General features: G+C 50.3%; 3 protein-coding genes and 1 pseudogene across 9 annotated transcripts; 1 reads left to right on the plus strand and 3 right to left on the minus strand.

Moving 5' to 3' along the window:
* Positions 1 to 8,832: 8,832 nt before the first annotated feature.
* On the minus strand, positions 8,833 to 10,041 carry FOXL1 (forkhead box L1). The gene has a single exon (XM_010355595.2). The coding sequence runs from the start codon at positions 9,931 to 9,933 to the stop codon at positions 8,896 to 8,898; it is 1,038 nt and encodes a 345-aa protein (XP_010353897.2). The 5' UTR covers positions 9,934 to 10,041; the 3' UTR covers positions 8,833 to 8,895.
* A 59-nt stretch (positions 10,042 to 10,100) lies between these two features.
* Positions 10,101 to 21,746, minus strand: FOXC2 (forkhead box C2). The gene is made up of 3 exons (XM_010355596.2): positions 19,560 to 21,746; positions 10,395 to 10,490; positions 10,101 to 10,149 (listed from the first exon to the last, which is right to left on the minus strand). The coding sequence occupies exon 1, from the start codon at positions 21,243 to 21,245 to the stop codon at positions 19,740 to 19,742; it is 1,506 nt and encodes a 501-aa protein (XP_010353898.1). The 5' UTR covers positions 21,246 to 21,746; the 3' UTR covers positions 10,101 to 10,149; positions 10,395 to 10,490; positions 19,560 to 19,739.
* Positions 21,747 to 33,061: 11,315 nt separating this feature from the next.
* MTHFSD (methenyltetrahydrofolate synthetase domain containing) lies at positions 33,062 to 58,898 on the plus strand. 7 transcript variants are annotated; one of them, XM_010355598.2, is made up of 8 exons: positions 33,062 to 33,141; positions 35,088 to 35,194; positions 36,393 to 36,506; positions 40,338 to 40,451; positions 42,286 to 42,376; positions 46,686 to 46,798; positions 47,077 to 47,202; positions 56,612 to 58,898. In XM_010355598.2, the coding sequence occupies exons 1-8, from the start codon at positions 33,102 to 33,104 to the stop codon at positions 57,080 to 57,082; spliced, it is 1,176 nt and encodes a 391-aa protein (XP_010353900.2). In that variant the 5' UTR covers positions 33,062 to 33,101; the 3' UTR covers positions 57,083 to 58,898. The 7 variants fall into 7 exon arrangements, with proteins under 7 accessions (XP_010353900.2, XP_010353899.2, XP_030781096.1 ...); XM_010355597.2 differs by lacking the exon at positions 36,393 to 36,506 and adding an exon at positions 36,539 to 36,652; XM_010355599.2 differs by having other exon boundaries at positions 33,082 to 33,141; positions 35,091 to 35,194.
* A 2,188-nt stretch (positions 58,899 to 61,086) lies between these two features.
* LOC104656010 lies at positions 61,087 to 61,933 on the minus strand (annotated as a pseudogene).
* Between the last annotated feature and the right edge of the window lie 7,704 nt (positions 61,934 to 69,637).

Genomic DNA, 69,637 nt, shown 5'->3' on the forward strand with positions numbered 1-69,637 from the left:
CCTGGCAGGGCTTAGAGAGAGAAGCCAGCGTGGTTCCCCCATGAGAATGATGGAGAGGACAGCAAAGTCACTGACTGGACTTGCCAACCAGGGGTCACTTGGCAGAAGTCTTTGTTCCCAATCCCTGGTGCCAGATGCCACAGCAGGAGGTCAGAATGAACCAGAGGGCTGGGAGTGCTGGACTCTCAATTTCAGGACTAATTCTGAAACTGACTAGCCATGTGCCTTAAGAAAAACCACCTAACCCTCTCTGAGTGTCCCTGTATTAGAGTGTGTGTAAGTGGAGAAAATGGTAATGCCTACCTCACATGAAGGTGGTTAAAATAGAATGAGAAAGTGGATATGAAAATTCTCGTACAAAATAAGTTTCTTTCACCTCTCCGTACATTTCTTCACACCTTCCTGTGAATCTTCAATTATATCAAAATTAAAATTTTTAATAAATAAATAATTTTCACTCACCTCTTTCCATTACCAAGCTGTCAGCAATTAAAGTAAAAGAAGTGTGACTTGCAGAGTTCTCTGTCCCCAGTGCACTGCACAGGCAATGTTGAGATGCAACTTAGTGACAGTAATGATGACAACGGTGGCAAGGCTGGTGATGATGATGATGATAGTGGTGGTGGTGATGATGATAGTGATGGTAATGATAGTGGTGAGGGTGATGATAATGGTGGTGATGATGATGATGGTGGTGATGGTGATGACGGTGGTGAGGGTGATGATAATGGTGATGGTGATGGTGATGATGGTGGTGAGGGTGATGATGGTGATGGTGATGATGATGATCATGATGGTGATGATTATGATGATGGTGGTGGTGATGGTGATGGTGGTGAGAGTGATGATGGTGATGATGATGGTGGTGGTGATGATGATAATGATGTTAATAGTGATGGTGGTGATGGTGATGGTGATGATGGTGGTGGTGTGGTAATGATAATGATGTTAATAGTGATGATGATGATGATGATGAAGATGATGATGGTGATAATGATGATGGTGGTGAGGGTTATGATGATGATGGTGGTGGTAATGATGATGTTAATACTGATGATGGTGATGATGATGGTGATGGTGATGATGGTGATAGTGATGGTGATGGTGGTGGTGGTGGTAATGATAATGGTGGTGATAATGATGCTGATGATGGTGAGGGTGATGATGGTGGTGGTGGTGATGATGGTGATGGTGGTAGTGATGATAATGGTGATGGTGGTGATAATGGTGATGATGGTGATGATGATAATGGTGGTGGTGGTGATAGTGATGATGATGATGGTGGTGGTGGTGGTAATGATGATGATGGTGATAATTGTGGTGGTGGTGGTGGTAATTGTGGTAGCATTCATGAAATAAAAACAACTTAGAGAATGATGATATACCAAAAGAAATACCAAAATACACTGGAAATGCCAAGTGTACACTCTTGGAGGTAGGATTATTACAAGTAATTGTGCTGCTACAGGTTTGTTCCCTTTTTACCACTTTTCTGAATATTATGCATTTCCTGTAGGAACACATATAACTTCTACAGTGGTATTTTACTGAAAGACAAATCTACACAGAATAAAGGGAAAGGGTAGTTGAGGTCATAGAGAGATGGTGAGAGTCTACTCCGAACAAACAAAACTTGTATATAAATATGCATAGATGAAAAGAAAGAAATGATAGCTAATGCTGAGTACGTCTTCTCTCTACCCCTACAAATGCACCCAGTGGCATCTATACCTCACTGCAGGGGCTGTCAGCTCTGGTTGCAGAATCAATAGAATTGCCTGAGGAATTTATAAAAATACACCTGTCTGGTTTCACCAGAGACCAAGTGAATCATGGTCTGAGGTCAGGACACAGGTGCTGTGCAAATCCAAAACTCCCAGGTCATTCTTGGTGCAGAGCAGGTGGGAACCACAGCCTCATGGGTTTCTTCTCATCACATTCAGATGCTTCAGTGAACACCTCCCAGAATGGCTGGGTCAGAAATGCGACACATTGGAGATACATTTGTTTCTCTTCCTTATGCCACTGAGTGGCCCTTATGGAGACAGGGGCTGCCCTCCCCCGAGAGTGTCTCCCTGCACGTCCATCCTTGTCCCACAGCTTCAGTCAATGCAGAATATCCAGTATACTCAGGGTTCCAAAAAGAGCTCTGGGCAGTGCCATTGATGAATTATTCATCATTTCCCCACCAGTCATGCTCTCAAGATGGAGGCTGCAGGACCGACTCAAAGTCCAAAAATGTGGGAAAGTTTATTTATTTCTCCAAAACATTCCTGATTTGTAATGTGCTTTCTAAAAATGTTCTAGCAGACCAAGCCCTGCTATATTTAGCTACAGCATTGAAAAGAAATACTCTTTACACTTTATAAGGCGGGCTATGAAATGCGTGAGTTTAGGGAAAACTGTTCCTCCAGGCTAGGCCCTTTCTCCCCAGGAGAGGGGTGGAGCCTCTGTTTTGGCTTATAGGAATGGTCTCCGTGCTGGGGGGGCAGAAATAAAGACTTGTATTCATTCCCAAGGCCCTTGAGTTCACAGTGGCTAGACAGTCAGCCCTGGGAAGTCTCCTCTAGGCTCCTTGTACCGCCCGGGCAAAGCAAAGAAGCACCAAAGGAATGTTGCCCTCCTCCAGTCTGTGAAAATCATCTCTCCTATGGTTTGCCTAAGATTCCCTGCTGTGTGTAGCAGCTTATTTTGCTTTTGGTTTCGTGTTCAAACGGTTGGATCATCTCAAGAGAGGAAACATGGCAACAAAAAGATGAAATGGATCCCAGCCTGCCCGGGCAGGAGGACTGGAGAAATCAGTCCCAGGAGCCTTCTGTTCTCGACAGAATTCTCTAACATGAGCAGTGCTGCTGGTTCGTGATTTTGTTGCTGAACAGAGAAGTCACAAATGGAGACTAGAGGTTACATCTGTATACAGCCATAAGACCTAGCATGTTTTGAGTGTTTTCTGTATGCTGGATATTTTATAGACATCTACTAATTTAACTCTGATGAGGTCCTATGGAGGAGAAGAGATTATTCTTCCTATTTTACAGATGAGAACCAGGGCAGGCTGTTGTCATGAACGTATAACCATCATTTAATTTATGCCCCATGACAGCTCTATGAAGCAGTTACTAATGTTATTTGTACCCATGCCAGGAGTTAAGGGACAAAAGAGTTAGGTCACTGTGCCAATGTCAATAGCAAGTGAAAGCTCAGCTGCTTTTTTAGCCTCTATCTGATGGGCTCCGAGACCACACTCTTCTCCAGGTTAAGAAACCCTCTTCCGGGGCCACCCCACCCCGACTAGATCAATTACTGAGGTGTAAGGCATCAGTAAGATGCAATTACAGCGATTGTTCCCATTGCTGGGTGTGTAGGGGCAGACCTGGAAGAGGTGGATAGGAGATGGTGACCAAATACCTGGGAGAAATGAGAAGCCAAGAGCTCTGGGTGGCATGAGGTTCATAATACTTTCTGCTGCACATTGCAAAGGCATGAGCTGTTCCTTAAAGTTCATGCTGTTGAAGTTCACATGACCTCAGGAACTCCAGGGTGTTGTTCCTCACCCTTCCAAGTGGGCTTAACACAGACACTGCCCTGGGGTGGAGACCTTTTTTTCATCCCAACTTCTTCTGGATTGGGCTTGAGGATGCCCTCGCCCACAAGTGGTCCACACATTCTAGAAGGGCAGGACAGCATCAGTCACACAACCCAGTGAAGGCTAGATGCCGTGGCTCATGCCTGTAATCCCAGTGCTTCGGGAGGCTGAGGTGGGAGAGTCATTTGAGGTCAAGAGTTTGAGACCAGCCTGGGCAACATGCCAGACCCCTCTCTGCAAACACAAAAATTGTAAAATAAGCTAAGTGTAAGATTGTGCACGTATAGTCCCAGCAACTCAGGAGGCTGAGGCAGGAGGCCAAGGCAGGAGGCTGAGGCAGGAGGCTGAGGCAGGAGGCTGAGGCAGGAGGCCAAGGCAGGAGGCTGACTTGAGCCCAGGAGTTTGAGGCTAGTGAGCTATCATTACACCACAGCACTGTAATCCAGCCTGGGCAACAGAGTGCGACTCAGCCTTAAAAACAAAAAACAAAAAACACAAAACACTACTACCATGCACAATCACAGGCAGTCCAGCACCTTCTCAGGCTCCAAGACATCCAGGCAGAGATGCATGGCCAGGGCAGGCCTTCTCTGGAGCTCAGTTCAGGCCGAGGCCCTGCCCACCTAAGAGGGACCCAGATTAGTATCTACAGCCTGCTTCTCTTGGAAGCTTGCCAGATGGGAGATTCCAATCTTCTGGAACTCCACATGCAGCCATAGGCATTGACTGGGACATCCCAACCTTGGCTCTTGTACATCAAGGTGTGGTGAGGGCAGTGGCAACTTCCTGATCCCAGCAGAAGAACCCCCAGTGTGCTGGTCACAGTCAGCCTGCCCAACCCTTCCCGGGTTCACTCTCAGCCCTTCTTCACCTCCTCTTCAGGTTGATCCCTGTGGACAGCATTACCTGGGCTCCATAGTAGGTTGGGCTTCTGACAGGTTTCAGCCCATCAGAGGCATCGGATGAGGCTGGAAGGAGGAAGAGGAGAAGTGGGGTATTTCCCTTCCCTCCTGTCTGCTCCAGCACTGTGGCTCCTTTCCACTCCAGCTCTGAAGGTGGTACCTGCTGCAGGCTGAGGGGGGCAGAGGCAGGATGGAGCCATTCTCACCCTTGCTAATCACTGATGGTTTCCTTTACCCAGCCCACTCCTCCATAAATAGTCCTTCCACCCCGATCCTTTCCATGGAGCCCTCTAAGTGGGTTTCTATTTCCTGCCAGGACCCTCATTCTTGTACCTAATGGAAAAAACAGGTTGGGACCAAATCTATGTCTCATTGCCTCCCTCCACCCCCACTGCTAGTGTAAAGACACCTGAGTTGACTGTGTCCCCCTAGATTTCATTTGCACCCCATGGTGGAGAGCCTGAGCTTGACTCTACATCTGGCCTATAAGCCACACATTTGATTTACCCAGTGCAATTGGCATTTGGATGCCATCTGAAGGGACAGAACTTTCCCCACCCTAGTTCAGCCCAAGCCCCACCACTGCCCGCTCCAGTGATCAGGCCCCACTCCAGGTCACTGTAAACACCTGTGGCCCCTGCCTGAGCCATGGAGAACTCAGCACTGGGGCCTCTGGATAAGGACCAGCAGAGGAGAGAGCTTGCCATGTGGCTATTCAGGCATATTTTTAAAACTGCTTTAAATGTGAGTCAAAAGAATCTTACTTTTCCACAAACTCACGCTCTTTATTTTTAATGGACAAACTTTGCTTTTATCATTTATATTTTTCATTCTATGAAACAATCTTTATTTCATGGAAGCAAAACTCCAGCCACCAAGAAGCCAGGAAGGGCACAAAATCATGACTCTCCCCCGATTTTCTCACTCCGGGTGCAGCTGGTTACTGGAAATGTCACCCACTTTTGCGATGTTAACATTAACCTGCCAGTGTCTGGGCAGGCTGGCTCTGGCTTTCAGCTATAACAACAATTATATGTGGCTAATTCTTTAACACACACATGGGTATACACTCACCACTTTGAGTGAAATGGTGAAGACCACCATTCAAACGGGCACAATTAAATCTGAAAATGGCTCAGCAGGTCCTGTTCAGGTTCTCAAAACTCTTATGGTTCATTGGAAGCCCAGGAGGCCATTCGCTTCTAGAAGAGCCAGTAACTAGATGAGGCCAGGCAGAGCAAGAGTCCTTTGTAAAGTTCTCTGTCATTGTGAACGGAGGGAAAAGTTCTCAAAGCGGGTGTCTTCTACGGCATTTGAATACAATCTGTTAGTTTCACTATAATAACACAGAACAATAAAGTTATCCCTGGTTCACACTACATAGAGAAACAAAACTATTAAAGCTATATAGAAATTATATCTACTTTTCAAAACTATATAGAAAAACAAAATCTTTCAAATAGTATCAATACTTGGATTAAAGTGAAAGGTCTCAGTACTTGATCTGAGTCTCAGGTATATTCAAAAAAGATAAATTTATGAGCATTCATGTACACAGAACAAATACACACACACACACCCCTACACATTCATGTGTGTATATATATGTATATACACCTATATAAACATATACATATGTATATACAGTTTTCATACATGTGCCTGCCATATCCTCATTACGATCAGTGCACTCATATGTGTGGGTATGTGTTTGTGTGTGTGTGTGTGTGTGTGTGTGTGTAATCAGGGCTTGAACCAAAAATCATTTACAGAAGACAGATCTGTTCCCTTTGTTTAGTTGAGAGCAGAGAGGTATTCCTTCAGATGGCATAAGAGTACAATGATAAGCTTGCTTCTGGCTCACCCTAATTATACCTGGGATTTTGTTTTAATTACGAGCAGAAACTATTGACCTTATTGAGCCATAATTTTGAGCCAACGATTAAATCTGGATAAATAGAACAGTTATTCGGATTGGTAAGACCCAAAGTTCCTCTTTTTGGTTCGGGAGGAAGGAATACACATGAAATTGTATAGATTACATAAAAATGACCTCACTATCCGTTTGTCTTAGCTTTTCTAAACCAGATGAAAGTGGGGATTAAATAGAATTTATCTTTATGCATGTATAAACACACAAAGTGGATACATTTGCATTTTTTCTGTGTCATAAAAGTAACGTTTGTACAATACTTTTTGGAATGGTAACTTTAAAATATGATTCTTTTAAAATTGCAGTATCAAATTATTTGCTTCTTCAAAACATAGCCATCACAAATTAACAAAACCTCCCAAGACAGCATATCAAACACAAAAAAGAAAAAGGAAAGATTAAAAACTGATTCAATATGGCGGAATTAACTCATCGTGCTTTCTGATATGAAGGCAACTTCCGGGGCCCAGCATCCTCTTCACTCCTTCCCCTCTGTCTGTGTGTTTACCCCTCCGAAGCCAGAGCCTCCTGAGATGCTAACACGACTCCCAGATATAATCCCAGTCTCCTCTTTCTTATTACACTGTTTGTTTATTTCCCTCCAGTAATCCACTGAACCAGTCACTGAGAGGTTAATGAAAAAACAACTTTATTCACAGAGGCTGAGAGTTTGGGATAACAAAATATCCAGTGACAGCCCTTCCACCACATTTTCAGTTAAACACAGTGAGCCTGGATCTCAGCAATGGTTCCTCCTGGAAGTTCTTCCAGTCAAGGCTGGGCTGCAGTTTCCCAGAGTCTTCCCACTGGCCTGGGTGGAAACCAGTCATGGAAGCCTGGTTCAGCATGGACATGAGAATGAATTTTCCAAAAGTCATCCTCTATGCCTATGAATTATCCAATCAGTCTGTCGGCCTGAAATGTCCTTTCCAACACATTAACCAGCAGGCCCTCTGGATTCAAAGTTTGTCATCATTTTTAGAGAAGTCCGGGAAACTATTTTAAAAGCTATCTTAAAGACCTCCCTCCCAATCTATTTCCAAGAATGCATGACTACTTGTGTCTTTATCACATGACATAAAATAAAAGTGACTTAGAGGTTCAGAAAATTGCATTTCACGACCTCGAAGACAATCCAGCTAGCGATGGCATAGAGGTTGGGTGCATTTCCCCGAAGTTCCAAGCCTAACTTGGTTGTGAACATCTCAATATTCTTAATTAGATTTTTGTTGCAGACCTCTGCTCCCCTCCCCAGACTGTCAGTCACCTCTTTAAGCTGCTGGGGGTGCGGGGCCAGGAGTGTCCTGCCATCAAGCCTCAGGTCCTCTGGGACCTGGAGAGGCCCCTTCCAGCTGATACCAGCACATCCCCTTATTCTTCCCCCGCGTTCATCCCTCTCTCTCTGCATCTGCTTTTGCTTGTTTCACCCAACTTTTTAAATTAAACATAGTCCTTCATTATCTGTTTCTGAAAAATATAGCGACCACCAAGCCTGGATCTTGAAAAAACGTGGAAATCAAAACTCTGACATTGTCTGGGGCATATCCCCTCCCCCTCACACCCTTCCTCATGGTATGCCTTGAAATATTTTGATCCCTTAAAAACAAAAGCAAAAGGATAGGCCGTCTGCTGTTGTGGGTTACATAGCTGCATGTGTATTGGCTAATGAGATATCATAATGCAAGAAGATGTTATATAGAGTGCACTTTCTTAATAAAAGTTGTTAATACAGGCGTTTTCAAAGGTCAATGCTTAGAGTCAAGTATTTATGCAAATAATAAAACATGTTCCTTTTACTACCCAGAAAGAAATTAAGAGAAAACTTCTCTGTTTAAAATAAAAGTGTTACTGCTCTGGGTGGTTTATCAGCTTCTGTACCTGAACATTGGTCATAAATCCTAATCAGGCCCTACATCTTCCAGAAAACCTGAAAACCCGGGGTCACCCCCGGCACCTCCACAACTTCAAGTCAGGAACAAACCCAGCTGTGACCACCCCACATCCAGATGGGCTCATAACCAAGGCCTGACCCACACAGCAACAGCGAAGCAGGCGACGGTCCTATGGGGGTCCCTGGTCGAAAGGACCACACTGCACCTGTAAGGCCTGTCTTGGGTAGTCTGCGGGCCCTCGCATGCCCGGGACGCGCAGGACCTGCGGTGGGCGGCTGAAGACCACTCCATTAGACAGGCCAAAAGTCAAGGAATCTCCCGCGGTAGAGGTCCCCGCGGGTGCCCATGACCCCGCGGGGATCTTTTAAGTCTCTGTAGCTGCGCCCAGTTGCTGGGGAAAGTCTGCTGCGGAGAAGGCAGGCGAGCGTGCCCACCTGCGCGCAACGGTTGGTGACACTTCCCTGAACCCACAGGCCGTCCCGGGCAAAGATCATTTTAAAATCCTCCGCAGGTGGGAGCTGTGGTCTTTCGCTCAGCGGAGGCGCAGGCTGGGCCGGGAGAAGAACCGCGCCATCGTTTGCTTTACTGGAAGTGGAGCACGGTGTCGGGAAGCTGCAGGGGGAAATAGGAGAGGAAGGGGATCCCGAGCTGGTAAAAACCGCCCTGGACGTGCGGGTCGAGCATCAGGGAAGCGTTGAAAGGCGGACGGAGGCTGGAGGAGGCGGCCAGGAGCGAGGCACTCAGACGGCCGCCGGGCCCGGGCTTGGCGCCCCCCAGGAGCTCGTCCCCTGCAGGCGGCTTCTGGCCCTGCCTTCCCGCCAGGATGCTGTCTATGCTGAAGCTCTTGGACTTGTCGGAGCTCTTCGGAGAGCTGCGGGAGGCGGGGCGCAGAGGGGACCCCGGGCCGTCCCCCGTGCGCGCTGGCTGGCCGACCGCCACTGCCGCTGCGCCTTGGACAGCGTCACCGGCGTCCTCGTCTGGGGACGCGATCCCCGGCCAGTGGAGGGGCGCCGGCGGAGAGGGGCGGTCCAGGAGGGGCGAGGGGCCCGCAGGCGCTCCCTCCAGGCGTGGGATTGCAGGGCCCGAGCCCCCTGCCCCGCTCCCCGCCTCCGGCTGCGCCTCCGCGCTGCGCTCATGCGTCTCGGCGCGGGGCCTCTTGGCCTCCGGGGCCCCGGGGTCCGGCTTGGGCTTCCTCTTCCGGCGCCGGTAGTTGCCGTTCTCAAACATGTCCAGGCAGCGGGGGTCCAACGTCCAGTAGCTGCCCTTGCCTGGCCGCCCTTTCTCGCGGGGCACCTTGACGAAGCAGTCGTTGAGTGAGAGGTTGTGGCGGATGCTGTTTTGCCAGCCCTGCCGGTTGTCGTGGTAGAAGGGGAAGCGGTCCATGATAAACTGGTAGATGCCGTTGAGCGTGACCCTCTGCTCGGGCGCGTCCTGGATCGCCATGGCGATGAGCGCGATGTAGCTGTAGGGAGGCTTCTGGGGGGTCTCGGCCCGGCCCGAGGCAGCCAGAGCAGCCGCGGGGGCGAAGGCCAGAGGCAGCCCGGGTCTCTCGGGACCGTACAGATAGAGCATGGGCGAGGCTGCCAGGGCAGACAGCCGGGGATCGAAGAGGTGGCTCATGGCAAGCGAGAGCCTGTGCTGCGCTCCCCGCAACGCAGGCGACCCGGGGGACCTAGGCACTGCGCCCCGCGCCGCAAGGGCCCTCCCGGGGAGCCAGCCGTGCCTCTGCCTCTGGCTCTGCCGCTCTCCCCGGCCGCTCCGTGCTCTGTCCCTTCTTCATGGCTTTAAAAATGTTAAATAATTGTTGTAAGTTTGCTGTTATATGTTGACTTAGCCCTGGAAAATAAATTGTCTATGATAAACAGTCCTTGTGTTCTCAGCCCACCCACATTAATTAAAATTTCATTGCTGAAAAACTCCAAGCTTTTCCCTCCACGTGTCTTTTTGATACCAGCCAATCGGTTTGGGGGCTATTCCTTCATTTGTTTATAGAATTAGTCTGTTGATAAGTCCGCCCACCCAAGTTGAATCAAGCTGTGTTTATTTGGAAAAATTTCCGGGCACCCAATATATAAACGCACCGATCTGATGTTTGAAATATCGCGTCCACCCCTTGGCGCTGTGAGCACACACAGTCAGTGAGGCAGGATGTAGACCGCGGCGGCTCTGAGCAGGGTCTGCTGAGCCAGGAAAGAGAGGTGGAGATGGGGGTGGGTGTGCAGGGCTGAGTTTTACGCTGGCCTGGGGGAGCCCCACAACCCCAGGGCCTCCCACAAAAGGACTTTTCTTCTCCCAGGCTTAACCGGACATGTCGAGATGTAAAAGGTCGAGTCTAGCAAAACACTTTCTGAGGTCCTAGGAACCTTTTAGATCTGGGCAGGGAGGGTGTCTAAGAAGCCTGAGTGTCTGCTGAGAAGGGGATTCGGCCCTCTCTGAAAAAACAGGTGGCAGACCCAATAGGAGGTGGCACTCTCTAGGGACCTGCTCTCCCACACCCTCCCTTCCAGGGCTCTCTGGAAATCGGAGGGAAATTGGACTCTGGGAGCCCAGCCTCTCTGGAAGGGAAGGCCTAGGGCACTGGAGGCCTGGGGAAGAGCACCTGGTCCACAGCTCCATCGAGGAAGGTTTCAAAATAAACCCTTTTAGAGAACTGGGGGCAAAAGTAAGGTCCTCCTGATGGGGCCAAGGTTGCAAGGGAGGAGCACCATAAAAGGAGGCTGTGGCAGCTGGCGCGGGAGGCCTGGTATTTGTGAATGTGGGTCTCCAGCTTTATATTCTGGGCTTTCCTGTTTATAACAAGGAGGGGGTTATAACAACTTTACAAGTGCATGCAGCTGGCCCGTGATTACATTAGGCATTTGGGAAGCCTGCTTGCTCTCCCTGCATCCACCCACCCTGGGGTGTACGCCGCTACCCACCCCCATCTCATTTTACATTTTCCCACGTCACTGTTTGAATAAAAATCCTGAATCATGCTGATTTCGAAGGCGGCCTCTCTTCCCCACTCCACTCCTTAGGGTAGGGGTAGAGGGCACCTAGTATGACTACTTCCTGTTTATGATCAACCCCTGAATATAAAACACACACACGCACACGCATTCGGATAACTGGCGTCTCATTGAGTAAATCGTGTGAGCATGTCAAAGAGACGAGGGAAGGGGGATGATGGCAGGTAGGTGTAGAAATGGCCCACTACATGTGGGCCAAGAAGGAGGGAGAGGCACGGAGGGCACTCACAGGGATAGAGGGAGTGTCCGCTGCTGCCACACCCGGCTGGGGATGTGAGTGCTTAGGTAGCCTCTGAACAATGAAAGGTGGCGGGCATCCTTTTACAAAATGAGAAAAACAGAAATAATCCGTGTGTTTGGGGTTCCCAGGTACTCAGCCCATAGAACAAGTAGACCGCAGAGGAGCGGGTAAATTTAAAATATCAAAAAGGAAGTCGCAGGAATGGTGGAAAAACCGGTCTGGGTGCCGACACTGCCTGCGGGAGCGACAGGCCAGTCCCTGGGACACCTTGGGCCTCCCTCCGAGGCCCTACTCCTTTAACGTGGGTCCAGCACGCAGCCCGGCCCGCCTAGGTCCTGGGGGTGAACCTCTGGCCAGCAGGGGCGGGGCGTTGTCGTTTCGTGACCGCTCGCTCTCACTCGCGCACACCTTTCAACCTTGGGATGAAGAAACCTCAATGCCAGCGCCTTTGCAACCCGCAGGCCTCACAGTCTCTGGGGTCACCCAATCTCTCCGGGGCGGCGTGCCCCCAGCAAGCTCAAGTTTGGATCCAGTTCCTTCTCCAGCCTCGGCCCTCGCTCCAACACACCCAGACCAAGAGATAAACCGGTGTCACTATGCAACCCTTTCCCCGCCTTCCTATCCCACAGCCCGTCCTGGAGCTCCCCACGCGGCACCCGAAGTCCAGCACGCACATCCCTGCCTCTACCGAAACGCCTGCCGTCCTGGCGCGACTTCCAAACTCTAAGACAAATCCGAGCTTGAATTTGTACAGTGATAAACACTACCCGATTTGGTAATGGGCGGGACGCGGGCGGAGACACGCTCGGCTGGTGGGCGGGGCACCGATAGTAACGCAAAAAAAAAAAAAAAAAAAAAAAAAGCGAGAGATTGGGAGAGAGAGAAAAAACAAAACAAACAAAAAACAAATGCCCACGCTCTAGTTGCGGTTTGGAGACGCACACCCAGCCCCGCGCTTTTGCAGAAGTGTGCAGTCTCTGGGAGGTTTCAGCTGTAGATCTCCAGCATTGCGCCCCAGCCCGGCTCCGGAGGGATTTGAATCCCGGGCTCCTGGGTGATTGATGAGTTTGTAACCTGAGCCTAGGAGGGGCCTCTGTTAGAAGGAGCCCCGCGCTGGGGCAATTTCCATATTTCCGGGGAGCTGCAGGCTCAAGCCCCGGGAGTCCGAGAGCGGATGCGCCCTCGTGCGGATGCTCTGCTGGCTGAGGACTGAGCGAAGGGCCTGCGGGGGGCAGCGGAGCCTGGGAGACGGCCTGGCGGGCCTCTAGAACGAGTGTCCTAGAGAGCCAGATGGGGACACTGAACGTTCCCTGCAGATTCATAAGCCTCGGATCCCAGAAAAGAGCGTCATCTGAGAAGTCACTTGGTGAGGGCTCGCCTCCCAGCCTGCAAGAAAAGCCTGAGATCTCTGGCCTGCCCGGATGCTCCAGAAGGACTGGAATTTCCAGCTCTGAGGCTTGAGCAGAAACGGGGTTCAGCGTGGGATGAGGGTCGACAGCCTCGTTCCCAGTCCTGGGACAAAGCGCACGTGCGCTCCTCAGGCAGGCAGATTGGAACCCAGGCACCGGTGATGAAAATCGCCTCAGATAAAAAGGCCTAGGGGTGAGAGACAAGAGCCCCTCCCACTGTGCCCCAAGCCATCCACTCAGCCTTCCTCACTGGCAAGTAAAAAGCAGAAACCTGAGTTAACAGTAATCTGTGTCGCCTTTCCAAATGTCTGCATCACTTTTCCAAATGTAAAGACAGTTAACACATGTACAATGTGTGTGTGTTACACGTATGTGTGATTCAACCGCATGTGTAGCATGTTTGAGAAGAGCTGCAATGGAAAGATGAAGGGCTTAGCCCCTCACCTTACTGACAACCTAAAAACACTGGAGACACAGATGATAATAATATGAATAACTAAAATGTATTGAGCCATTTCGTCCTCATAGCAGACCTAATAGAAACCTTTGTCCTTCCCATTTTGCAAACCAGGAAACTGACCGAAGCTCTGTAAGTGAACCTGTCTCAGGTGTCCCATGAGGAAGTGCTCCAAAGACAGAAAAACAATCTTATTATAGCACCAGGTGTGGACACTCAGGGCTCCGTGGAAGTTATCTTGCCAATCCTTACTACATCTGTGAAAGGCAGGCGTGGCAGACTCACCCATTTGACAGATGATGAAACTGAGGCTCGGCACAGAATACCCCTAGACCCTAAAAGTAGGAAATGGCGGCACAGGGACCACAGCCCATGTGAGTGTCCTCCAAAAGTGGGTGCTCTGAGCTCTGCCATGCTCAGGTATCTGGAAGGACTCAGAGGCAGAGATTGTCTGGAGTAGACAGTGGGAGAGGGGCCCTCCAGAGCGGAGAGGGTGTGCAGCACCCCTGGAGCTAGGAGATTCAGGACATTATAAGTAGAAAATCCCAGAGTCCCTGCTTATGTTCCACCAAAACCCCGAAGACCTCTTCCTCCTTCCCTCCCCTCCCACTTTGAAAAGAGTGGAAGATTTCCAGAGCTGGGGAAACAGGGCCCAGGGCCTCCCTTCTCTTGGGAGGCAGTGAATGGGACATGAAGGTGATGGCAGTCCGACTGGGTCAGTGAATGCAGAAGGAGACCCAAAAGCAGGGCGGGATTTCCCAAATGATGCACTTATTTATAGCACACCTTTTTCCCAGAAATGATGGAAAGGCTCTAAACAGAGGCAGCTGGTGCACATGCTCTCTCTGGGTTTTTGAACAGCCCAACCCTCTGCTTTCCCTGTAGAGCAGGAAGGTTGAAAAAGGAAGGAAAACGCCTGGCAGAATTGAAGGTGAGTGGCATCTTCCCAGACACAGTGGCTTTCCCTGCCAGGGCTGCACAGTACCATGTGATAAATGGCGTCACTCAGACCAAAGATTCCTTTCTCTTTTTCTCTTCTGTGTTCCAGGTAAACTTTAATGGCTGGTCATGAGTGTTTACTATGAACAGGACACTATGGAAGCACCTTGCCAACCTACGTGAGGTTCATGAATCCTGGAGATAACCCTCTCAATCCTATTACTGTTTTCAGCCAAGAGACTGCCCCAGAGTGCTTAAGGTGATCTGTCTGATGTCACCTGAATCTTCGTAAGGGCCTGAGTTGGTGCACGTGGATTCAGCCTTAGAGAGAGTGATTCCACTAGGGAGGCCATCTGTGAAAATAACACAAGACAGATGGAGACCCAGGGCCAGAGGGCCACTGAGACAGGCGAGGCCCAGTGTCTCCATGACCTCGCAGCCTGGGTGGGCATAGACTGGGGTTCCAGAGCATGAAGCAGGACACAAAGCGGGTGGAAGCTTCCAAGCTCCATGCCCCCTAAATGGGTCTGGGATGCCGGCAGCTTTACCAACCATCCTCCCTTCCCTCTTCACACACCCACCGCCCAGGATGAAGTCCCCACAAGGCTGACACTCAGACAAACCTAGCCCTCTGCTTTTGGTCTACAGCAGGAAGGTTGAAAAGGGAAGAGAAAGCCTGGCACAAATTACAGGTGGGTGGTGTCTTCCCAGACCCAGTGGCTGTCCCTGAAGAGCAGCTGCCAGCCTTCCAATCTCCCCTGAAACCATCCGCCCCCTTCCTTACATGCCTATGTCAAAAAGCAAACATTTCAAACGCCTTGGCGAGCTGAGGCCATGCAAGAGGCAGGCAGGGAACGCTTCTGAAAGTTTGGGAAAGCATTTCAAATATGCGGTGCAAGAAAGTGCTCACTGGGAGGCAAGGGGTGGGCTCTCTGGGTGGCTGTGACCTGGCCTGTCCCACTCACCTGAAACAAAGGCACTGGACCCCAGACCCCCAACCAGCCTCAGCCTACTGGCACCTAAGGCATAAAACCTCAGGTCTTTACTTACCCACCTTCATCCCACTGAGAGTCAGACAGGGACCCAGGCGAACACAAGTTCTCAAGATGCTAACCACAGGCTCTGACACCCCAGCACCTTCTCAAGACATGTGGCTCTGCCCACCCTTCAACGGGTGTTTTATCTTGGTGTCTCTATCTCCACCCAGCTCATGTTTTCAGTTAACAATAGGTCCCCATCAACCAACCTTGTCCAACACCCCAACCCCTTTTTTGGAAGTGAGGAGACCTTCACAAGCACACAGGGTTCATTTTCACCGGTGAGCTGGGAGCTCTATTCACAAGCCTCTCCCTGCACCAGCAGCAACCCCCACGCAGTCACTGGGTAAAGGGAAGGGGACGGACCCCCGAAAGATTTATGAGCCAAGCGCAGAAGTTCCCAGGACCCTGTGTTTTCTTCTGTGTCTGGCTTCTGATCTTCATGTCTTGGTGGCAGGAGGGTCAGCAGCATAAGTGAGGCCCCATGGCAGCAGCCCTGGCTATGCCCAGAAGGGTAGTGCAGCGTAGCCCTGGCCACCTGGTCATTTTACAGATAAAGAGACCAAGGCTAGGGAGGGGAAGTGGTTTGTTCACACAGAAAGATGTGACTTTCTCATTCCTAGCCCAGTGCTCCAGCAATTCCTGGACAAAAGTTACAGGAAGATTTGCATCTTCAGGGATAGGTCACCTATTCCAGAGCAGTGATGGCCTTTCGACCACAGACCCAAGCCCAGCCTTCGAGAGGCCCCGGCACGGCCGGCAGGAGGCAGGCAGTCTCTCTACCTGGAAGCTGTGAACATGTGGTGGAGCCTCAGAGGCTACACAAGATGGCCCATTCAAGGAGGCCACTCTGGCTGCAGCCTCTCTGGGGCTGAGAATGTATGGGACACTCAGAGGCCATGGGGGTCTCTCCGGGTAGCCCATATCTGTCATAACTGGACTGTGCTTAGAGTCAGAGGCCACCCAGCCAAAACCCACCAGGGATGCAGCGCTAATTCAACAGGAAGGTCTTTGCCATGGTATTCAGGCGCTTTCATTTTATTTGCGACATCTTTGTGATTGGCCCTGCGATATCTTCTTACTGGGTCAGGAAGGTACAGGGTTATCAGACAGACTTCGTGCAAACTGCATTTGCGTGGTCTGCAGAGCCGCCCCAGCCCAGGGTCCCTGCAGCCTGTGGCAGACACTCTGACCCTTCCATCCTCAACCTCCTTTCCCCTTCCCTTGAAAGGCCCAGAACCTCCTGAGGACCAGAAGGCAATAGGAAAAGGTGGCAGATGAGTGGATCAAGAACAGCCAATGTCCTGGGCACGTGCTTTTTGTACACTGGGCAGCAGACGAGCAGGGTGGCTCCCAAGACGCAAAACTGTTGGCGAGAACGTTGGCTGTTCACAGCATGTGCTGTGGAATCTTCCCACTCTGCTGGGAGCAACAGATGCCCCAGGAGCTGCTAAGCCCCCAGGCCTGAGGTCCACACAGGCACTGCAGGAGGCTGGAGTTGCAGGAGACCAGGCTGCACAGAGCTCTGAGCCAGCACACAGCAAAAGGGGCCACCGGCCTTCTAGCACTTACCGCACCTATGCCTGTCCCCACTGAAACGGAGGAAGCCTTGAGTGACAGGGTCCTCAGATGAGTCCCACAATCCCCAGGCCGCTACACACTAACGGCCTGGTTCTCCACTTTGCTGCCGCTGAAGACCTGAATAAAGCTCCAGATACAATCCTCCAGTTGCCCACATTCCCCAAGGTATGGAAAAACCCCCTCCCGATAACCTCCACAAGGGCCACTCACTTGGGTTTCCGGCCCCCACACAGCAGGACTTCTTTAAAAAGGCTTCGTAAAGGTGCAAAAGCCCAGCGTGGTTTCAACAGCAGGGCTGGGGGCTCTCAGCCACACTGTCGCTCTCCTTTATTTTCCGTGTGTCTCTCAGGCCTCGCCACTAACAGGACACCAACGGTTTCAAAGCTTACGATCAAGGCAAGCTTTCAGAAAGACTTCTTTAAAACATCTAGGGAAGGGAAGAAGCCAGCTCGCTTAGGGTCTGGAATACTCTCCTCTTCTCCTGGGGCAAATAGCATGAAGCGAGCAGAAGTAAAATGAAACCGTCACGGTAGACGCGGGCAAGGAGCTTGGGCCACCTTCTTCTGCAGCTTGGAGAGGGTCTCTCCCCACCCCTACTTCCTTAACTTCCTCCTCCTGTTCACTCAACCAAAGCCCGCCTGGCCTGGGGCCTGCTGAAAGTCTAGCACCCGGATGCCCGGGCACCCGCACGTTATGAAAAGAAATGAAACAGCCTCCAAGTTTTAACTGTGGGCCACCTCTGGGGCCACAGATTGAAAGAGTCTGCGTTGCACATATGGGGAAAATTATTATGCTCTAAGTTTCCCCTAATTCTGTTTCAACACAGCATAGAGATAAATTACCACGTTTAAAACAACGAGAAGAACAACACCCGGGTTACGTTCAGCGCCACGGCATCAAGCAAAATCGCCTTTAGCAAAATCACCAGGTCTTGAAACGTTAAGCTCACAAAGAACTTCAGCACTGGCAAGGTACAGCTCACCTGCTGAGGTGGGAATTGATGAAGCTTTGGTCCCCAAATTCACACATAGAGGCCAGCAGGGGAGTGGTGGGCTTCAGCCATTGAAATAGATAATAAAGCCATTTCCTCAGCTACTTTTCACAAAATCTATGTTGCTATTAAAAATGTAAAAGATGAGATATTAACATTGAAATGAAAAATAATCTCTATTATTTAACATATTGAAAAACTTGAATTTAGAACTCTAAAGGCATCATCGATTATTTTTGAAGGGTAATGAAGTTTCAAAATTTTTCACTGCGATGAGGGTATAGATTTAGACATGATGTTGAGAAGTAACGAAGTCTGAAATTACCCTCTGATCTGGCTGCTAAGAGGGACAGATATTAAATGCTAGAAAATCCATCCCCTTCAGACCTTCATTGGCCCAGTTCAAATTCTCTGGAACACCATTAAAGCAGGCAAAGAAGCTTGAATTTTACAAAATCGGGGGAAAGCAGGACTCACCCTGGTTTGCAGTTAGCAAACGGGAAATGTTTATTCTTCCCCTCCTTCACCTCTAAAATTGGGGACGGCTGGACACTGAGATGGAGTGGCACTGTTTTGACAATTAGCATGTTTTTCTGCATTTAACAAAATGCATCACAGCAAGCTCATGGTCTGGTCCTTCAGGCAGCCCCCTCCAACTGGGCGGTTTCTCGAAAAGAAAAAAATCCTACAGTGGGATTTTAAAATTAATCAAAAGCCTTTTCTGTCACTAAACAAGACAGCAGGTGTGTGCTCCTATTCTCTGGTCATTTTTATGTGTCTACACATATACCCACCTGTGTAACAAAAATAATCAAAGCAGGCGGGTTTGCAAACACACCTCGTTTTTAAAAAATGCAACAACACAAACACTGTCCAAACTTTGGGCAGAAAAAACAACATGGGTTTATTTTAAGGTAAGTACAACAATTAAGACCACATAAGACAAACATAGATGAAATTAGATTTTCTAAGTTTTTTTTTTTTCTTTTAGGAATACTCAGGGTGGAACCTACTATACAAAACCATCACACTTTGTAAATAAAAAGTATCAGATACTTGACTTCTTTATCCACCAACAAAAAAATAAATTATTTTCTTGTTTTGTAAAAGACCTACAATGGGAAAAAGAATTATATCTCATAATTGTACAGGAAACAAAACCCACATAGGTTTCTTGAATTCAATTTGGCAGTTAGAAATGGTTGGGCAAGATGAAAAAATTATCCAGTGAACTCAACTTTAAATATTATATTAATGGCTCTGAACAACAACAACAACAACAAAATAGCCTGATTACAAATCCACACATTTGTACAGCACGGTTGGAGAAATTTAAAATTACACACAGCACATACATTATCTATAGAGACCCCCATACACCTATGGGGACCCCTACAGAAAGTCCCCAGGGGCTCGCTATGGGATTTGGTCCATAACTTAACTTTTGAAAGCTCAGGTCGAGCACAGCACAGCCGTCCTGGTAGGGGAGGGGGATTTTAAGACCAATACTCATTTTGTTGGGCTGTGTCCCTTTGGAGGGGGTTTTCTGGGATCCCAGAAACGGGGCGGCGAATTAAAGTTACCTGCGGGCTTCACAGATGGCTGGGGGCTAGCGTGCCCGCTCTCTGCTCCCGGGTCTGAGAAAAAGTTGGAGGACATGTTTTGTTTCTTTTTTGCGTGTCTGCAACCCCTTAATTGTCTGGTTGGGTCGGGGCTGAGAAGCGAAGCCGGAGCGGGCCGGGGAGGGGAGGTTCCGGGACAGGTCAGTATTTCGTGCAGTCATAGGAGTAGGGGGCTGCGTGGCGGTAGAGAGACGGCGTGGATCTGTAGGGCAGCTGACAGCTGGCATTGCCACTCACCTGGGACTCCCCGAGGGTCGAGTTCTCAATCCCTAGCCGGTGGGAGTTGAACATCTCCCTCACGTTGGGGAAAGTTTGCTGCTGGGCCGCGAACGTGTGGCCGGGGAGGTGGTTCAGGTCCCCGCTGTGGTTGAGATACCACGAGGCCGCCTGGGCCGCGGCGGCCCCGGGCTGCGGCGTCGGCTGGGGCTGGGGAGCCGGCGGGGGCGGCGGCGCCTGCGGGTGGTGGTGGCCGTGGTGCTGGTGGTGGTGGCCGGCGGCGGCGAGCGCGCCCTCCTGGCCGGCGGCGAGGTTGAGAGCGCTCAGGGGCGACGTGGGGCCGCTCGGGTGGTCCGAGAGGGCCTCGTCCAGGGCGGGTGGGACACACATGTGCGCCGGCCGCTCGGCCCCGGTGTACAGGCTCATGGCTCGCATGCTGCACTGGTAACCCCCGGCGGCCCCGGCCTCCAGGCCCTGAGCGCACGGCTGGCCGTAGGCGGCGGGCGGCGCGGCGGCGTAGGGCAGCGCCAGCGGCGGCACCACCAGGCCCGCGCGTCCGGCCCCCGGGCTCAGCTCTCCGCCCGGCGGCGACGTTCGCAGGGTCATGATGTTCTCCACGCTGAAGCCAGGCAGCCCGTTGGGCGCCGCGGCGTGGTGCTCCGGCAGCGAGCCGTCGGGGGAACCCGCGGGCGTGGAGGCCGCGCTGCGCGGGCTGCCCTGCAGCGCGCTCTCGGGGCTCAGCGTCTCCACCTTGGTGATGACCGGCAGCGCCGGGGATGCCGCCTCGCTCTTGATCACCACCTTCTTCTCGGCTTCCTTGGGGGCGTCCGCTAGGTGGGGGGCGGCCGGGGCGCCCTTGGACGCCGCCGGGGGCGGCTCCTTGAGGTGGGCCCGCTCCTCCTTCTCCTTGGACACGTCCTTCTTTTTGAAGCGCCGCCGGCGCCGCAGGAAGCTGCCGTTCTCGAACATGTTGTAGGAGTCCGGGTCCAGGGTCCAGTAGCTGCCCTTGCCGGGCTTCTTGTCGTCGCGGGGCACCTTGACGAAGCACTCGTTGAGCGAGAGGTTGTGGCGGATGCTGTTCTGCCAGCCCTGCTTGTTCTCCCGGTAGAAGGGGAAGCGGTCCATGATGAACTGGTAGATGCCATTCAGGGTGATCTTCTTCTCGGGCGCGTTCTGGATGGCCATGGTGATGAGCGCGATGTAGCTGTAGGGCGGCTTCACCAGGTCCTTAGGCGCTGCGGGCTGGTGGTGGTGGTAGGGTGCGTAGGAGCGGCCCATCCCCGCGCTGTACTGCTCTGGGTGGCCCGAGTAGACGCCCATGGGGCTGGCCATGCCGCCGTAGCTGCCCGCAGCCCGGTAGTAGTTCTGCTCGCTCAGGTAGGGCACCACTCCCAGGGCGTTGGGGTCGGACACGGAGTAGCGCGCCTGCATGCTGCTTCCGAGACGGCTCGCCGGCGCCCGCGCGCACGGACTGCGGCCGGGGGAGCGAGGGGGGCCCCGAGAGTGAGAGAGCGCGAGAGAGCCAGAGGGGGATTGGAGGGGAGCGGGAGGGGCGGCCCCGGGCTCCTGGCAGCCTCCCGGGCGAGGGGGCGCGGGCGGCGGCCCTTCAGCCGAGCAGGGGCGCGCGCTTTCAGCGGACCGGGCGGATCGGCATCCTGGAGGGCGCGCCCCGGGCGAGCGCAGCGCCGGCCCCGCTCCTCGTTAGCTCCAGGACCCGGTGGCGGCAGCGCGGGCAGTCGGGCGGCCGCGGACACAGCGGAGACGCCGCGGCCCGGGGACCCAGGTGGACCCTCGGCCCGCGCGACGAGGGGCGCAGGAGGCTCTCCAAGGCCCCAGCGAATCGGCAGCCCAGAGGGTCAGCGCGCCGGGGTCCGAGCGGCTGCCCCGCCGAGCCCGGAAAAAGAGGCCGAGTCCCTTTTAGGGACTGGGAAAAGTTTCAAAAGTCTTCTTGCTGAAAGCGAGTTTTTACTTTCCTCGGGCCACGCCCCCTCCCGGAACTTTGAGCCAATCACCCGGCAGCTGAAGGGAGTCGGCGCCAATCAGGGCGAGGAGCGCAGGAATCCGTCGGCTCTAAGACCCGGCCGCCCCGGCCTCCGCTGCGACTCCGTCTTCACTTGAAAAGACTTTTAAAAAAGTTATATCTTATTAAAATTTATTTTATGATCACATTTTGGTGAATGGACCCACATGCCCAGAACAAAAAATAGCCACTTTCCTCTTTTAAAAAAAAATCACTTTGAAATATAAAATAGAATGGATTAATGGAGTAAAATATCTCCCCCAAAGACCTTGTAAGTAGCAATGATCCTGGGACATTTTTCTTATTAATGAGTGATGAAGCGAATAATTAGATTTCCTAATTATGGGGGCCCAGGTGTAATGGATTCAAAGCAAACGCACTGGATTGGAATGGCAGGGCCTTCCCTGGATGTTATACTTATTAAATCAAATAATTAATCATCAGCAGGGAGTTTCCAGGCTCGGGGTCGTCAAGGATAACCTATCAAGGTTTTAGAGGCAAACCCTAGAAACTGAGTTTCTCTCGCCCCCCGCCGAGGAGCCAGGCCGCAGGGTGGATAGAGGGGAAGGTAGCAACGTGCCGACAATCTAATCCTCTGAATTCGCTGTGAATTCGGTAAATCATCCACTTCACTGCGAGCAGTTTTGTGGGGTTTGGGGAAAAGGGTGAAGTGACTCTCCTATTTCCCCCTTTCGTCTCCCGCGTGGACACTCGCAGCCCACCGACTTCAGCTTCGAAGCTCCTCTCCCTTTTCCCAGATACAAATTCCCTCTAACGAGCTGACCCCGCGCTCCCAGAAGACCAGGACAATGCAGCGACCCACGGGGGCCAGGCAGAGCCGAGTTCCTGGGCCCTGCGAGGAGAAACCCGAGCCTGCTTTCCGCGGGGGCTTCGCTCGAAGACGCGCGCAATGAGCGCCGCGCGCCGCGAGCACCAAGCGTGGACGCTTTCCCCGGCCCAGGTCGGCGCCGGCCGCTAACACCGACCCTAGGGCGCTGTCCCTGCCTCCTGCTCCTGGCAACGTCCCCCTGGGAGTCTCCAAGTTGATTTTCTGTATTTTAGCCTTTTTTTTGTTTTGTTGGGTTTGGGTAGGCTGAGTTGGGGAGCCCGCTCCGTGGGGAGACTGGGTGAGCGATTGATTGCAAACGGTTCAACATCTCTTGGGGATGATATTATTCGGGAGGCAGACCTGGAGCGACTTGGATCTCCTTCAAGGATTTCTCCTTCCCTCTAGGAATCCCGGACAGTTTGTTTATTTCTGGACTGATTATTTATTTCTTCCACACCTCAATAATCGGATCCCCTCTTCCCACTTCCCCTGAAGGAGTGAGACACTCCTTTAAAAGGGCTACATAGGGGCAGAATTTTGGAATTTGCTTGTCTGGTTGGGCAGCGAAGAGGGCTTCAGACAGAACATTTGTATTTCGGGTTTCCTTGTCCCTTTCTGGCTGTTCATCGGCTGCGTATTGGATTCTCAGCAAAAGGATGTTAAGAGAACCCACCAGGCCTCTTCGCTTCGGGGAGGTGACTAGAAGGCAATCGGGGCGGGCTAGTCATTTCAAATAAAAGAACAGAAGACAAAAATCTATATGCATTATCTTTGTCTCCTGATCAATTCAAAGCCAAAGGGAAGCTACAATTCAGGTTCCTTTACCTTGAATATTCCACTTCTGAAACATTGTTTTTACGAGTATTCTGGGCTTTTTTTCTAACCTGATCCTTTTTCTTCTTTCTTTGAAACAAAGTGAAATAAAGCTGCCCAGTTCTCAGCTCACAGGCAAATGATTTGAGCTTTCTGCCCCAACCCTAAACTCCCACCATGACTTTATTATTTTTTAATACCGCCAGTATTTCCGCATCTAGCTAAAAAAAAAAAAAAGGACTCTAGTAAAAAGTGCCCTTTTCCTGCAGCGTACGACAGGCACACTGAGTTCGTGTCACGATTTTACTGGAAATGCAAACTATTGATCAAGAAACACTCCTCAGCCCGTAGGCTTCCTGGAGGAATATTATTTACTCTGCTTTTACGAGGTGTGTGTGTGTTTGTGTGTGTGTGTGTGTGTGTGTGTGTGAGAGAGAGAGAGAGAGAGAGAGAGAGAGAGAGAGAGAGAAACAGCTTTATCACAGCAAAACCTAAAATAGCTAAGGACTATGAAAAAATAAATTCCAAAATGGCAGTTGCTGCCTGCGTTTGTATTTACAAGGATGTCCAGGTTTAAACCAATGTCATCTGGGCAAACAAACAAAAAAAAACACCTGAATCGAGTCGCCCAATATATTAACCACCCTCCCCCGCCCCAGAGAAATGAAAAGGGGAGAGGAAAGAAATTCGTATAATCCAGACTGAAAAGGTGAGAGAGACACTTCCCTTTGCCCCTGGAATTAGGTTTCTTCTCTGCTCAGAGGGACTCCGGGAAAGATGTTTGTTCAGGTTATTAAAACAACGCCTTTCACACACCTGGACTTTGCAAAAACCGTATTTCCGAGCTTTTCTTTAACCTGCCAAAGTATTTTGGATGGGGGGTTGCTACTTTCTGGCTGACTTTCCCCCTTCTTGACCTTGAAAGTCAGTGAGCCGAATGCGGAATCGGATCCCAGAGGGCCTCGCGTGTTCCTGGAATAATAAGCGGCGATAAAGACGAAAGGTATTTAATTCGCCTTCCACCCGCACCGCGCTGCGCTGCTCCCGGCCCGGCCAGTGGCCGCTGCACCTGGAGCGGCTGGGCGGACTCCATGGGTGTTGGCGTCATCTTGAGGCCAACCAGGGAACTACTACGATAAAAGGAAAAAAAGACCGCCCGGCCCTCCCTGCTTATCATGAAGGTGCTGACACCTTGTGGATACCCCTGGGCATTGCACGGCAGGAATGGAGCCTTCAAATATCTGTAAAAGCAGGGAAACGGGATAAACTGCACCGCGTCGATTAAAAATATTTCCCATAGCTTTGCAATCAGTCAAGAACACGATCTGTTGGGAAACAAAAATGTCTTTGAAACTGCTCGGGGAGCAAGAAATTTTCTCTAGGGAAACTTGCTGAGGTTTTCAGCAAATAAAATCTATGCCTCTTAGGTGGCTAGAAATGTGCATGTTTTTCCCCCAGAGTTGTTGAACAAATTGCTTCGTCCTTGTTTTCCTGCTGCAGCTGTCCTTCTGCGCGAGGTGTGGCTTGAGCTTCAGGGAATTCATCAGAAAGCTGTTTGTGCTGGGCGTGTGTTTAGAGGGTTGTCTTGAACAAGAGGAAGACTTTGAAACTGGCAGCAGGCCACTTCAGCTTTTGAGGCACAGCAGAGAACTCAAAGAGGGGACAAGTGAAAGGAGTTTTGTTTCTTCTCTCACGATTTCCCATTCATTCATTTCAATATCCTTCAAACATTTCTTTTCTGGGGTCACGAGGTGCCTTGGTTTTAGGGAAAGGGATCGGGTGGCAGAGGAGTCCCAGGCTTCCAGAAGCTGCTTGGGAACAGAGGAGCCCTTGGGTTACACAAAGTCAGCGCCACCTCCTAAAACTCCATCGCAATCCGGCTTCTGGAGATTCTCTTTTGTGGGACAAAAAAAAAAGTGTCTTTCCTAAAACTCAGTTCAAGCTCATTTTACTGTGCATGAGTTTTCCGGTGAGTGAAAGCCATGAGGTGCCATCGACAAATGGCAGGGCCACAAAGGACTACAAAAGCGGGTGGGTAGTGAGGACCACTCTCGGTTAACAGGATTAAAGAAACTCAACAACTAAACACAATCCTCAATCGCAGGTGGAAGAAAATTTTAAACAGCAATCAAGGACAGGTTTGAGGATACTTGGGGAAATTTGCATCTGGGGTGTGTATGAGATAATAATCTTGTATCAAGGGTAAGATTCTTGCGTGCGATAATTATACATGGTCAAGTAAGAGCGTGTCCTTGCTTTTAGAAGGTACGTGTCAAAATATTTGGGACTGATATTCATCATCTCTGCAACCTTTAAAAAATTCACCCTGCCGGGCGCAGTGGCTCATGCCTGTAATCCCAGCACTTTGGGAGGCTGAGGTGGGAGGATCGCTTGAGCTCAGGGTTTCGAGACCAGCCTAGGCAAAATGGTGAGACCCTGTCTCTACAAAAAAAAAAAAAAAAAAAAAAAAAAAAAATTAGCCGGGCATGGTAGTGAGCATCTGTAGTGCCAATTATGTGGGAAGCTGAGGCAGAGAATTACTTGGGCCTGGGAGGTCGAGGCTGCAGTAAGCCATGATTGCACCACTACATTCCTGCCTGGGACAGAGCAAGACCCTGTCTCAAAATACAAAAAAAAAAAAAAAAAAAAAAAAAAAGAAGGAGAAGGAGAAGATTCAAAAGATTCAACCAAGGTGGGGTCAAGGGGAGAAGGAGGGTGGAAGGCCATACAAAGGTAGTAAGATGAGAACAGTTGTTGAACCCATGGTGCTTGGGTATTCATTGTATTGTTCTTGCAATTCTGTAAATTTGAAATTTTTCAAAATAAAAAATGGGAGTAAAACACCTTTCTTACTCTGAACACTTGAAAAGAAATGTGACAGTAAAGGAAGGTCTTTCCAGGGAAGGAATTTGCAAAATGTTTAGCGAGGGCCTAACTTAGTCCAATGTCTGCTCTCCTCCTTTTCTCGAAGTTTCTGGAAAACTACCATCAATAGCTATGGAGTTTATCACAATAATTCGTGGTTTAAAAAAAAAAAAGCACATTCTCTGAGGAACTTATCTGTTTTATAATTCAGGCATTGCCACAATTAACCAAAGATGCCAAACATTCAGTATTATAGGTGTTATAGGATTTTTTGTTTTTGTTTTTGTGTTTTTTGAGACAGAGCCTCACTGTGTCACCCAGGCTGGAGTGTAATGGCTCATGGCTCATGGCTCACGGTAGCCTGAACTCTTAGCCTCAAGCAATCATAATATTAAAGATACATATATATTTCTTTTTAAAGAAAGTTAGTCTCAGTGACTTCATCCTGAGCCAACCCCAGCTTAGCAGGGGGCTCTGCCCATCAAAGTCATTCAGGAGCCTGAGTTTTCAAAGACTACCTCTCATCATATCGGTTCCTGTCATCCTGGCAGGGGAGAGAGGTGATCCGGCCCTGGGAATTAAGTCTTCCAGCCTGGGAGTGACATGTATCACCTCTATCCACAGCTCATAGGCCAGAGCAGGTCTTATGTCCCCAATACACCCAGGGGACAGGAAGATCAGTCTTCCCTGGGCCCAGGCATCTGCTCGGCAGCCTCAGATCCTGTCTTTCCAGGTGGGTAACCACTGTCCTCTGTTCTCTGCAGCCCCAGTGCACTGCCCAGTACCTCAGCACAAGATGTGTGTGCAAGAAGTGCTTATTGGCTGAGTGTACGACTGTTTCCAAGATTTCTCTCCTTAGTAGATAAGGGGGAAAATGATGTATACAAACCATGTGCCATGCACTGTGCTAAGCATTTTGGCCACGACCTCTCACTTACTCCTCTTTTAGGGTAGGTACTATTAATACCATCATTCTGCAGGCGAGGAAACAGATCGTAAATAACTAAACTAAGTGTTGCCGCTGCCAAGTGATGAGATCAGGATCTCTTAACCCACTCCTTTGCTGCTTCTTTAAGATTAAGAATTAGGGACTTGGGCCCAGGCACAGTGGCTCACGCCTGTAATCCCAGCACTGTGGGCGGATCACCTGAGGTCGGGAGTTCGAGACCAGACTGACCAACATGGAGAAACCCTGTCTCCACTAAAAATACAAAATTAGCCGGGCATGGTGGTGCATGCCTGTAATCCCAGCTACTCGTGAGGCTGAGGAAGGAGAATTGCTTGAACCCGGGAGGCGGAGGTTGCAGTGAGCTGAGATGGTGCCATTGCACTCCAGCCTGGGCAACAAGAGCAAAACTCCATCTCAAAAAAAAAAAAAAAAAAAAAAAAAAAAAGAGAGTGAGAGAGAGAGAGTTAGGGACTTGGAAATTAGAGGAGATTTAAAAAGTTAAAAGAAAAACTTCTATATAAATAAACACAATCTATATGGAAACCTTATAACTATATAGACACAGTCAATGGTGTATCCATGAAGCCATGACTTCTGACCACACACAACTTAATGTGTATGAGATTTGAGTTTTTTATATCACTAACTTGAACCCCTGTGATTAACCTTGTGGGGTACATGGACTCACTGGAAAGGCCTGTGGAAAGCAGGCTGCGCCTGGGGAGGTCAGACAGGACTTCAGTGTTTGGACAGGGACAGGGTGAGAAAGAGGGGAGGGGGACGATTTCATTTTCACCAAAGGAGCAGCCTGTAGGATGGGTGTTCTAAGCCCCAGGGAATAAGCCAGGCTCAAAAGCCATAGTCTGGGGCAGCTTCAGCCAGTGCCTCCAGTAACCACTGGGACTAGGGCTGGGGCTCACAGTGGCATAACTGAGTGGGACCCCAGTGGGTCTCACTGAATAAAGCCAAGAATGCAGAGCGCTCCCCCAGGGGAGTCCAACCACCACTGGCACTGGGTGCTGTCCGCCTTCAGGAGCCCGTGAAAGCCAAGAAGACTCCCTGGCCCTGGCCCCGACCTCTGCCTGTGTGCACCCCGACACGGGGCTTGCATGGCTAGCCCAGCCTGGACCCACCTCTGCCTGTGTGCACCCCGACACGGGGCTTGCATGGCTAGCCCAGCCTGGACCCACCTCTGCCTGTGTGCATCCTGACACGGGGCTTGCATGGCTAGCCCAGCCTGGACCCACCTCTGCCTGTGTGCATCCTGACACGGGGCTTGCATGGCCAGCCCAGCCTGGACCCACGGCAGGGCCTTTGTGCCTGCTGTGCCCTGGACCTGGTCCCTCATCTAAGTTCTTTGCCCCCTTGTCCCCTCCTCCGAGGCCTCCCCCAGCCACCCGCTCACCTTGCCCCCACGACCTCCCCACTTCTCCTTGCTCATGTTCTGGGTGGCACAGGCCCCCCTGCCTGGTACGGTCTCATTCGGTCTTCTGTCTGTTGTTCGCCTCACCACCCCCATACAGGGAAGACAGGCAGGGGCCTGGTCCGCCCCGTGCATGGCTCTGCTTGACACAGACTCCATGTTCTTAATTATACATTGAACAAATGGGACTTCAGAGATAGGCACCCCCTCCCTGGCTTCACTGCCTCCAGAACTGGAACTTACAGGCCTTGTCTCCCATTTGTGGTTCAACCCCAGAATTTGTTTCAAACATTTACCGGCACATATTTTATAAAGGCAGACACTGCATAAGAAATGGGGACTCATCGTCAAGTGCTCCCTGGCTCCCAAGCTGTGGCAGGCGCATGGGTGATGACAGGCTGAAACTTTATTTTAGGCCAATGCACATACAGAGCTCTCCCTGCGTTCCAGGTGCTGTTCTCTGGGCTACATGGATCCGGCACTTCACCATCACCAGTGTGGAGGGGCGGATGCCAACGGTGCTTCTATCTCCACCCCGCAAACGAAAAGCAAGGCACGGAGACGTTCAGTGACTCCCCCAGCCTCACGCAGCTAGAGAGCTGCAGACCTGGGATTTGAATCAGCCACGCAGCAGGGTCAAACCTCTACCGCGGTGCAGTCCCTGCCACAGGACGGTGCAGGGAGGGAGGGGCCAGGCTGAGCAAGCCCAGAAGAATCAGAAAGGGGACAAGGAGGCTGTGTGAGTTTCTGGAAGAAGTTGGCAATGGGCTGGGGGCCCTTTCAGGTTCCAGCTTGAGCAAATGAAAATAACGATACCCACAGATTGCATGGAACATGCTTACACTAAAAATGAAAAAAAAAAAAATCACTTTATCTGAAGTTCAAGTTTAACTGGGAAATCTGTATTTAATCTGGCAACCGCTAATTTGAAAAAATTCTTCGAATATCTTTTCAGTTATTAGCTTATTAAACAATCTTACATTTTGTTAAGTTGGTTGGTGCCAAAGTAATTGCGGTTTTTGCCATTACTTTGAATGTAGATTGAAAGTACAATTGAAGCTACTAGATGTAGTTTCGGAGAACTGTGATGTTTAAAGTAGACCGTACAAGGGAACACAGCTTGGAGATTCACAGCCACGCTCTTCATGCCTAAGAGACTCCCCATTTCCACACCATTCCTTCCAGCCAGGTTCTAAAAGAGGGCTAAGGATTCACCAGATGCCTGTGACAAGCCTTGCAATCCTCCATGAACCTGCACAGGAATAGTTATAGCAGGTTTATGTGTATTTGCTAAAACATAGGGGCAACTGAGGGGTCCTGCAGTGGGTGAGTGGATAAATAAACCGTGAGACACCAAAACGATGGAGATTATTCAGCACTAAAAAGAGAGGACTGTCCGGCCATGGAAAGACATGGAGGAACCTTAAATGCATATTACTAAGTGGAAAAAGCCTGTTTGAAAAGGCTGCACAGTGTATGATTCCAATTATATGACTTTCTGGAAAAGAAAAAGCTATGGAGAAAGAAAAAAGACCAGTAACTGCCAGGGGTTAGCAGGGAGGGAGAGAGGGAAGAAGAGGCAGAGCACACAGGATCTGTAGGGCAGTAAAAATATTCTGCATGATACTCCAGGGATGGGCACATGCCATTATGCATTTGTCAAAACCCTAGAACATACATAAAGCCTGAGCTCTAATATAAACTATGGCTGTTGGATGGTAACAATGTATCAGTGTAAGTTCATTGATTGTAACAAATGTACCATTCCACTGCAGGATGTTGATAGTGGGGGAGGCTGTGTATAAATGCAGTGGCAGGGGTGGTATATGGGAACTCTGTACTTTCTGCTCAATTTTGCTGTGAAGTAAAACTTTTCTTTATTCTTTTTTTTTTGAAACAGAGTCTCGCTCTGTCACTCAGGCTGGAGTGCAGTGGCGCAATCTTGGCTCATTGCAACCTCCGCCTCTTGGTTTCAAGTGATTCTCCTGCCTCAGCCTCCCGAGTAGCTGGGATTACAGACGCAAGCCACCACCCCCAGCTAATTTTTTGTATTTTTAGTAGAGATGGGATTTCACCATGTTGTCCATGCTGGTCACAAACTCCTGACCTCAAGTGATCTGCCCACCTCGGCCTCCCAAAGTGCTGCGATTACAGGTGTGAGCCACCACTCCCGGCCAAACCAAAACTTTTCTAAACGATAAAGTCTACTGAAAAAAAAAAAAAAAAATCCTGAAGTGCCCAAATGCAAATTTACGTATGTGACTGAGTTTTAAGTATCTGAGTTAAAGTTCAATTGTACCTTCTTTTTAAAAAAATTTTAAGTTCCAGGATACATGTGCAGGATGTGCAGGTTTGTTACATAGGTAAATGCACGCCATGGTGGTTTGCTGCTCCTGTCAACCCATCACCTAGGTATTAAGCCCCACATGCATTAGCTATTTATCCTGAGAGCATCTTCCTTGCATAAAAGAGCCTGTTGATTTTTTCTAAGGGGTCTTTTATTACTATTTATTATTTTTATTTATTATTATGTTTTTCAGAGAGGAGTTCTCACTGTGTCACCCTAAGTGGAGTACAGTGGTGCCATCATAGCTAACTGCAGCCTCAAACTCCTGGGCTCAAGTGACCTTCTGCCTCACCCCTTCAAGGAGCTGGGGATAAATGCTTTTTGAGGCACTTCTAACTTGAAAACATGGTATGGAGGAACTGAAGAGAATGTCCTTCCTAGCACCACCTGCTTTCTAAAATTGCCACTGGCAGATTGTCCCTGGCGTCTTGTTACCCTCTGGGGGCTGTGCCAGGCTGTGCATCTGAGAGACTTGGACTCTGTTTTCAGCACAGCTGGGGAACGGAATCCTGCACACACTTCCACCGCTGGGACCAAGTCTACTTGCATAAAACACTCTCTGCACATCCATGCTTCCACGAAAGGGGGAAAGGACATCCAACCTCTTCGAGAGATTTTATCACCTCCAAAATGATGTTTGCACTCCTTTTGCCAGCCTGGTGGAAGACAGACCCACCCACAAGCAGAACTAAGGCTCCTCCGTGTCTCTATGTATTAATGTTGCGGACTCCACATAGAAAGAGAGTTATGATGGGATCCACAGGAGTGGCAAATAAGCACGTTGTCAGGGCTACATCACTGCTCTATTCCTTCCCAGCTGGGAGACTCAGGCCAAGCTTCTTTAACATGTCTGAGCTTCTGTTGCCTCCTCCGTAGGAGGCACGTCACATCTGCCTCGACGGTTTGTTGTGAAACATATTTAGCTATGACTTTTAAGGCGCTAAGCTCAATGCCTGGCACATCGTAGCACTGCTAATTACCATCATTAATTATGTTCTAAGGAGGTCAAACGGCACAGTACCAGTTACCAGCAGACGTAAGTCGCTTGAACACGGAACACCATTTTCTGTATCGGTCAAGTGGGCGGCATTCAAACAGTTTTGTCTGTCTCACAAGCGTGTTGTGAGGGTCTCATAAAGTTTTGGGCACGTAATTTCGAAAGGTGGCAGCCACGTTTTGAGTGCTTGTGATGTGCCAGGCACGTGGCTACGGGGATGCCTTCATTCGCTCAGGGAGTGGTTCCTAGGGGCTGGTCCCTGACGTGTGTGTGTGTGTGTGTGTGTGTGTGCGCGCTGGGTGCGGCTGGGGGATGTCCTCTTCCTAGTAAGTGAATGCACCGCCAGGCTGAACGCCCTCGTTTTCTTCTCGCTGGACTGGGGCCTGGGAGGGCATGGACGTGATGGTCTGTGCAGCCTGGTGTCCTCGAGTCTTCTCCCGACCCTTAGGTTGGCAAACATGAAAGACATAGACGAGCAGACGCAGGCTGCCACGTTCGTTCTTTCTCAGGGTATGCAGAGGTCAGGGTAAGAATCCCTGACCTCTCGGGCGTTTCTCCAAGGATGGCCTCTGGCCGTCCGCAGCGCAGTCGCCGGGGCTGGGCTGGCTTCGAATCTCCATTTGCCTGACCCTTTAAAGAGCTGCCGGCTGAGTCCAAGTGTGAGCACACGAGGTTCTGCAGGGTCTCAAAGGAGGGAACCGCGTCCTGCAGGAGGAGCAATCAAGGCCGGCTTTCCGGAAGAGGAGGCCTCTAGGACTGGAAGAGGAGGTGGGATGTGTTTCAACCGGCAATGGGCTCCGAGAGGCCAGGGACTTGTTCTTTCAGTAACTCCAAGGCTTGGCAAAACGCCTGTCACGGGCGGCGCTCGACAATGACCAGCTAAGAGCATGAGCGACATGCCCGGGAGAGTCCCAGGTTCCCGGGCACGGGTTTTACCCGCCCGCGCATGCGCGCCCGGGCCACGCCCGCTCAGCCTCCGCCCCTCCCGCCGTCGCGCAGGCGCGAAGCGGGTGACGTCACTGCGCGCCAGACTCGGCCCGGGAGATGTCGCGCGGTGACTGCGTCGCCATGGAGCCCAGGGCGGGTGAGTTGCGCGGCGCGGAGCCCGGGCGGCTGGGAATGGGGAGGGACGGCTGGGACCGGTGAGGGTCGAGGCGGGGCCACGAGGGCTGGCAGAGGATGGCGCAGAATCACCGGAGGCGGGCGAGGGGGTCGGAGGGGGTCTGTGCTGGGTTCGGGTCCAACCAAATAAAGATAACTGGAAGACAAGGCGGGAGGGACACCTGCCGTGCACGTCGGGGAGCCTGTGGGCCCCGTGAGGTCGGGGAAACTGAGGCTCAGGGGCAGGATCGGAAGCCGGTTTGACTTACACGTGGGGGTCGCTTAACTGCTGTGGTCTTAACAGATGGTTGTGGAAGCCCTGTCCGTGCGGGGCCCTGTCTCGGCACTGGCGAGGCTTCCTCCGGTAGAGCCCCTGGCCTGTAGGAAGTCACTTTCTAGTGGGGTAAGGGGTGGATGATTGCTCGCAGGATGGCCTGGCAGATACCCCATACTACTAGTACGCAAGGTGTGCCAGGGTCTGTTAAATGCCGGAACCCCAGCTGTGAACAGGTTCACTCCCACCCATATTACGTGTGCAGCATGCACACAATACATAGACGGAGGGTGATCATATGCCGTCATGGTTAGAGTGACCTTTTGGGATGCCTGCCCTGTGCCAGGACTGAGCTGGGACTGGAGACTTAAGGGTGAATGAGAGCCACGCTGACCCAGCAGGGCCCACAGCCTGCTAAGGGAGCAAACAGACAATTACAGGATAGGGTTCAGGCATTTCACACATTGCTATGTGTCACCTTTTATTATTTTAATTATTTCTCATGTTTTTGTAACTTTCCAAAGGAAAGGCCCTGCCCTTTTCTTTTGCAATGACCCCTCCCCTTACCAGTTAGCCCATTGCTTTATTAGGGGAAATCACTGTTATGGGATTAATTGACTCCAGAGCAGGGACCACAGTGTTACATTTCTTGTGTTCCACAGGGTATCCTGCCCAGGGCTGGGGATATTCCAGGCCCTCTGGGCTGTTAGTGAAAGTGATACATGTGGTAACCTTGTAGTAATTGTTCCAGTTTGGGAAAAAAACCCAAATGGTATGGGTACTCTTTAGATTTCTAAAGGAGGGTCATCTGCCTGAGACAGCGCTCCAAGAGTGTTTCCTGGGGGAGGTCGAATCTAAGCTAGACCTGAGGGAGAGCTGAGGAGGTACAGGCCTGAAAGGGAGAGGGAGGTAGGCAGGTATGTTGGGGTCAGGGAAGAACAGTCCTTGAGCCACATTTTGGATTCAGAGTGAGGAATGACAGGAGATAAGGCCAACTTGTTCATCTAATTATGAAGCCCACACTAATAAAGGGGATTGCAGTCAGTAATCCAAAATAATAGCTGTCTTAGAGATCACTTGGTTTTAAGGCCAGCTTACCTGACTTACGGCAAGAATAAGCGAATCATAGTTATATCAAGACTGAATAGACTGAGAGGACAGTTTCTCTACATCAGCAGAACCTGAGTCCCCAAGCAGGGACTCTAGGGCTTGGTTACAAGACTTGGGTTGTATTTGGCTCCCCTACTGCTACAAGGTTAGTATAACTGGATTAAATATTAGGGCTATGTCTAATTTACTCTGAACTTTAATAATTGTTCATGAGTATGTGGTGGCAAATACCTGTAATCCCAGCTACTCAGGAGGCTGAGGCAGGAGAATCGCTTGAACCCGGGAGGCAGAGGTGGAGGTTGCGGTAAGCCGAAATCACACCATTGCAGTCCAGCCTGGGCAACAAGAGCGAAACTCCATCTCAAAAAAAGAAACCAAAAAAAAACTTACTACATTTTTCAATGTAGAGACCAAAAGACCTCTCAGTCTGGTCTGGCATAGTCATGAACTCTGGTGTGGGGAGCTGAGCGTGTAACTGGAGCAGGCTTTCAGCATGGGCTGTGGAATTCCTTTGTTTGTTATTAAGTGGGAATCTTTTGTTGCAGTAGGTGTCTCCAAACAGGACATTCGTGAGCAAATTTGGGACCACATGGAATCACAAAATTTAGCTGACTTTCCCCGACCTGTTCATCACAGGATTCCCAACTTTAAGGTACTGACACATTTCTGGAGTCTGGAAAAGGAAAACAAGATATTCCTAAATGAATAACACTCGTAATAAAATTCTCGTACTGCATCATGGTGGATTAGAATGTGGTGAGCAGTGAGCAGTGGTGTGAAATCAAAACCATTTGGCCAGGGTGTCCTTAGCGTTTAGAGACGTCGTTTACCCTTCACCCGGGGCCTCTTGCCTCTCTGTGCAGGGCGGCTCGGTTGTCTCTAGGTGAGGTGGTGCTACTTTGCATCTGTATGATACAAAGTAAAATATTTATCCTGGCCAGAAGCATGTTATTGTCGTGATGGCTTTTCACAAAATTGGCCCTGCTAAGAGCCTTAGGGAGTGAAGGGTACTGAACTGGAAGTCCAGGCTCTAGCGCCTTCGGAAAGACATGAATGCCTTGCCAGCCTAACGATGCTGGGCCTCAGTTTCCCAGCTGATCAAAATGTAAGACAATCAAAGATGGCTGTTCGTAACAGGGTTGACAGAAAAAAAGGTTAGTTGAAAGAGGTAGTGCAACAGTTCATAATCTTTGGCATGCCTGTTTTCCAAGAGAAAAAGAAAGCGCTTTTCAAAAATGCTCTCTCTGGCCTGAAGGACTTAGCTGTTTGCTTGCTTCTCCCCATTTTGTCGGGACTGTCTCTCCCCAAGCCTGGCTTCTCCACAAGAAGCTCCACCTTCTCTGGTCCTCAGCTGACGTGGTTCCAAGACTGTCCTGTCCCTTTGAAAAACTGCTCTTTTGATGATTTTCTGTGGTTACTGTGTTTTGTTTAAATGCTTCTGACCCCAGAGAGAGAAATGTATCTTGGCAGAGGAAAAGATGAAGGATGTAGAGAATCATGTAGAAATCTTTAAAAATGAATGGAACAGGAGAGAGGTGGGGGCTTCCGGGTCATGCTGTTGCTTGATTTTGGTGGTGGTTACACAGCAGTCTTCATTTTGTGAAAAATCATCACATTTTGCACTCGTGATTTGTATTCTTTTTGGAGTGCGTGTTTTATTTCAGTTAAAACTCAAGTGGGATTAGGCTCCTTTTCTCAAATCCCTTTCCTTACTTAGACTACTTCCTTAGACGTTTCTTTGGGTGACTGTTAGTGCCTGTCTGGGTGAGATTCTGGTCTGAGCTGCTTGGGTTGCAGTTGGCCTGAGAGCATGCTGTCCTTTCAGTAACGTGCGATTGCATTGGAAACAGGGCGCTTCTCATGCTGCTGAGCAACTCCCACGCTTGCAGGCGTTCAAAACGGCCAGGACCATTAAAGTAAATCCCGATGCCCCCCAGAAAAATGCTCGCTTCTTCGTCCTTGAAGTAAGTGCACCTCTGTCTATTTGCCTAACTAGGGGTCTTATCTGGCCTGCCAAAGCATCAAAGACCTAGACGTTTTTGCCAGAACACAGGAAGTTAAAGTGGACCCTGATAAACCACTGGAAGGCGTTCGGCTGCTGGCGCTGCAGGTAATTCCACTTCCCTGAGCCAGCCGAGGCCTGTCTGCCAAGGGGGACACCTTTGCCAGGTCGCTGGTCAGTGCACACGTCTGTCTTGTATTTAGAACGTCGGTGCTTCTGATTCCCTCCAATAGAGAAGGTGCCCTTGGTGGTGATTTCTCCAAGAATAGTTCAGAAGCCCTTCAGCTGTTTAGCATTCAGTCAATCAGGAGTCCCAAATGTGTCTAAATTCAGAGATAAAGGATGTTCAAAACAATGGCTTCCACACAAGAGAGGGAACGCAGGCAGAACCTGTGGTGTTCCAGAATTGAGGAGCTGGAGCTGAAACGGATGACACCACTTTGCCATTTGAAATGAGCATGCTGACAAGCTTGCCAAACACAGAATCATTTGCTTCTGGATGACAGACGTCACTTGTCATGTTCTGATACTATGAACACCAGGGATAAGAACTGGAAAGGTTTCTTCTCAACACTGTTAAACTTTTTAAATTCAGGCATGCTCTTAGAATTTTTATTTTTTTTCTTCCTATCCAACCAAACACAGAAACTCTGGCGTGGACACATTCTCAGTTTTGATGTGCTTCATCAGAGGAGGAAGATGACAACATACTTAGTTCTTTTGGCCGTAGTTGTAGTGTTATAATTCTTTGAAACATGATCCATCACGAATAAGAAGCCTGATGTGCCCTCAAAATGTATCAATTAGAGCACTGTTTCTCGACTGAAAACATAGAGGCCCCTTTTCTTTTTTTTTTTTTTTTTTTTTTTTTTTTTTTTTTTTTTGAGACGGAGTCTCACTCTGTCGCCCAGGCTGGAGTGCAGTGGCCGGATCTCAGCTCACTGCAAGCTCCGCCTCCCGGGTTTACGCCATTCTCCTGCCTCAGCCTCCCAAGTAGCTGGGACTACAGGCGCCCGCCACCTCGCCCGGCTAGTTTTTTGTATTTTTTAGTAGAGACGAGGTTTCACCGTGTTCGCCAGGATGGTCTCGATCTCCTGACTTCGTGATCCGCCCGTCTCGGCCTCCCAAAGTGCTGGGATTACAGGCTTGAGCCACCACGCCCGGCCAGAGGCCCCTTTTCAAGGAAAAAAAGAAAACCCCCCCAGGGTTGGTTTAAATTAGTTTATTATAATCTAATTCAATATGATAAACATAAAACTTGGTATAAATTGTAATGCAGATAGCTTTTATGCAACAATAAAACCGAAATAAGCATATAAGTTAAATACAAACAAAACTATAAAATCAGTAACATTCAAATAACCCCATGTATGTAATGTAATGTTTAGTGTGGTTTTGCTGAAGCGAATCACAGCTGATAACGTGAGTATAGTACTGGCCATCTCACGGCAGAACTGTCGTCATTCTGCCTTACGCTGCCACGCGTTGTGTGCTGACACCATTCTCCCACCCAAGTTGTCAAGTCAAATTCCTGAGAAGCCCTGGTGAGAGGGGCGCTTTCCACACTGCGTGGCAAAAAAAAGGTGAATGGCAGAGTGTATTCTTGCTGGAGCTGAGAGAAGGGGCCTGCCCTGGGTCCAAGCTCGTGTGGGAGATCATTTTGTCTGCTGATGGCGGTTCAGCCCCAAGAGAGACTTCTATGTAGGCTCTTCCAGAAGCGTAGCTTCCTGTCAGCCTTATTTTCTCAGTTAATGAATCATTTGAATAAGCTAGAAGTAGGAATAGCAGCAGTAGCAAGGAAGGACAGCAGTCGGCAGTCGCTGCATTCGAGGCGCAGTTGTGTCTGAATGTTTTCCCTGTGTTATGTGGTTTAGCTCTCCAGTAGTCCTATGGGAGCCATCTCTTCTCCTCTGTGACACTTGAAACCAGATGCAGAGAGGCTCCACCTCCAGTTACCACACGTCAGTCTCGGTACAGCCAGGATTCTGACCCAGCCACCTGATTCCAGAGCCAGTCCTTGCAGGTGTGAAGTTCAGGGTGTTCTCAGCTGTCGGCCCCTCAGAGCAAAAATCAGAAACCTTGACCATGTGGAGATCAGCCTTAGCCAAGATGGCCTGGAAGAGGGATGCAGCCCTGAGCAAATCCCTGTTGCTTCATGCCATCATTTATTCAGGCTAGAGAAACAACTGCATAAATAACTGAGCTGTCTCCCAGGCTGCGTGCTGGGCGTAGGATGTAGTGCTGAAAGGCACCAACACACATGTGGTCCCTGAGTTCTGGTGCTTACAGGGTCCTCAGTGGTTTTTGGAAACTTTAAGGGACTTAAGGATCAGCTGGGATGCAGGTAAAAATCCAGGTTCCTGAGCCCCAGCTGTGTGTGGGCAGGCAATGGTGACATGCACAGCCTCAGGCCACACCTAGAGGCACAGCGGCCAGTGTCTGACCGCACAGTCCGCAGTACGGGGGGCACGCACAGCTTCCCAGGCTCAACCCCAGACCTGTGAGTCTCTAGAGTGGCATCAGACTCTGCTTCATCAAGACTCTGGGGGTGCTCCAAGCACACAGGCTTCAGGACCACTGGCTCAGGTGCCACTTGCCAGCTCTAGCCACATGGTGGTGTCACTCAAGGAAGTTTGAAGACTGTCTTTTGGCCATGCCAGGTTCCAGTTGGTCTCTGGAGTGAGGTCTAGACCTCGATAATTCTTAAAGCTTGCTGGTGATTCTAATGCTCACTAAAGGCTGAGATCCACTGAGCCAGAGGATGAGCAGCTTCTAGAAAAGAGAGAGTGATCCCCATAATGTGGTGCACAGGACTCCAACACTGCCAGTGAGGGGAGCCACACTCCACCACTCACAGAAAGCAGCACGCGGCAGTTAGAGTGCTGTGTTGAAGTATTTTGCTCTCGTGGTTGACAAGCCTTTGTTGAAATAGGCCAAAGAGATGTTATGGGTCTTTTATTGGTCTTGCGATGTCATCTCCTGCTCGAAAACTAAAATATACTGTTATTTACATGAAAGATTTCACAGATCTTGTGATTGCCTTGTTGCTTACCCTTGCAGAATCTATGAGACATCTCAACCAGTGGTTTTCAAACTTTCGTGTGTATCAGAGTCACTGGAAGGCTCATCAGAGCGCCCCCAGAGGGGCTGATTCATTTCGAACAGGTGCCAGAAGCACTGGTGCGCTGGCCCAGGGCCCTCGCTTTGAGAAGCCCTGCTGTAGAGGTTCTCACAATAGGCATTTGAGAACTAAGTAGAAGTAAAGGGCTATTGGCACGTGTTGGTGTATTGATTACCATGATTGCTGGTCTCTGACTGATTTGCTGAACAGCCAAACTGCATAGAAATGTTTGAGTAAAGACAGCTATGCCTTGCCGGTTTCTAATGACAACATTGTTGTCACTCTGTTGCACTTGGTGCTGAGCGCAGAGAGGGCACAGGAAAGTCGAGGTTGGGATTTTGTCAGAACCAGCCTTCGTTTGGATTTCTGTTGTCAGTTTTTACTTGTACCGATTTTGAATGGCAAGTGAAGTCAAGTTAGCAAGTTTAGTAAACACTGTGGCTCTTCAGGGTAAGGAGGTGCCAAGTGGTGGTTCTAAGAAAAATTGAACCCACATATTATTTAATTAGGTTTTCGAATAAGTAATTTCCTTGGCACACACCAAAAAAAAAAAAAAAAAAAAATGCAGATAATAGTAATTTGCCTCTCCTCCTGAAATGGTAAAAACACATATAAAAAAGTCCTATGGAATAATTTAATTTTGTAATTTATTGATTGTCTTTTCTTTAAAAGAGCAAAAAAACATTGTTGGTTCCAACACCACGACTGAGAACGGGGTTGTTTAATAAGATCACACCACCTCCTGGGGCAACTAAAGACATCTTGAGAAAATGTGCCACCTCTCAGGTAAGTGCTAGAAGCAATGTCCTCACCTAGGAAAGAACTGTACCCTGTGAAGGCTTCTCACAAGTTCGCATAAGAGAGCATCACGCAGTTGGAATTCATTTTTAACAGGGCCAAAAGAACAGAGATATTAAAGTATTCAAGAATTCTGTCACTAACGGAGCCAAGTAGGAAAACTGAGTAAACAGATTCTATTTCTGTAACTCAATTTCTGTTTTGCACCAAATTGGCAAATTATAAATTCCTTATTGTAAGAAAAGGGAAGGCGAGTGATCTGGTTCTCGGCGCTGCCCAGTGTTAACCTGCAATGTTTCGTATTGTGGAGCTTTTTCTTATTCCCAGCCTGTTCGTCAGATGCCACCAGAGTGACTGGGGAGATGGGATGTAATTTCCAAAACGTGCTCCACTGGAAATTGCCTCACCAGTTCTAAATGAGTAATTGCTGACAATTATAAATTTAAGATTTTCTTGAATGCCTCACAATTTAGTAAAACCAAGTGTACAAGTATGACTTTAGGGTGCATTATAATACAATTGGTCATGTATTTTACAGTTAAGGAAGTCGAATTTGGTGGCTTTTTTAAGAATCCTAAAGTAAACTCCAAGTCACTTAATTTCGAATCTACTGAGAATAAAAAATAAGGCAATTCAAGATATCCTATTTTATGGGATTTGCCTGATATACATTAGGCTAATACTTAAGCCTAATGTATAAAACTGGAATGTTTTATTGTTTACTTATTAGCACCCTGCTTATTCCAAAAATAGAATTTGATATGATTTATAAAAATACATACGATAAAGTAAAAAAATACATATAGAGAGAGAGAAAGGAGCAAAGGAAAAATAAAGGTAGGAAAATGAGACAAAACCATGGTGATGGGCAGCATTCACAAATGCAAGCCGTCTGTTCCTCTGCAGTTGGTCAGCGCCTGCCCTCTGTGGCTCCTGTGAGATGATGAGAACCCAGGGTTGCCTGCAGTGGAGGGTTTCCAGGACTAAGCCCCTGTGTGACTGTTGGGAGACCCCAAGCCACCCGCATGCACTGATCCTTACGGAACTTGTCATAGCTCTGCACTGACAGACAGAGCCCACTGCCACGTTGAATGATCACTTACTGCTGGATACAGGGCTGAAAATGGCTTTTTCCTGAGATTTACATAAACCATGTTATGAGAATCAATGAATATATTCAACTTCCCTATTCTTTACATGCAGGCCTACATTAATATAAAGCGCTACACTTTTGGGACATTTTGAGTGAAGATAATTTTTTTAGAAGTGAGTATATTGTACATAAAAATAGCGCCCTTCAGGATTTTATATTGAATAAATATGTCATACAGTGTTCACTGACCATGTCTTATGTGCTAAATGCATACGTTTTGTTACTTAATTCCAACACTGGTCTGACAAGGCAGAAGGTGGTGTCCCTGTCTTACAGGGGAAGAAACTGAGGCTCAGAGAGCTCCAGCCTGCTGGGGTCCTGTGGCTCAGAGGCTCTGAACCCAGTTTCCTGGGACTCTGCCCCTGTGTTCTCACCACTGTGCTTTTCTGCCTTATGGGGAAAAACGATTTGTTAAATGTTATGAAGTTGGCAGCCTATGCATTTGTGCTGTGAGTTCCCCTTGGCCACCTTTCTGGGAAGGAGAAGGGGAACGGCCCTAAAGTGGTTTCTGGAACGCGGCTTCTGAAACGCCCCATCCGCGGTGCTGTGTGTGCCTGCGTCGGTTTTGTCCAAGAGGTTGATTCAAACCCTGAGTGCACTTTGATCATGAATTACAAAATGAGGAAGCAGCTGGCGTTGAAGTTTTCCAATCCATGTCTCTGTGTGCAGGGTGTGAGGAACTGCAGTGTCCCCATTGGCTTGGATTCCAGGGTCCTTGTGGATTTAGTTGTGGTGGGATCCGTCGCCGTGTCTGAAAAAGGTAAGACTAGCAAATGGGAACTCTTGAGTGTGACAGCTCTGCCTGAAGGCGGCTGCGTGCCAGGCTGTCAGTGCCAGGCTGTTTGTCTTTCAAACGTTGCCGGTGATTTCTGCTTTCTGGATGCGCTTACCTGGTCTCCGAAGCCACTGCATTTTTCCGTGGTGCATTGGCTCAGCCCCCCACTCCTGGCCCCAGCTCAACACATGTACGGCATTTTCACTTTTCTTAGCAGGGAAAACAAAGTGAGATAACTCTCTCTTCAGGTGGTGAGATGTTTTCTCTCTGTTCTTAAGTGAGCTGGAGCTGGAGCTGAATTTCTTTTCAGTATGTCAGTAAATACTTGGTTTTGGAGGGACTCCAGCAAATGGAAAAACAGTACCTTCCAAGCTTTGTTTTTATGATGAAGCAGCGGACTCCTGAACAGCATGGCGTGTCCCTGAGGCTTCTCCTGAGGCCTGGTGGTTTGCCGTGCTGTGTGTGAGGCAGGCTGCTCTCGGACCACAAGGCCGGGGGCCCTTGCCAAGACGGCAGGGTCACCGCACCACTCCTCCTTATCTCCAGCTTCAGGACACCCTCTTTTCCCAGCCACCACTAGAGCTGATGTGGGGACATTATTCTTTGCTTTCATTGCATTCCCAGTTTCCGCTGCTTCGTCTGTGTCATCAAGGCTGGGGACTCAGGAACACACTCTTCTGGTGTACCTGCTGCACCTGCTGTGTGCCAGGCAGGCACTGGGTGGTCTCTACCTTAGTACACGGTGTGTGGGTGGGGCAGACACGAGAGCTGGACCAGGACAGCACTTGACATGATCAGTGCTTGACACAAGTCAGGACTGACGGGAGTGGGAGGGGAGTCTGAGGAGGGACCGGCTGGCCTGCAGGGGCATCTCCCCGGTAGCGGCCTCAGGGCTGGTTCCTGCATGCTGGCCACTGTCCAGGCAGAGAGGACTGAAGGGTCCTCAGGCAGCAGGCCCTTTACTAGGTTACGCCCCTTCTCAGAAGCCTTGAGGCCAGATGATGGGACTTGAGCTCTAGGTGGTGGGAAATAAGCAAAGGTCCCCTCTTGAAAAAGATCATCAGGTTCAGGGATGTATAAGAAGAAAGCAATGCTTTGTAAGTTTCATTGCTCAGCTGACCCCCTGTGTAAGGTAGTAAAGTAGTCATGTGCCTGCTTAGAAAATTGAACAGCACAGAAAGCTCTACCATGTGTCTTCCCTGTTCCTTCCCCAGCTGCCCCATTAGGAGTTCCTAGTGTAGATGTCATACATAGTAGCATGCGTGTGAGACACATATCTTTTTTTTTTAAGTTCCGGGGTCCACGTGCAGGATGTGCTGGTTTGTTTCATAGGTAAATGTGTTCCGTGGTGCGTTGCTGCACCTACCAAGCCATCACCTAAGTATTAAGCCCAGCATGCATTAGCTATTTTCCCTGATATTCTCCCTCCCTCTGCCCCTGCCCTGACAGGCCCCAGTGTGGCTTGTTCCCCTCCCTGTGTCCATGTGTTCTCATTGTTCAGCTCCCACTTATGAGTGAGAACATGTGGCGCTTGGTTTTCTGTTCCTGTGTTAGTTTGCTGAGGATAATGGCTTCCCGCTTCATCCATGTCCCTGCAAAGGACATGATCTCGTTCCTTTTAATGGCTGCATAGTATTCCATAGTGTATATGTACCACATTTTCTTTATCCAGCCTATCGTTGATGGGCATTTGGATTGATTCCATGTCCTTGTTATTGTGAATAGTGCTGCAGTGAACATACATGTGCATGTGTCTTTATAGGAGAATGATTTATCTTCCTTTGGGTATATACCCAGTAATGGGATTGCTAGGTCAAATGGTATTTCTGGTTCTAGGTCCTCTAGAAATCAGCACACTGTCTTCCATAATGGTTGAATTAATTTACATTCCCACCAACAGTGTGAAAGCTTCCTATCTCTCTACAGCCTTGTCAGCATCTATCGTTTCTTGAGTTTTTAATAATCACCATTCTGACTGGTGTGAGATAGTATCTCATTGGGGTTTTGATTTGCATTTTTCTAATGATCAGCGATGTTGAGCTTTTTCTCATGTTTGTTGGCTGTATAAATGTCTTCTTTTGAGAACTGTCTGTTCAGGCCCTTTGCCCACTTTTTAATGGGGTTGTTTGGGTTTTCTTCTTGTAAATGTGTTTCAGTTTCTTATAGACTCTGGATATTAGACCTTTGCCAGAAGATAGGTTGCAAAATTTTCTCCCATTCTGTAGGTTCTCTGTTCACTCTGATGACAGTTTTTTTTGCCGAGACACAGATATCTTATAGCAATGGTCCCCAACTTTTTGGCACCAGGGACCGGTTTCATGGAAGACAGTTTTTTCATGGACCAGGGAGGGGATGGTTTCAGCGTAATTTAAGCACATTACATTTATTGTGTATTTTAGTTCTGTTATTCCTACATCGTAATAAATAATGAAGTAATTACACAACTCATAATGTAGAATTAGTGGGAGCCCTAAGCTTGTTTTCCTTCAACTAGACGGTCCCATCTCAGGGTGATGAGAGACAGTGACAGATCAGCAGGCATTAGATTCTCATCAGGAGCATGCCACCTAGATCCCTGGCACGCACAGTTCATACACGGGCTTGCACGCCTATGAGAATCTAATGCCGCGGCTGATCGGACAGGAGGTGGAGCTCAGACAGTAATGAGAGTGATGGGGAGCGGCTGTAAATACAGATGAAGCTTTGCTCACTCACTGCCCACCTCGTGCTGTGTGGCCCGGTTCCTCACAGGCCACGGACTGGTACTTGTCTGTGGCCCGGGAGTTGGGAACCCCTGTCTTATAGTTTATAGGTATAGATTTACAGACATCCCTTTTCCACATTCACAGAAGGAACTGTGGCACACACAGAGCTCCGTGCATCGCTGGAGAATGTGTCTTAGCGCCCCTCCTGTCAGCACAGCAGGCCGGCCTCGGCCCGTGTTGAGGAACTGCACGGTGTTCTCTCGTGACTGCCCTTCAGTAGCTGAAGCCCACCCCGGCCGACGGATGTATACGTTATGAGTTATTTCCAGATTTGGCTTTGGTCTTTTCCCTCACAGATCATGCTAGAGTGAAGTATGTTCTGGGGGATAGTCTAGGTGCGTCTTTGAGGCTCTCCATGGGCCAGGGCCTCAGAGGGGAGTTGCTAAACTGAAGGATGGATTTTGTCAGCCTCGATGTTGCCACCAGAAGGGCCGCTCACTGTTGGCCCCAACAGTGGTGCCCGGCCTCTGTCTCTGTTTCCTTGTTCCTAGCTGGAATGAGTCAGCTTTGACTTTTTGCAGTCTGCCAATGAGCAGTGAATAGTATCTCCTTTGCCTTTGATTTGTACCTAATTAGGAGTCAGTTAAGAATTTTGTATGTTTGCTGCTTATCTGCCTGTCCTTCTCTGTGAACTGTTCATATCCTTTGCTATTTTTTCTGTTGAATTTTCTTTCTCTTGTTTCTTTGCATGTACAGTTGGAGGTTTTGAATTGTCAAAGTAGCACGATCAGATGTGAGTCTTAGGCACAGCGGCAGTAATGTAGGTGTTCTGCGGGTGATGCTGGTGGTGGCACACGCAGGCCTCCGTTTCTGAAGGGCCTCAGGCTTCTCACAAGAGGAATTGTAGCTTCTCCGTGAGGGTCAGAAGGCATTTGATGTTTCCTGTCTTCCTGCATTTTTGTCTCTGAATAGCTGATTTGGCTAGAGAGGCTGTTAAACATTGATTTCATCTTAGCTGCTCTTTTAGGCTCAGGTAATCCTTTTGTGGTGCCACTCATTACAAGTTTGCAAAACGCGTTAGTACTGCTTAAACCGTCCCTCGGGACCTGGTGTCCGGTGGTGACTATTCAGTGTTTCTGAAGAAACGAGGCCCTGCCGCCACGGGCTCCTGACTTCACAGCGGCGATTCTCCCCCGAGGCAAGTTGATCAAACATATTTTGCTTTCAGTAGGAATTTGTTTTTATCTTTTTGAGAACTGCTCTTTTCATTCTTTTGAAGTATGAGTCTTGCTAACATAAAGCTGACATGAATGTGAGCTGTTTCCCTTTGTGACACGGTTAAACGGTCCAGTGTTCACATCATTGTATTTTCACCACCTGACATTTGCTGTGTTATTCCTGTTTAATGCCCGAAAGTCCATCTTCATGGTGGGCTGCTTGTGGGCATTTGGTGGGCATTTCTGTGAAAATTTCTATAGATTAGCTCGGGATATTGGGTTCCAGTTTCTCCTTCCACTGGACCTGATGGAAAGTCCACTTCTCAGCGATGCCCCGGACCACAGCGATACTGATTCTCGGTTGTCTCTTAGGCTGGAGAATCGGGAAGGGAGAAGGTTACGCCGATCTGGAATATGCCATGACGGTGTCCATGGGCGCCGTCAGCAACGAGACGCCGGTGGTCACCATCGTCCACGACTGCCAGGTGCTCCTTATGAATGGGCTGAGCAGAGCCACTGCCACTCTCTTCTGAGGGAGCAGGGGGTGGGGAAAGAGACTCGTCTGCTTCTGAACCATGCCATGTCATGAGTGGTGTGGATCAGCTAGGGCTGGACTTGCTAGTGGTGCAGTGGCTAAGCCTTAGTCCCAGAGTGGATGTGGGGGTCCTTCTCTAGCCAGCCTCACATTCCCACTGGGTGGGGCAGCGTGCACGACTGCAGTGGCATTTCTACCAGCCCCTTTATCCCGCCTCCGTTCCCCCAGGTCGTGGACATCCCTGAAGAGCTCCTTGAGGAGCACGACATCACCGTTGACTACATCCTCACTCCAACCAGAGTCATCGCCACAGGCTGCAAGCGCCCACAGCCAATGGGAATCACGTGGTCCAAGGTGGGTCACGGCCGTGGCCAGCTCTGGCCTGTAGCTTAGCGGCCCCTCCTCTTGTAAGTGTTTTCTGTCTGGCATGGGAGCTGTTGGCAACCCCAGCGTGGCTATACGTTAGAATTACCCAAGGAGCTTTTGAGCAATGTGGCTCCTGAATGACCATCTCCAGGCCCAGGCCCAGGAATCTGCTCACAGATCTCTGGGATTCTAAAAGCAGCTAGGTTGAAAATCTGCCTCTGCGGATGGCAGAAATGGCCACATGGGCTAGGAGGGCGAATGCCCTGAAGCTTTACTTGCCCACCGTTTTTCATTCTTAAGAGCTGTTTTCTGCCATCCCAGGCACAGCTAACTCCGCCTGGCATTCTCTCATTGGTCTTCCCTTTTTAAATCCAGGTTTTTTTTTAACTGAAGATCTGGATCTTCAAGCAGATCTAGCCTGAGCAGAAGGCAGTGCCAAACCTCTGTACATTTCATACATGTGTTGTTTTTATTTCCAGCTTGGGTAATGGCACACGTTGCAAATGAGTCTGCAATAGGAGTTTGACCCTGCAGGGCAGCCTTTAGGTTATGATGCTGTCTCTGCTGACAAACAGCCAGAATTACTGAGAAGACATTTGTGCTTCGTGCGGACAAAACTATCGGTCCAATAAGCATACGTGTCCACGTCTCCCATTCTTTAAACCCAAATCATTCCGCGTTTGAAAGTATCCTTCCTTTGGGCGTGGAAAATCAACAACATCCACCTCTAAGGATGAACACAAAATACCTGCTACTTTCGCCACAGCCCAGCAGGGACTTTCCCTGCAGGCGTCCTGGGCAGGCACTGTTGGGGCCTCTCAGGTGTGCACTCCTCGGTTGGTTGCTGATGAAAGCAGAGGGAACAGCCTGTGTGACCCAGAGTGGATGGGTGGCCCTCCAAGCGCACCAGGAGTGCTGGGGAGAAGGCGGTCACTGCTCTTCCAGGAAATGAAAATATCCCTTGGTGTGTTTCTTCAGAGTCTTTCACCTGGAAACTCTGATCCACAGCTTCCTCGTAAGTGGAAGCCAATGCGCCAGACAGAGCATGAGGCTGGTGGCTCCTCAGAGCCAAGAACGGGGATGGTGGGAAAGTTGCACAAGGGCATTAGCCACAGTCAGGCTGTTGGCAGTCCCTCCAGGCCAGCATGTCAGAGAAGCGTCCCATTGCAGCCATATTAGGGGGAGCCTGGACAGCCTCTGCTGGAAGAGAGCTAGGAACAGCTTGGTGACTTTCTGGAGATTTTAACAAGAAAAGTAGAAAAGTAGCAACAAATGAAGTCATCGGACACGTTAGATGAATATATCCTCTTACAGAAAAGCAAACCAAACTCAGCCAAGGTTCCTGAAACAGGGTCAGCACTGTGGGGGAGGGAGGGCATTGGGGGCTTCACTGTTTGTCGAGACCCTCTTCCAGGAAAATGGTCACTGTTTATGAGGCCTCAGCAAGAATCTCAAACTTTTAAAAACCTGTCTCTCATTTTGGGTCCTGTGTTCTCAGTTTCACCACTTGGTAATCCCTTTGCATGGTCAGAGGAAATCAGTCACTTTCTCCAGCCCCCAGTGTTTCTGTTTTAGTCTCACTAGCCATGCAGCTAAAGTGAGTTTTTATCAACATTTGTTGGGAGAAAAAAAAAAATCCCTAAATTCCAGGAAAGATTTTGGATGTGGAGGGGGACTGTTCAGTGCCAGGTTATGATATCATTTCAAATGGACTTTTTGGCAAATATTTGGTATACCTGTCCATGATATTATAGTGGTAATGATTTATCACTATAGGTCTGTAGGTCTTAGAATCCAAGAATTTACCTCTTGGCCATCTCACTGGGATATCTGCGATGCACTGTCGATCGCTTGTGGAAGGATGTGAAGGAAGCACAAACTGCCTTTCCTTTACTCATTTTCAAAACACAAAGATAGTTCAGCATCTCATTCCGTGGCCTTTGTTCCACCTCTCCAATAGTTGACGTCCTGCCCAGTCTTACAGAGCAGTCTAATACACGCTCCGCTTGAGTGCAGTTACTGTAAACAGTGCATCTCCTTGATTCACCGTCAACATCCACGTGGACTCTTCTCAGCCTGTGTCTCATGATTTTGAAGAAAGGAGACCAAGTGGCCAGTGAGCGTATTGCTCGGTTTAGCAGTCAAGAGTTTCCCACTTCGTAGCTCTATCTGTAACCTCCAGCACACCCTCCAAGCCCCTCGTTTGTCTTTGAAATAGGAGGGTGCGCAGCAGTGCGCGTAGAATGCCCAGGACGATGCTTGCGAGCATGGCCACAGTCCTCATCATTGTCACAAATGCGAGGTACGTTGTTAAAGTTGAGAAATCTTCCTGGACATCATGCAAGTTTCTTCTTTCTCTGTGCTGCTGGCAGAATCCTTAGGATGGTCCTTCTGGGTAGCTCACTGAGCCAAGATGGGGTCCTTCACGTGTCTCCCTGTGGCTACGGGTTGTCACATGGTGCCCTGGTATGCCCTTTACTACCTCTCAGTGGAGGACAAGGAGAGAAAGGCACTGACCCGGCTCTCCAGCCCTTCGGCTGCTCTATACCGCCTGTGACCGTGCAGGTGCTTTGCAGAGACCCCCCACGAGTAGCCATTGTTCTTCCTCCTCCATCTCCTCTTCAACAAAGGAAGCCTGGTAGGGTTGGGAAAGGGGCTGAAAGTGCATTCCAGTGCTCTGCACCCTCATCAGAAACTTTCTGGCAGGAAGAGAGAGGCACAGAGACATTCCCCAGAAGGCTCTGCTTGTACTCCTCCTTTCTAGAAGGCACATTGTCTGCTCTGTCATCGTGGGCTCTTCTGTCTCTGGGGGCGATTGCCTCACCCACAGACCCGTGAAACTCCGGGTGACTTGGCCACATCCAAGCCACAAGATGCATAGCCACTGCTGCCCCATCTCCCAGTCACCGGACCCTGAGAACCCAGGACTCCCTGAACTCCCAGCTACACCAGGGATCTCTGCCAGGCTGGAGATGGTACCAGAGACCTGGGCCTGAAGCTGGAATGTGGTCCTGAACCTCTGGGCAGTTCGTCCAGCTCCGGTGATCTTCTGATCTTAGAGACAGTCATGTGATGTCCCTCCCTGTGACAGCCATGTGTCAGGTGATCTGCAGTGGGCTGAGAGCCATTTGGCACCCTCAGCTCTGTGCAGTAGCAAACCGAAAATGGCTGAATTCCCGGACCCGCTAGTGTCGAGCAGCCCTGGCCACTGACCAGTGCCTGCCCTTGTGGGGCAGAGTCCCAGCCAGCTCCCAGGGCTGAGTGGTGTCCTGTGAGTCACTGGCAACAGAAGAACAGAACTTCCTGTTGAGACCCGTGGTCACCTGCTGGACCCAAGTGAGCACCTGGACAGCAGCAGCGGGTGGAGCCTCTGTGGGGAGACCCAGGTCTACCGCCATCTTGGAAGCCCCGTTCTGCCCAAGCCGCACCTGGGCAGTGGAGACACGCCACACCACTGTAGTGTTTCCCTAGAGCTGGCCTGAGCTGGGGAGCCAGAAAGATATATGTTAAGAATACCTCGGAGATGGAGAGGAGTGGTAAGGCATGGCTATAGACTCCAGAACCTCAACTGCGCTGAAGGCAAGGCCAGCCTACTGGGAGACTAAGGGCTTAGGAGAAGCCACTCGGGCACCCGCGAGCCTGTGGTCCCCGTCACCAGACCCACAAACCAGGGGACCTTTTGGCCTTTGCCCGGTGTAAGGACTGTCACTCACACACATCTTCTCACCCGTCCTGTGCTCCTCACGGGAACTCCCATCAGCACATGGCTCCTGATTACCACGGCGGGGGCGAGGATGCCATAGACCAAGGTCTGTGCATCTGTCTGACTTTCCCAGGTCAACTCATTTGCTCCTTAATGAAGGAAACTGGATTCTTCCAGAGCCACTCTCGTGCTTATACTCAAGGAAACAATTCTGTAGCTTTCAAAGCATGGCCTGTTCTTCCCCACACAGCCTGCTGGGGAGAGTGGTCCTCAGATGGCCACAGAATGCTGCATGGTCTATAGACACTTCAAGAAAAAGGATTTGAGAACAGTCTCCAACAGCGGTCCTGGGACAGCAAAGCCCAATTTCAGATCCCACATAAGACAAAGTGGTTCTCTGCAAATAACGCAGCTAACTGTGAACCAACCCCTACCCACAGCTGGACCAGTACATTTAGAGGGCCGAGACAGGCTTTCATTGAAAAAGAATTACCGTATTTGACCTAGTAATTTACCTTCTAGGAATCAGTCCTAGAGAAATAGGTAGAAATTCAGATAAGGATTTATTGAATTTCTATAGAAGACATGCAGTGCCTTAAAATGGGGCTGGGAGGTCCACTGAAGTGCATACAGCTTTTTACAGAATATTTAGTGGCATGAGAAAATGCGTGTGGTATAAAGTAGAAAAGGCACAATGTGATATTATACATGCTTGATATGGAATTTCATATTCTGCTCATGTTAAAAGGCAGAGAGAAAAGACGGGGAGGAAATATAACAGAATATTAACAGTATTTATCTCTGGGAGATAGGATTTCAAATGTTTCACTTTTTTCCCGAATTTCCCACAACAAGCATATCCTAATTTTATAATCAACAATATTTAGGAAAAAAACAGTAAATTTGTTCAACATTTTCCAAGGTAGACATTGTGCCCAGGTGCATTTGAACCCAGTCATACAGCAGTAAGGTAGGTATCTCTGTTCCCAGTGTACTCAATTAGTAGAAATGAGAATTCGGAAATGAAAATAGTTAAAGATGCGCCAGTCCTTAAAACTCATGCACACACGTGTGTAGGGTGACACTGGAACAGCCAACACGGAAAGCTCGAGCATGTCTGTGTGAGGGGAACCATGCGTCCGCTCTTCTCCAAGGGCCGAAACTCCAAGTGCGAAAGTGAGACGGGAGCTGCTGGTCCCACGCAGGACTCTGTGCAGAGCAGGCGGAGGGAGGCACGTCACTCCCACAGGCCTTGCAGTGACGGCCAGGCAGGAGCCACGGCATGCAGATGGAAGCCGGCACCTCGCAGCGTCAGTTTTAAGGTGATCATGTATACCGGAAAACAGAAATGCTTTTTACTAAATAGTTCTTAGTGACTTCCGTACCCCTCCCAAGTTGAGCCCTCCCTTCCCGATGTTGGGGTACAGTCGAACGCAGTGCTGCCTGTGGTCAGCCCCCTGTTGGGAGATCCAGGCCTCGCCCCTGCTGTCCCCCAGCACTCCTAGTAGAAGCGTGATTGTAAAGGGGTGGCCCTATTGCGTCTTTTTCTACCAACTGACACCTTTGATCAACTATGAACAAAAGGGTTTTCCGTGAGCCGTGTTGAAGAGATTCTGCCCTTAGAGGGCCAGCAGCGGCTTCGAGGCCTACCTGGCGTTTATGTTTACGGAAGGCAGCACATTCCCTTGGCCTTCCCTGCGCTCTCCTCTGAGCATACCCAGTCCATATGGTTATTTCACTGTGGCCATCTGGAAGTATCTTAAGGCATTTTCATCAGGGAACAATCACATTTAGTCTCAGGCAAGAGAACTCACTATTTATGGAGGTTGAACCTAGTATTAGAAATACTTCTGATGCCGGGTGCGGTGGCTCAAGCCTGTCATCCCAGCACTTTGGGAGGCCGAGACGGGCGGATCACAAGGTCAGGAGATCGAGACCATCCTGGCTAATACGGTGAAACCCCATCTCTCCTAAAGAATACAAAAAACTAGCCGGGCGACGAGGCGGGCGCCTGTAGTCCCAGCTACTTGGGAGGTGGAGGCAGGAGAATGGCGTAAACCCAGGAGGCGGCGCTTGCAATGAGCTGAGACTGTGCCACTGCACTCCAGCCTGGGCGACAGAGCCAGACTCCGTCTCAAAAAAAAAAAATAAAAGAAATACTTCTGATGTCTGCTCATCTTCGCCAGCATGGCTCATGCCTATAATCCTAGCACTTTGGGAGACCGTGGCAGGAGGATCACTTGAGCCCAGGAGTTCAAGACCAGCCTGAGAAACATAGCAAGACCCCATCTCTACTGAAAGTAGAGAACTTAGCTGGGTGTGGTGGTGAGTGTCTACATGTAGTGCCAGCTGCTTGGGAGGCTAAGGCAGAAGGATTGCTTGGAGCTGGGTATTCAAGGCTGCAGTGAGCTATGAGTTGTGCCACTGCACTCCAGCCTGGGTGACACAGTGAGACCCTGTCTCTCAAAAAGAAAAAAAAAAAAATGAGGGGGATTCAAAGATCATCCAGTTTCCTTATCTCCAGGTCAGGTAATGCAGGAGTCAGAAAGAAAAGCAGTTTATCCAAAATGGTAAAAGCAGCATGTAGCTGCCTCAGGATTGGAGCCCAAGTCTCTGCTTTTTGAGCAGTTTCTGATTCTCAATCAGAAATCTTAAAAGTCAGATTTTAGATTCATATTTGACTTAACATGTCTAGGGGACAGGTTTTTAAACTTTATTTTAATATAATAATACAATATTTAATATAAATAAAAGTTCTATTTTTTTGAGAGTAGAATTAGTTATAAAAAGGCAAAAATGTTTTCTCATGTTTGATTAACAAGCAAAATGTTTCACTTCACATGCCACATTGGCAGAATGTAACAACTGTTCCTTGTTGCCAGCCGGGAAACAGTAGCACTGCCATGTACTCGTCCCGACCATGGTGTCCAGCCACCCTGCTGGCTGGTGCACAGGAGGCTTTCTTGTCAGCTGTGGCAGGGATCGGCCCAGTCATCCAGCAGCTGGCAGAGTGGCAAAGCCGCCCCGCAGCCAGGAAGATGTTTCCATTAGAGCTTGAGGAGGAGGGAGCTGATGCGAAGCCTTGTCATCCTTTACCCAAAAACACTGCTCATGAGAAGAGCGATTTTACTTCAGTGGAACACACTTGTGCATTTCCATTCTAACGGCCCCCCTGCGGATGCCAGTGTGTCGGTGCCCTGGCCATCCTGTCAGCTCATAATGTGTGGTTAAGATGTTTTCATTATTCTTCAGCCGATTGTATGTTTGCTGGCTCAGAATGGAGGAGCTCCCTGTGATGTGCATGGAAGGATATATTTGTCTTTCCCACGGCATGTTTCAAAACAGCTTTCTGCTGTAAAACCCCAAGTGTGAAGCCTCGCCTGAGAATGCTTGCTTCTGCCATAGGGAACCTTGAGGTGCTATTGGACACAGATGGGAGGGGAAGTAACTCGGGGGGCGGGAAACTGGGCTGGTGCAGCTCCTGATAGACCCCATCAGAAGAGCAGTGTTTACCCGGAGGGTGCAGCCTGCCCCCAAACCCATACCCCTTACTGCACTCCTTACCTCACCCCCACCCCCAGCCCACTTGATGCTGTCACCTCAAGGCTTCTGGTGCTATCCTCAAAGCCAAGTAACTTTCAGTTCTTCCAGGCGAATGCATAGCCACACTTTTTCTCTCATTGTAATTGCAGTTTTAAATTTTATCATCTGTTCTCAGTACTAAATCTGGTAATTTAAAAGATCCTTCAAAATCAAATGATGACCAGTTTGTATCTATTTTTCAACGCTTCAGAAGAACACAAAAGCCTGAACTTCCTGAGAAGGTGGAGTAGAGGTGTGGAAAGAGGTTGGGTTGGTTGGACTTAGGTCGTTTTTGAGATTCCTTGGGCCCCGGAGCTTGTATGATACTGCTCTGTGAGTTCGGTCTCCTCGCAGTAAATCAGTTGAGAAGGATGGCCGCGGGCCCAGTGGAAGAGAAATGCCTTGTAATTAGTTAGGAGCACATCGTGGGTATGTTCGTGGCATAGATGTGGGTTGTTTTCCTTTGTGTCTGAACAATGGGAAATACTGAAGCAAGTCTTTGCAGAGTCTTTCTATGACAGCCAAGAGTCTGTTTGCCATTCAAGACCAAAATGAGGCCTTGTGCCTGCCACCTGCCAAGGCTTCTGATGTGGCAGTGCCAGGGAGCAGAGTGGCATCCCACCACAGAGGACTCTGACCAAAGCGAAGGTTTTGCCGAGAGGGGAGGTTACTTTCCACCCAGCACTGGGAGACAGAGCCAGGTACTAGATGAGAGAGGACTGAGAGCCTCTAGGTTTTCAGGAATGCACTTGGCTGTTCTTAGGTGCTTGTGTATCTTTAACTATTACTCTAATTTATTGATGCTTAACTTGGGGCCTGTGCACCTCTTGTAGCTTGGAGGCCCATGAATAGTCTTTATTGACCCTGGGAAATTGTACAGAAAATTGTGGGTGAGTCATTCTTGGGAGGGAACCCCAGCTCCTTACAAAGGTTCCTCTCTCACCCTGCCAAGGATAAGAACCATTGCTCTAAATTACATATTATTCTGAATGTAATGAGAGCATTGATACTAGTTGAACTGTTTCATCTTGTAGAACAATTTATAGTTGTCTAGCTCATGTGCTGCCTCATACTGTGACATACTCACTTCTGTTGGAGGCCTGCAGGTGACCACGGCTTGCCTCTTGGTGACCGTGGTCATGTGAAAGCTTGGTGCCCACAAGAAAAATAAAAAATATCTCTAAAGAATGAGAATTGTCTAAAAGGACTACACAGTGTCTGTTTCTTTTCTGCACAGGGCACGGTGGTCCAGGTGTCACCTGACTTGTCCTGACCCACAGGCAGCCCCCAGTGCAAACTGCCCCGTCCAACAGGCCTTCACTGTTTAGGCTGCATCAAGCCAGTTCAAGTCTGTTCCAAGGGGCCCACTGCAATAGCTGATTGATTAGAAAAATCCGGATAAAGCTAAAGATATCCTTTGTCTACAAGTCCCATACAATTGAGACTTAAGCTTTTGCGTAGTATTACTGATTTCATAGTTTGGTGACCTGTCACTAGGAAGTGTTTTCAAAGCTGTGTCTCAGACTTGCCTTGTTTTCTGCATTTTTGGCTCTGCATTGAAGGGGGTGACCCCTGACAGATGTTCCCTCAGTGGAGAGGAGACCCCTGTGGTCCTGTTAAAGTCCTCATCCCACCCAAAGGCACAGGCAGGGGGCAGATACAGAGACAGCTCCCTGTTATTCTCGGGGCGGGGAGGTCATTAGGGGAGCTGCCTTTGGTAACCCTGTAATCCCAATAGTAGCAACCTTAGGTGCCTCTTCTGGGTAGGAGGCCTGAGCAGAGAGCCCTAGCTTCACTTTCCTGCTTCTGGGCCTGGACGAAAATGGAGGCCCAACCCTGCAACCTCCACAGCATGTGGGCAAACGCTCCCGAGAGCCCCCATGAGCTCATCTCCCTTTAGCCAGGGGCGAGGGGCAGAGCTACAGACTGGTGACATCGTCTGTGTGAGACAGTGGGTGGGACAGTGGGAGTCCCGTCCCTAGGGCTGAGTTAGACCACTCGGCATCCAGTCCGCGTGTGTAGCACAGCTGGTAGTCAGAGGTGTGGACGCGTGTGTGGCAGGCGCCCTGTGATTCTGTCCCTGAGAACAGCTGCAACTGCTTTGCTTTTCAGATCAGCTGGGAGATGATAGAGAAAATCCCAGTATTGAGGAGCCTCCGCGCCCGAGAGCAGCAGGCTGGGAAGGATGTCACCCTCCAGGGTGAGCACCAGTACCTTCTGGAACCAGGCCGCCAGCAGGCAGTGCCCCTGAGTGCAGGCAGAAGGCCCCCGGACACACCCGGGCCAGAAGCCAATTCCATGGAGGCAGCCGGTGGCTCCCCACCAGGGGAGGGTGCCCCGCTTGCAGCCGACGTTTATGTTGGGAACCTCCCCAGGGACGCCCGTGTGAGTGACCTGAAGAGAGCCCTGCGTGAACTCGGCTCCGTGCCCCTGCGGCTCACCTGGCAGGGCCCACAGCGCAGAGCCTTCCTCCGTTACCCAGACTCAGCCGCAGCCCAGCAGGCCATCTCCTGCTTGCAGGGCCTGCGCCTGGGCACCGACACCCTGAGGGTGGCGCTGGCCAGGCAGCAGAGGGACAAGTGACCTCATGGAGAGCCACAGAGCTCACTGCAGACTCGCCATCCCCATCCCCTGCCGCTCCGGTTCCCGTGGCACTCGAGAGGCCTGCGTGGCAAGACGTGGCAGAGCCACCGCATGAGCTGCTCGGGTCTCAGTTCTTCCCAGAAGTCACCAGTCAGTGAACGCCCAGGGCCTCCTGTGAGTGGGGAAGCCGGCCCACAGTCCATCTCACAGCACACAGAGACCTCAGCCTCCCGTTCGTGCAGGCTCAGGCCTTGAGCCAGTTTGTGTTTCTCTGGAGGGACAGAGCAGAGGGGCCAGGGACGGAGTCAGTGGCGAAGCAGGGGTGGGTGATGTGAAGATGATCTCAGGTTTGCCAGGGGTGGGCTGAACGGGAGAAGATGGACAGAGGATCCGGCTCTCCAGAGGCCCTGGCCGGGACTGCATGCCGGGTACAGAAGAGCGCCCTTGGACTTCAGGGTCCTGAGCTGGCAGCATGGCAGGAAGAGCTCCATCCATGTCACAGGAGCCCAGGGAGCTCAGCCCCTGGGTAAAAAGTGCTCACTGCAGCTCAGATCAGTCCTCAGGTCACACTTTGGGGAGCCAGCATCCCTTCTTCCCCTCCCCAGCCCACTCCTCCCTCTGCTGACACACACTCCGGGCCCTCAGCCAGCTGGCTGCACGGGGAGCAACTTGGTGCTGTGTGAGAGACCGGCTCTGGGAGAACGGGTTTCATCCCAGCCTACGTCACATTTGCCCAGTGCCTTACGTTTTCTGGTTTTTTCCCTCCAGTTCTGTTTCTAAAAACCAGCTGGAGTTTGGCTGAACTGTCCTTTCTCAACAGAAGCGCTTTTGCAATTGATCCCGGGCAACAAGTCAAAATAAGCTTTTAAGTGGAGATTTTATTTTTTTCAAATGTATATGCTTTGGAAATTTTGATTTTTTAGCCAGAGGGTTTTACCAAGTGTTATTTTAAGCACATTGTTATGCCTCAAGAGGGCAGCCCTTGCACGCACTTTAAAGAAAATGTTTTCGGGACACTCAGTCTTCTCTTTGAAAGGGCATTTTCTCACTGGTTTTCCCGTGAAAATCCCGTGGAGACTTTGGAAAGAAAACACGGCCTTAGATTTGCTCATTAAAGACTGATTACCTTCCCAAGTCGCCATGAATAAAATGAGGGAGGAGAAACGTCTCGAAGCACCACACCTGGCCCTGGGCCCTGGGCCCACTGTGTCCTTGGCCTCCCCCTACCCGCACGACTGGTCACATTTGTCACTGGGCATTCAGCTCAGTGTCAGAGGGCGACTCAGCCCCCAGTTCAGAGTAGTCATCTGGTTACACTGAAGTCCTCACCTTTTTTCTCTTTTTTTAAAGAATACTTCTCTTTTTGAAAGATTCTCGTTTGTTTTTCTGTTTACCTTTTTTCTGTGGATTTGCTGCCGTTAGAATAGCAACTGGAGGAGAAGAGCAAGTGAGTCATCCCTGACTTGTCCACTCCCTGTCCGGCCAGCAGTGGGCACAGCCCTGCAGACAGGAGCAAGGACTGCTGGGAATAGACCCACTGGAGCCGGGAGAGGGAGAAGCTGGATTCTGACCCCACCACTGAAACTCCTGTGTCCAGCCATGCCTGACGCCCACCCCTCCTTCAGACGGCGGGATTAAACCAGTCAGTACAGGCTCACTCAGGGAAGCCAGACTGCTGGGGTTTCCTGACACTTTAGCCAGAATAATCCAGGTGTATGGATACACAGATAATCTGAAGGAGTTTCTCATTTTTATATTTGTGGAACATCGTGTAAGAAAAACTAAAGAGCAAGTGCGTGAAATAAAATCCCCCACAGCCTGCACACCTTTCACTGCTCTGTCCTTTGCAGGGAGACCTGTGGGGACAGTTCCCAAGGACTGTGGTGACAGGTGGTAGTGAGGCAGGTACTCAGCTACCAACTTCTTGTTCCCACGGCTGTTGCGTGCATCGGGATTGTGTCACTCACATGTGATAAGGGGAGAATGAATGGAAGACAGTCACTTGACAAGTGCTGAGACCATCCCTTTTATTTTTATATCTATTGTTATTATTATTTTTTGAGACAGGGTCTCACTCTGTCACCCAGGCTGGAGTGCAGTGGCATGATCACTGCTCACTGCAACCTTGAACCCCCATGCTCAAACCATTCTCCGGCCTCAGCCTCCAAGTAGCTAGGATGATACAATTGAATAAATAGAAAACAGATCAACGTGGGGCCTTTGAGGGACTCAAAGTGAAGGAACCACATCGTGAAAAAGCTTCACTGCAGGAATCGAGAAGATCTCAGGCACCATCCGCTCCTTAGTCCTGAGACATTTGATACAGTTTTGCACGAAAAAAAGTTATGTCGATGAAGTGTCCTCGAAACTTTATTAAGAAAAATGTTTTTTAAAAAGGAAAATGTGTCAATTTTTGCTCGTGTCTGCTCTGATCTTAAAATATACAGGAAAACATGAGCTCTAAAAATAGAAGTCCTGTGAGGTGGGTGAGGATCCTAAACAGAGCCTGCAGTGAGCAGGAATAAAAAGCTCAGCAGGAAGGGTGGTGATACTTTTAAGAATATAAATCCCTACTCACAACATCGACATTTGTATGAGAAGCCGTGCTGTGGCGGGAGAAAGAAAATCTGTGAGCAGTAAGACGAGAGTGCTGGAGACTAGGCGGTGGCAAGCCACAGCCAACCCCGGTGTGGAAGGCACGACCGCATCGGCATTCAGAAACAACAGGAGGACTTCCCTGGGCTGCGGAGGCAGCGTCTGAGCCAGGGCTTCTCCACACACCTGTGGCAAGAGTCTGGGCCTCGTCTACAGATACGAGCAGGCAACAAGTAGCTGCCAGACGGCTGAGGACATCGGCATCTTGAGACACGCGCTAGCCGTGGTGGACGTGTTCATACAGGAGTCACAAAGGGACTTGGAGGCCATCGTGTCCATTAAAAAGAGAGTGGACTGGTAAGAAAAAACGCCTTAGAAATTGAAATCATAGGCCGGGCACGGTGGCTCACACCTGTAATCCCAGCACTTTGGGAGGCCGAGGTGGGCGGATCAATTGAGGTCAGGAGTTCAAGACCAGCCTGGCCAACATGGTGAAACCCCGTCTCTACTAAAAATACAAAAATTAGCCAGGCATGGTGGCGGGCACCTGTAATCCCAGCTACTAGGGAGGTTGAGGCACAAGAATTGCTTGAACCCGGGAGGCGGAGGTTGCAGTGAGCCAAGATCACACCACTGCACTCCATCCTGGGCGATAGAGTGAGACTCAGAAAAAGTTGAAATCACAAAATACAGAGACTTAGTTGGGCTGAAGGCACAATGACACAGACACAGATAGTGCAGAGATGGAGCCAGGTGATTCTTCCCCACAACACTGCAGAATGGGATGGGGTGGAAGAAGCGTGAAATGGAAACAGTCACAGTAAAACTTTGCACCAGCTGAAGAAATACTTGACTTCCTAGTGAAAAGGTCTGGAGGGCCAGAGCAAGTCGCATGCATTTCCACGACTCACTAGCAAACGTTTAAGGCAATAACAACAAAAACTAGTCAGTTCTTGGGAAAACACCTGATCAGTTCCCGACTCATCTGGATAAAATGGTCACACTTTCCTGAGAGAGAGGAAAGATCTGAATCAAGAAACACGTTGTGTTCCAGAGAGAAGGGTTTGATACTGGAAAGATGCCGAGGCATTCTATACGGAACAGCGAAATCTCACCAGGCGTTGCGCATGGAAATCAACAGCGTGGACAGGAAGTGCTCAAGAACAGTCCCGGGCCAGGAAGAGGGACTGGCCTCTGGACGCAGGTCTGATGCTGGAGCTTCCCGCCTCCACACCGCAGGGTGTCTGCCGGTCAGGAGAGTGGCGGACAGGGTCTCCAAGCAGGTGGGAACCTGGGACATGACAGTGATTTCAAATGGGGGAAGGATTCGCCTCGTCAGAGACAGACTCAGCTGCTGGCTGTTGTTTTGAAGGATGGAAAAAGCAACCTGGATTTTTTTTTGAAGGAAAATTTGTATTATTTTAATTATTTTTATGTACAGAAAACTCAACAGTGTACACTTAACCCAGTTGAGTGGCAAGTTCTTTCATCTTTGCCTTTTTGAGCTTGGCAATGCGAGCCACAGACTCGGGACCCAGGACATTGCCTCCCCAGTGACGGCGGATCTCATCGCATCTGTCATTGTAATTGGTCCTGATAGCTTCCACCAGCTTAGCCAAAGCGCCTTTGTCTTCCGAGTACACCTGCGTGAAGGCGACGGTCATGCAGGTCTTCCTGTGGACTAGACGGCCCAGTCTTGCCTTCCCCTCGATAATGCAGTAAGTGACCCCATTTTACGACACAAGGCAGGCAGGAAGACAGCTGGCTCGATGGAATCCACGTCGTGTGCAGTCTCCACCAGCTGAGCTTTCTTGTTCTCCACCGAGGTGGTGACAGTGTTAACTCCTGCTCAAAGGACAGGTGGTCTCTTAGTGGGGACGTCCCCTTTGCTGGTAGCTTTCTTCTCGGCCCGAGCCAACAGCCTCTGCTGCTTCTGCTTTGTCTCGGGTCTGTACTCGTGGGCCAGCCTAAGCAGCTGAGGAGGTCTGGCGGTCCAGGGCCTGGGTGAACTGGTTAATCACAGGAGGCGCTTTCGGCCGCTTATAGAGGGTGGCTCTCTGCCGCTGCAACCTGATAAGAGTAGGGCCATTTCACAAAGCGGGTGAGGTCCCTTTTGGACTGGATGTCCTGGCCAGTGCCAAAATTCTTAGGCCTTGTCTCAAGCAGGGGATTCACCACTGTCTCGGCCTCCTGCTTCTTCACGACAGCAGCGGCTGGAGCCACCTTCTTCCCCTTAGCCTTCTTTTCTTTCGGCATCTTAGGCAGTGGGAAGAGAGAGCACAACTTGGATTTCTAAATTGTGCCACACATAAAAATAAATCCCAGGCTAATTCAATATTGTAACAAAATATAAGAGGCAGCCAGGTGCGGTGGCTCACGCCTGTAATCCCAGCACTTTGGGAGGCCAAGGCAGGCGGATCACGAGGTCAGGAGTTCGGGACCAGCCTGGCCAACATGGTGAAACCCATCTCTACTAAAAATACAAAAATTAGCCAGGCATGGTGGTGGGCACCTGTAATCCCAGCTACTTAGAGGCTGAAGCAGGAGAATGGCTTGAACCTGGGAGGGGGAGGTTGCAGTGAGCCGAGACCGCGCCCTTGCTTTGGAGACAGTAGAAGTCTTTATTAATGTTGGGATAGGAAAGGGCTTCATAAGCAAGACCTTGAATTTCAAGAGGAATCTATTCCTTTGTCCCCCTTAGAAAGTCAGGTTTTGACTGGTGCAGAATCCAAATGAACCCACCAAGATGAACTATCTGAAGAGGACTTCTCCAAGCAGCAGAATTAACCAGGCCAGGTTATGTAGTTATTCCATGTCAGCCTTTTTTTGTTGTTGTTTTTTTTTTTTTGAGATGGAGTCTCACTCTGTCACTCAGGCTGGAGTGCAATGGTGCAATCTCTGCTCACTGCAACCTCCACCTCCCAGGTTCAAGTGATTCTCCTGCCTCAGCCTCCTGAGTAGCTGGGATTACAGGTATGTGCCACCACGCCTGGCTAATTTTTGTACTTTTAATAGAGACGAGGTTTCACCATGTTGGCCAGGCTGGACTCGCACTCCTGACCTCAACCACCTGCCTCGGCCTCCTAAAGTGCGAGGATTACAGGCATAAGCCACTGTGGTCAGCCCCGCATCAGCCTGTCTCATGCTGCCAGGTACAACAGATAAAGCACCTTTCAGCATCAGCCATGTGAAAATAAGGCCAGTGAGCCCAGCGCTCCCCAAGGGCAAGTTGAGAAGGTATGGGAGAGTCTGCCTCTCCCAGTTCACATCTTGTTTCTATTAATATGAAAGAGGAGGAAGAAGTTCCTAGAACAGCCCAGTTCTACCTTCTGGAAAAGCACTGTCAGCTTCAGGATGAAGCCCAAACCCCTGGCTCTTTTTCTCTCCCACCTTTCATAGCTCCTCCCTGCAGTCCCACCACACTGCTCAGGAAAACGATGGGACACACCTGGCTGCCGGCCCCTGGCATCTTACCATGGCTCTGCACCCTCAGTTGAGCGGCAGGCTGTGACACAGGTGCCAGCGTTCCCGGAGTCTATTGACATTCGCAGTGTTTTTTCCACATATGGTTTCTATGTGAAGTCAAGTCTGAGTGATGCAAATAGTTCCTAATTATTTTTCAGTAAGATAATAGAGAACAGCAGTGGCGGCTGTGGGAAGAAGCACCTCTGAAACCTGCTGTTCTTCATTCAAAGTGTGACAAGTCTAGTTCTGCAGTATGTTGAAACTGATGTTTGCGCAGGGTTCCCCCCGTGCTGCAGGATAACCACAGGCAGGCGAAGGTGCAGTGGGACTCCAAAAGCCAGCAGTGTGGGCTGGCCAGAAGACAGCAGCAGCAGAATCGTCACGCCACCTTAACCAAAGCACCACTGGGATTTCCACGGGTGCTTTTCTCATGCTTGTCACTGTGCATAGGTGACTTTTTAAATTTTATTTTTATTTTTTAGTGTTACTTAAATCATTTTTGGAACAATAGGATAAAAACCTTGTATAACATTTGTCTACTTCTAAAAACAATTTCTAGAATGCTCAGGGCAAAGGCTTGGTGTTCCACTTACATAGGCAAATGTGTCTGTTCCTGAGTCTGGCTGCACAGGTTGGATCAGCACCCAGGCTGCCCGGGGAGCCAGCCCCCAGCACACACTCCCAACTCTGTAAGGAGGAAAAATGCTCTCCCCGGTTTTGCCAATGAAAAGACTGAGATCCCGAAGGAGGAAGTGACTTTCCCCCTGCCCGGTCCCACAGTCAGTGCCGGCAGAGCTAAGCCCAGTAAAGGTGGCCTCCTCAAGCCAGTGCCTATTTCACAGCCAAGGTTACTGAAATGCAGAGAGGAGTCAGTTTGCCCACACAGGTGCCCCTGTGTGCAGGGAGTAAAGCCCCGGTTGCAGCAGCAGCTGACCACAGGTTGAGCCACCAACACCCCTGTGCCTTCCTTCACTGGGGATTGTCCCCTGCTTGCCACTGGACGTAGGAAGAGGCAGACAAAGCCAGGCGTGTTTCCTGGAAGAGAAAAGCAGGGTCCTGTGGAGCAGTGGGGGCTTCTACCAGATCACACGGTGCACAGTGCAGAGGTGCATTGGGGACCAGGGCTGCTCAGTCAGAAGCCAGCAGGAGTCCCTGTCTTGTGTGCCCTGAACCCATCAACTCTGATCTGCACATCGCCACCCTGTGACCTGCGGCCAGCCCACCGTGCGACAGCCCCGCATGACCCTGGTCCTGTTGCTGGAAGTAGCCCCATATTTGATTGCATTTGTAGATGAAGAAACTGAGGCATAGAGTATTGGCTGCTTGTTTCCTGGTGCATTGCAGAGCCGCAGGTTCAGGGGATCTGGGAGTCCCTCTCCTGTCCACCTCTCCCTGCCACCCACTGCCCCAGCAAGTCCCCATGACTTTGCCAATCTCAGTGGTCATCCTGTGTTTTTACCAGAGACCATCTGAGCACTTGTTCAAACAAGCAGAGACGTTTAGGGAGCCCACACTGCCATTCCCACGAACACGGCAGCACTCCTTCCCGTGAATGGAACCTTTTGTTTTTGATGTCCATAAATCGCAGGGGTCGGAATGGAGCTGACGTGTGACCATGTGGTTTGGGCATTTTGCACTCTGCATGGTTTGGAAGCAACGAGCTCAGCCCCTGAGTGCCGAATTGTGAGCAAATTAACCATCCCTGCCCACCTTGGAGGGTGAATTAGCTCACTTAAGCCTTAGAAGAGTCCCAGGAAGCACGTACCACTGTTTCCCTTTTCCAGATAAGAAAGGTGTAGCTCAGAAGGGCTTTGTGACTCCCGGGGGTCTCACAGCAGAGCCAGTCATAGCACCAAGCCCCTCCCTGCAGGGCGGAGAAAGTTGTCCTCCTGAGAAACACCAAGTGCTCATCTCTTGACCACAAGCAGGTCCTCAGGGGTAACGAAGCCACCGCAGCTTGTCAGAACAGAGAGACCATTTAATGGTCGAAGAGTGCCGTGCTGGAGCCAGGCACACCAGGGTTTGCACCATGTCCTGGCCGTGTGGCCTCTAAGTGCTTGCCCTCTCTGTGCCTGGTTTCTTCACTGTAAGCCTTTCACAGATTATTATTTAAGCCTCACAGCAGTGCTGTGGGAGCCCTGCTCTTACCATCGTCCCCGCTGTACCGATGGGGAAGCTGAGGTGAGCAGAAGAGAGACACCTGTGCAGGCTCATGAAGTTGAGAAGAGGTGGAGCCAGGCCTTGAACCCAGGCCCTGTGACTCCAGTGCTCTGACCCACTACCTCCCTTATCTGCTCCTCGTAGAACCACGGGGTCCTTGAGGGTGCAGGAAGATGTCTCCTGTGGCCACCAGAGCACAGCTGTCTCACTCAGGAACGGGGTTGGAAGTCACTTTTACTTACTTCGTTTCACTTTAATAAAGTTTTATTTTTTTTATTTGGAATAAGCCACATCATTTGTGTAATTAGAAAAAGACTACATTAACTGACCCGCTGACCAGATAAAATCAAATCAAATAAAAAGCCAGCTACCCCTTGACAAAGATCAAAGGGCCTGAAATAGGGCAATCAATCAGGTTCATTCCTCGCATCCGTGGTTGCCCAGCCTGGTGGGATCAATTTTCCTGATGGGACTGATTTTTAGGGCCCAACAGTATCTGCGCCAAGTGGACAGCAGGTGGCGCTGCCTCCTCGTAGAGAAACAGCCGAGCGCGAAATCGCTGGGGCGGGTCAGAGGCTGCGCTGCAAGAAGGACCCTGCTGCCCTGGGCCCTCTTCTGTTTCCCAAGAGGTTTCCTGACCCTGAGTTCTCTCCCTGGGGCGGGCATCGCGACGAAGGCCCCTGGGAAGTGAGCCAGGACAGCTGCCCTCCTGTCCCCATGGCCCACATTTGCTATGGCCTCACCCAGCCTCCCCTGGCTGCCTCCTCTTGCCCTTCCCACTTCGCTGGCCCGCCCTGCACCTGGACCGAGGTGGCGCAGTCCTCTCTGCTCACCCAAGCTGGTGACCCTGCCGAGGAGTCACAGCAGAAAGCCCGGGTGGGCCAGTGCTTCCTGCCTCACGGAAATGCCATGCACTGATAGATCACGGCCTGTCTCGGGGGAAGTGTCCAGAACAGAAATGTTGCTGTCCTCTTCCAGGGACATTTGCAGACTCAGCATGCTTCCCGGTGGCCCAGACCCCAGACCTGCTGGGCAACACGGGGTGGGAGGAACACGTGGTCCGTGCCTGCTCCCTGGAGTGCTGGTGGTGGTTTCCATAAGATGCCTTCAGCGACTGGTCACAGCGCTACAGCACTCTCAAGAGCCCTGCGTGTGGTATTGCTCCTCCCTAGGCTGCCACCCCACGGACATAGAACATTGTCCAAAATAAGGGAGGATGCCTGCACCTGGCCCCAGAGACCCCCTGCCCCTGCTCTGCCAGGTTTCCTCTTGGTTGTGTCGCCAGTGAGCGTCCTGCACTGTAGGATGAGAGAAAGACCACCACAGGGACCCTGCAGACGCCGCATCTGGCCAGCTTTCTGCCTCTGCTCAGGACATTTGTGGTCATCCTGGCCTTTGTGTCGTCAGTCTCTTCAGAGTGTCCACATGACCCCAGGTGTCCCGATGCTGGAAGCAGCTGGATGGTCCTGCAAGACATGGCCCTGTGTATTCAGCTGCTGGGCAGCGCATGACCTGGACATCTGCTCCAAAAGGGACTGCACACTTTCCCACCTCAATGCCAGCTGCTGTGCAACCACCACACACTTGCTCCCCTGCCAGTGGGTTGGGTCAACAGGGCACTGGGCGGTCCATCTGTGATGACAGGTGTGTGTCAACATGTCTATCACAAATCTAGTCTAGTGCAGTGGTGGACACGTAGCCAGGGCCTCGTGTGGAGAGGATAGTTCTGCAACGGTTCCCCTCTGTCCGTCTGTCATTTCATGCTGACAGTGTTTTCTTTTATTTCGTTTAAGAGCTTAATTGAGCAATGAACAATTCGCAAATTGGACAGCCTTCCAGCCAGAGTCAGCTAGGAGACCCCCCAACTGCCACGATGTTTTATGCTTGCAGATAGTAGGCGTTCCTCTGCCCCTGCCCACCCCCAAAGCACATGAAGACAGAATTGTCAAAGGCCCGTGATTTCCTCTGGGCCCTACAACAAGTCAGCATCCCTTCATGGATGGATGCGACCCCTCCCTAGCTGTCCCACCCTGCCGGCCACATGGCCCAGGACACTGCCCCTGGGTTCAGCTGCAGAAGACACTGGAAAAGGGCCTTCCTCCTTAACACAGAGCCCAGAACTCTGAGGTATTGGTCCCCAGAAGTTTCCATAAACAGTGTGGAAGTGGCCACAGTGCTGTGCAGCCGGCCTCTTCTGATCACCCACTTCCATCTGAAGTTTTTCTCAGCTGGTCTAAGGGGACCACAGGAAGCAAAGGAAGCTTCCATGGCAGGCCATGGTGGAACCCGTGAATCACAGTCGGAACCCTGAGAGGGGGTGAAGGTCAGGGTCTGAGCTGTGCTGGCTGCTAGGCCAGCCCCTGCCGCACCTGCATGCCCCCTCCTAGCTCAGCTGGAAGGCAAGAGGGGGTCTGACAGCATGTGTTCGGAGACTCTGACTCTCTGTGGTCCTGCCCATTGCCGCCCCTCCTCTGGAGGCCGGAAGCCAGCAGAGGCTAGATCATGGAGCCCATGGAAACTTTCCTTTTTCCACTAGGCCCTGTGGATGCAGGCACATGGGTGTCCAAGAGCCGTGTGGAATAATGGCGAGGGACACAGGCTTCCAGGTCAGAAAGTACTGCGCCTGAGTCCAAATTCCACGTCTTACCAGCCATGTCGGGAGCAGTCACTGACCCTCCCTGAGCTCAGGGTCTACCTCCAAAACAAGTAGAGTAACAAGGGCGGAGCTGAGTTGAGGCAGGAGCAAACAGGGGTGGACTGGGATGCCCATGTGGGAAGAAGGCGTGCCCCAGCCCAGCGTTCACATGGTACGCCTGCAAATGTGGCCATGGTGCCTGTTTGCCTGGCCTCCAAGTTCTCTCAACCAGCTGCTGCTACAGACACATGGGCCTGATCCAGCAGGCAGGCAGGAGGGGGCAGCAGAGGCCGCTCAGAGCAACCTTGACCAGCGTGGGAGAACAGACCCAAACTAGCGCTCTCCAGGACCACCCGGCTTATCTGTGAACACCATGGACTTCTGGGCCTCCCCTCCGGAGATTCTAATCAGTAGCTGTCAGGGACCCCTCAAATCTGCTGTTTAAACAGACACCCCAAATATTTCTGATGAGGGTGATTCCTGGGCTGGACTCTGATAGTTACCATCAGAGGTGAAGCCACTGGGCTCAGGGGGCTTCTGATCTCCCACTTCCCCGTGGGGTCATCCGCAGGACTCAGATGCCTAGGAGGGGTCAGGGACGTTTGGGGAGATTCTAGTGGCTGGTGTATGTTGGCATCCTAAGCCCTAAGCCACTGTGAAAATTCTCTGCCCAGCTATGTGAGCCACCTTCCTTATCCCTGGGAAGGGAGGGAAAGTCCGTGAAGATGGGAATGTAGCTGTCCCCACGCTGGGATCAGAAGTCCCTGAGCAGAGGGCCTTATAAAATATGGATTTTTTCCACCTCTTATGATTCCCACAACCCCACAAGCAGACACACACACTACCACCACTCCACACTGGACCCACTAGATGTCTCAGCGAGAAAAGCCAGGTCTGACCGGCCACTCCTGTCTGGGTACCAAGGAACCAGGCCACCCCTTTACTCCTTAGAAGCATCTGCCTTATTAACCACGGCCTGCATAGGTCCACCAGGATTGTACTATTAGAGACGAGGAAACCAAGGCTCAGCGGCCACTTGTCTTGCTCAGGTTGGGGTGGCCGCAGAGGAGGAACCCTAGCTCCTTTGGAGCTCCTTTAAGCGAAAGCTGCCTGCTGGTGGGTGGCTGGAAGGCCTGGAGCCATACCCTTGTGGCCACCAACCCCTCCAGCCCCCAAAGAGAAAAAGAGAACAAAAAGAGCACACCTCTGTGGCCCAGGCGCCTTCCCATCAGAAGCCCACACCCCAGGCGCCTTCCTGCCGGGCGACTGGCTCTGCTGGCCTGGACGGGCCCTGGGGGTGAGCTCCAGGAGGCGAAGTCCCGCTTCCTTGGGGCTGAAGGGACCGGAGGTCCCGCCCAGGCGCTTCTGCTGCTCGGGGCTACAACGGGAAAGCCGCTGAGGCTCGAGTGCGTCCAAGGCGTCGGCCCCGCACGGAGAACTGCGGCGTCCGCGGATGTGTAATCCACACGCAGAAACCCTGCGGCAAGCATCTCCTACCCCTGCTCCAAGCATCTCCTACCCCTGCTCCAAGCATCTCCTACCCCTGCTCCGGGCTTTATTACAGAGGGGATTTCATGTCAAGGGGCATCTTGACTTGTCTGTTCCAGCGCAAAATCCTTAAAATAGATGAAAAGATTGTGAATTAATTCTACGTTATTCCAGGACAAAAACCCCTAAGATAATACGGAGCGATTATGAAT

The sequence above is a fragment of the Rhinopithecus roxellana genome, chromosome 20 (assembly GCF_007565055.1).
Source record: "Rhinopithecus roxellana isolate Shanxi Qingling chromosome 20, ASM756505v1, whole genome shotgun sequence".
Classification (NCBI taxonomy): domain Eukaryota; kingdom Metazoa; phylum Chordata; class Mammalia; order Primates; family Cercopithecidae; genus Rhinopithecus; species Rhinopithecus roxellana.

Bases quoted from the DNA above. Each gene is read 5' to 3' on its own strand.
- MTHFSD (XM_010355598.2), top strand. From the start codon at position 33,102: ATGTCGCGCGGTGACTGCGTCGCCATGGAGCCCAGGGCGG. The intron at 36,507-40,337 runs GTAAGTGCACCT...TTTCTTTAAAAG, and splicing joins CTCGCTTCTTCGTCCTTGAA to AGCAAAAAAACATTGTTGGT. The intron at 47,203-56,611 runs GTGGGTCACGGC...TTTGCTTTTCAG, and splicing joins TGGGAATCACGTGGTCCAAG to ATCAGCTGGGAGATGATAGA.
- FOXL1 (XM_010355595.2), bottom strand. From the start codon at position 9,933: ATGAGCCACCTCTTCGATCCCCGGCTGTCTGCCCTGGCAGCCTCGCCC.
- FOXC2 (XM_010355596.2), bottom strand. From the start codon at position 21,245: ATGCAGGCGCGCTACTCCGTGTCCGACCCCAACGCCCTGGGAGTGGTG.